The 72,089-nt window shown below is 43.2% G+C and overlaps 1 protein-coding gene across 2 annotated transcripts; it reads left to right on the top strand.

The window, feature by feature from the left end:
* Positions 1-32,583: 32,583 nt before the first annotated feature.
* Positions 32,584-48,695, top strand: LOC108934676 (very-long-chain 3-oxoacyl-CoA reductase-B-like). Of its 2 annotated transcripts, XM_018752698.2 has the most exons (11): positions 32,584-32,902; positions 41,288-41,334; positions 41,660-41,735; positions 43,962-44,069; positions 44,167-44,231; positions 44,503-44,547; positions 44,989-45,023; positions 45,851-45,932; positions 46,995-47,060; positions 47,261-47,410; positions 47,636-48,695. In XM_018752698.2, the coding sequence occupies exons 1-11, from the start codon at positions 32,728-32,730 to the stop codon at positions 47,741-47,743; spliced, it is 957 nt and encodes a 318-aa protein (XP_018608214.2). In that variant the 5' UTR covers positions 32,584-32,727; the 3' UTR covers positions 47,744-48,695. The 2 variants fall into 2 exon arrangements, with proteins under 2 accessions (XP_018608214.2, XP_018608213.2); XM_018752697.2 differs by lacking the exons at positions 32,584-32,902; positions 41,288-41,334 and having other exon boundaries at positions 41,385-41,735.
* Positions 48,696-72,089: the final 23,394 nt, after the last annotated feature.

A 72,089-nucleotide genomic window follows, 5' to 3' on the forward strand; every position in this document is an offset into this window, starting at 1 on the left:
CCCGCTTGGGGTGCCTTGCGACGGACTGGCGTCCCGTCCTGGGTGTGTCCCCTCCCCTTCCGGCCTTACGCCCTGTGTTACCGGGTTGGCTCCGGTTCCCCGTGACCCCGTATGGGACAAGCGGTTCTGAAAATGTGTGTGTGTGTGTGTGTTTCCTGTATAAAAGGAATAAAACTGGAAATTACAATGATCTTAGTCTGCAAGGAATGCAAAGGTTTCTGAATACAGTTTGTTCATGTGTAATGTATTTAGGGCCGTTTATGGCTTAATTTTTACACGTAAAAACCATACGATTACACATGAAAGAGTTTTTCATTGTGTTTTATTGATTGTAAAATATCAATGCTGTATTGCTAAATTCAGCTTTCTAAACACAACTTGTCGTTATGGTATTTTGACCATTTAGCCTTACAGTTGCTGCTTTCAGTCTTATTATATAAAAAAGATTAATGTTTCTTAAAATGTGAAAACTGGTAAAATGTTCTCCACCTCATATTTACATAGAACAAGGAAAAGCGCTGGTCATTAACTGTCATAAGTTATATACTAATAATAATAATAATAATAACAATAAAAATAATAATAATGGCAGTTGGCATGTAAATATCATCGCTGAATGAACAAATGAGGCAGTACCACAGTGACTTAGCATACGCACCTATTCCAAACAGAAGAGTTCTTGGTAAAAAATACGTTTCCAGGCATTATTGTATTTAAAAACATTCTGTATTTCTGTGAACGGGTGCAGGGGCATGGCGGTGCAGCAGGTTTGGCCTGTGCCTGCTCTCCGGTGGGTCTGGGGTTTGAGTCCTTCTCGGGGTGCCTTGTGATGGACTGGTGTCCCATCCTGGGTGTTTCTCCTCCCCCTCCAGCCTTGTACCCTGTGTTACTGGGTTAGGCTCCGGCTTGCCGCGACCCCGCTTGGGTCAACAAGCCATGAGGCATCAGTAAGCTTATGGGTATGGCTTTTTAGTTTGTGGACAACAGCTGGAGACTTAATGAAACCAAACATGACGTCAGAAAATTTCTGGATTTGATCACATGAAGTAAACGCGCAGCTATTTAAACGTGTGAGGCAATATTAAAGCAAGGTTCGGGGTTGGTAATTTTCCCAGGATGAAAAGGGTCTTCTGAGAAATAATTCAGTCCGTCGGCCAGTCCACCTGTTCATTCATCAGTCAGTTCGTGAGTTAATGCCTTCGTCAGTCCATTAGTTAGTCCACCAGTTATTGCATGAGTCAGTTATTCAGTCAGTCCATCAATCAGCCCACCAGTTAATCTATCAGCCAGTCCATCAGTTACTCATGAGTTAATCCATCAGTCAGTCCAGCAGTTAATGCATCAACCAGTCCATCATTTAGTCCACTGGTTAATCCATCAGTCAGTCCAACAGTCAATATGTCAGCCAATCCATTGCTCGGTCCATCAGTCAGCCCACCAGTCCATCGGTGGACTCTCCAGCTGCGCTGTGCCAGGACACTGTGGTGTCCACCAGCTCAGAAGCATGCAGGGTTAAATGGCCAAAGGGTTTTAAGCATCCACTGCAGTCAGCTGGAACAGTGCGTTATTTTTAGCTTCAGGGAGTGTGGGGGAAATGCAAGTCCAGTCGTGCATTCAGCATATTTATATTTCACTGCCCCTCCACCTCGAGGCTGCTGGTGCGCTGCAATCTGCCATGCATCTACGTATACAGACACATATATATGGATGCGTGCATGTATGTAAGTACATATATTTTTCACATGAATGCTTGATCCCTCTTGTACGCATCCCTTCCACACCGCCCCTCCTTCCCAGTTGTATTAATTTGATACTATTTTTGAACCTCGGTGTTTCTAAGGGATACCTAATGACGCAATGACGTCAATGCAGGTCAATAGCACACCGATGGAAGCGGCGCAGAGCCGCGTCTGGTGTCTCCGCTTGAAAAGCCGGGAAATCAGTTCGAGTCGCCGAGCCACAGGTCGAGATCCCCGCGGTGACCCGCGACCGTGCGGTCTCAGCTCTCAGGACTCGGTTAGATCGGAACGTCTTGAATAACCGCGCAGAATCCCCCCCGCCCCCCCACACACGCACACCCCGATTCCCTTCAGCAGCACCACCAACGTTTGGATCTAATCCTCGGCTCGGGAAACTAATAATCTCTAAAAACACACAGGCATGTGCCGGTTAACCCTTCGCGTTACCCTCGTTAAAAGCAGAGTGATGTGTAAATCCGCACCCGGCGGCGCGTGAACGCGCAGATCCACGTGTTACTTACTCAGTGTCCTGATACTCATTGTTATGTGATGTGTGATGTGTGTGTGATGTGTGCCCTCCTCCGCCTTGGGTACCTCACCTTCCCATTCCCGCTTCGGAACTGGCTGCACAAAGTGGGCTCCCTCAGCTCAGGCACACACACTGCGTACTACACCCCCCACCTTGACGCAGGAGGACCGTCTGATCTAATCCCGTCCATGCATTTTTATTTTCCTTTGTCTCTCTCTTTTTTTTTTTTTTTTTTTTTGTTTTTTTTTGTTACTCTTTCTTCGCTCATTGTATGATCTGAAAGCAGAGTTATGCTTTGTGCACGGAGAATGAGAGCGAAATGCGGCACTGAAGCGCGGTAGGTGCAGCCTTTTCTCTGAGTGTGAATCGTGACTCGCTGCCAGCAAAGTTTCATTCGTGGAAGTGGGGGTGCGCAGCCAGCCTGCTTATGCAGCTGTTTTTCTTTTTTTTTTTTAAACCCAGCGCTAATTCCCTTTTAAAGGTGATGGTTTTCTCTACATAATATCCCCGACTGGGTCGCTAGAATGCATACAAGTGAAGAAAACACGTCTTTTGCGCTGACATCGGCGGATATTTGAGAGATTTGATTGCAGAAAGTGTTGCTGGTAAGTTTATTTACAGGAGGCATCTCTAACGGGCTGCGTTCTCAGTTTTACATGCGAATACACAACGCAGAAAGGTACTTCGCGCGATGTTGCTGGAACGCATGATCGTGCCGAGCGGCTGAAGTGATGCGTGGGTGTGCGCGCGCGCGCCTGCGTTCTGCGTCCACGGGTCTCCCCCCGTCACGTGGGGAGCAACAGGTGAGGCGGAGTGTGGAAAATTAAGGCCACGTTGTCCCAGGGAAGGCTCACCCGCGAAACATGTCGAGGTAGTGCGATCCTCGCCTGTCCCTGCAGAGGAAAGCGGGTTGTTCGCTGACTGCTTCGCAAACTCGTTGCGTGAGCTGATGTGCGATTTTTTTTTTCCTGAATTAAAGTTCCGCGTTTACTTGGATTGCTTGGGTGGGTTTCCTCGTGTGCGCGTCCTAAAGGGCCAAAGTGACATCGAGATGCGCAAAAACCCTCAAGCAAGTTTTGCCACAACGTCGTTGCGTGAAACAAGGAACTTAGACCACGTGGATGGAGAATCACGCATAAACCTGCGCTACAGATGCGTGTCGGCTTTAGGAGCAGCATGTGCGCTAATTTCTATTTTAATTCCATACGCAGGTTTATATATGAATTGACTCAGAAGTTAATCGGTGAAAAGCATCCTTCAACTTGATTCGGCAGCATGCACTAAAGTGATGACTATGTGTGCGCGCAAATGTGAATTTCTAAGATCCACGTGCTCACAGATTCCAGTTTCTCTAACCTATTGGAACAAGTTGATCAACATCTAAGGGAATGTGTTTTTTTTTCTCTCGTTTCTATCAGACCTGGCATCACGTTAAGAACTCCTCTAAGTGAAAGAATAACTAATTGCTAATAGTTATTGGTCGTGGCATGCTAGAATTTTAGTAGTGCCTTTAGTGTTTTCATCATGTTCCTTGGAGAGGGTTTCGGAAAGCATAGATGGATGCGATCGTGAGCTGTACTGTAAGAGCAAGAAGCACAAGAATATGAACATTAGTCACTACCAATAGCTGTCACGGTTGTGTATTTCAGGACCACGGACAGCGACATTGGGCTCATTAAGGGTGGTTTGTAACACTGGCCTCTGCATTAAAAAGGCAGCCACTCCAGTTACCTGACATTATGTGCGTCATCAGACTCTTACTGTCATTCATAACTAATAAATAATATGAATACATTTGGCTAAGCCACAAACATCTGTGATTATACAGTGAATTATTTGCTGTGCAACTAAGTCAAGTTCACTAAGACCCACTTTCTGACCAATTCTATCAACTTCGTGTGAGGCCCGGGTCCAGGTAGAGATCAAGGTAGAGCAGTTTGCTTTCACTGTGGTGGTTCCAAGTAAAAGAGCCACACAATATTGTAGATGTGTTTTCAATGCATAGGAGTACTTTTGCATGACGAAGATGGTGCTTGTTAATGTTTTATGATCTCTCAAAGTGAATTGTGTCAAAGGGCACTGAGGGTGGGATGATGGTGTGTAGAAGAAAAACTGCAAGCGTTATTTTTTTCCTTTTGGGTAACATTATTGCATTTTCATTCAGCTGATGAATTTGTACCACACATCATACAGTGCCAGAAATGTTACAATGCATTAGGGTGTTTCAGAGATCACACAATGACATTCATTATAGAGTAAAGTGCAACATGTGCACAAGATCAACCCCTCAAATGAAAGCCAACTTATTTAACCAAACTATCAAAGAAAAAAAAGAACTGTTAACAAAAGCACAGTAAAATAAACTCCATTAAACTTAATTTAGCTGATGTCTCTGTTCAAGTAAAAGTACACTGTTTGATAATCAGCTTCACTGTTATTTACCCGTTTGTACAGCATAGTACTCTTACTGTATTAATTCATGGTGAGTACCTTGATCAATGATACTAGGAGTCATATTAATCCAAAGGTCACTAAGTGACTAAAGAAAACTGATGGTAGTTATATTTTTATAATTCAAAATTTGAATTTCTGGATTTTTGAAGTATGATTCTGATCCATCCATCCATCCATCCATCAGCAGCTGTCTACTGCATGGTTATAGTAGTCTGAAGCCTATCCTAGAAACACAGGGTGTGAGGCAGGATAGCTCCTGGATGTTGGCTCATCTCAGCACAGTCACACAGTCACACAGTCATTCACTCACAAATTGTCATGATACAGGCAATTTAGACTCACCAGTTTGCCTGAAAGATGTCTAGACTGTGGGAGGAAACCCATAAAAATATGGAGAGAACGTACAAAATCCACATAGACTGAACTGGATTTGAACTGATGTCCAGTCCCGCAGCCACCCATGTTCTGCCTATTGCACGGTCATGTCGCTGTATTTAAACAATATAATCTGAACAAATTCAAAGGTAACCTGAACAAGTTAAAAGTTAAGATTGCTAAAACTGTGTTTAGTAGCACACATTAATAAAGCAGCATAAATTCAAGGGTAAATCAAGGAAATAAGACAGGGCGAAGTAATTATTTTGTTTGTGAAATTCCGCTTCTTTACAATGTTGGCAACCACACACCAGAGATGTTGATGCTTTTAAGAATGTCTCGAGTCACAGAATACAAAGGAAAAAGGGGCCATTGCAAAAAAAGGCTTCATTCATTGAGAAAGTGGTGGCCACCTTTGCTCTGAATGGGAGACACTGGCTCTTCCAGGATAATAACCCAAATGACATTTTCATTAGTCCAACTGAGAGCTCCATTGAAACCTGTAGTAGCCGATGCCCAGGGGGCTGGCCTGTGCACTCATTCAGAGCGTGCGACGACACCGTGCGGTGCTCCAGGGTACTGCACGTCTGGGGCATCTCATTCATTGATGTCAGACACTGTTCCTCTGCAGCAAACCTCCAAAAAATACCATTGCCACTTTGGAGACGTTCGGGGGTACCGGTGGGGGCAAATTTCTCATGTATAAACCCAGATGCTCGGAGTATTAACTTTTTTGGCACCGGCCGATTTTTCCCAACTACGACGTTTATATAAAAACCAGACGAATTTAGTTGAACCTCCATGAGATTTAAGGTCCAAAGCATATATTGTTTTGAAAATCAGAAATCAGGTGTGCCAGCCCTGACTGAGAAAGGGACAGCTTTTGCAAATGTGAGAAATAAAAAAAATGCAGAATTTTAAACACAGCAGGAGTGATTATGGCAACAAAGTATTTTTTAAGGGGATCTTAAGCAGATTATTCTTAAAGGACGTTTAGCCTTTCAGAAATACCACTCACCTTCCTCCTAGGGTGAGGACCTCTTCTGTGTGTACAAGTTGTTAGGATGAATTCTGCAGCGCTGGACACACACACACACACACACACACACACACACACACAACAGTCGTGCGTGCTGGTTAAAAATAGCATCATCCCATTGATATGGGCGCTGCCCCCTTCCTCTCAACTGTCTGTTAGAAGAAAGCATTTACCCCTGAGTGCATATCTTGCTCTTGAAAAAAATACCCTAATGAGACTTGAGTGACTTACCACACAGAGACAGAGGAGAACGTGGACTGCACTCCAAGGGGACTGCATTAAAAACGCAGCATCTGTCCATGTGTGTTAGTGCATGTGTGTCCATGTGGGTTTGCGCATCCCTGTCGGTGTGCGCCTGCTTGTCGCATGTGTGTTAGTGTGTGTATGGCCGAGTGTGTTAGTGCCTGTGCGCTGATGTCTGCACATGTTCCTGTGCGTTACTGCACGTATGTTAGTGCCTGTGTGTGTGTGTTAGTGTGTGTGTGCCTTGTGTTCAACGCCTTACGCTCATCTGCTTTAAGAAGCGAGCCAATGTTTTTAAATTCGACCGGTTACTGCTGTTAGAATGTCCCTGTTTGTATTTGCATACATTAAAGCGTGTATGATGGGAGCTCGCGCTGACACTCTTGCACGGGCTCCCGTGTCGGTCTCGCGCGTGGGCACGTTCAGAGCTTCCATTTTTGCTGCCGTTTGCAGATAAGGTGATACCACTGTGACGACGAATGGCAATAGGAATGGTAATAACGCAGTGGGAATTTCTGCGACGCTTTTATCCCATTAAAAGACGCATGGAGGGGGGGGGCGGTAACTGGGAGTATAGGAAAGAACAGAGTGAGAGTGTTGGTCACGGCTGTTGTTGGGAGGAGACAGAGCTCCATTAGCAAATTGGTACACAAATCAACATCGCCTCTCCAAGTTTCTGGTGCCTTTCTGCTTTCTGATTCCACCCCTTAAATTTCAGCCACAATGATGTTTGGAGTAAAATGTTTAGAGATGTGGAGCGGGACGCGTCGCGCCGCGCCGCGCCGCGCATCCAGCGCTGACGGGTTTGATAAGGAGGAATGGACTGTAGGGGTGTAACGTGGGGGGACTCTGGGCGTGACGTCAATGCCCAGTAACTGACGCAGCCTCGTGCTTTTTTTTTTTTTAATATTACTGTAAAGCTCTAATGAGCACCTTCAAGGGGCTCTGCGAGGTAAAATGCGTGAAACCGTCGCGAGCCGAGTGGAACTGCAAGAAACACTCGATTGCATCATTAAGCTCTTGGCTCTATTATATATATATATCTTTTTTGTAGAAATTCATAAATGCAACCACGTTATTATTTCATGCATTGTTATTATTTCCTCGTTGGAAGTTGCAAAAGGGAACGTGTTCCAAATAATTAAGGTTTTGCAAAAGGAGACATGGTGAAAAGAACCAGGGAATGATATCAGTGACGTGAACCAGGGTGTCCTTAGAAGCTGTGCGTGTATGGATGTGTGGAGGGGTGGGGTGATGGTGGTGGTTGGGGGGGGGGGGGGTCGACGAGGACGTTAGGCGTTAAAAAAAAACACACTGCCATAATGCAACAATGGGAAGTCAGCGCTGTCGTGCACAGTTTAAAAGGCGTTTTTTTTTTCCCCCGTATACGCTTCACGCAACTCCTCCACGAGACGCGTCCGCGGGTCCGACCCTCGCGCTGCGTGCTAAAAATAGCGCCAGCGTTTGATCGTGGTCCAGAAATAGACAGAGGGGTATCACTTGTATAAAAGCCGCCCTGTTCCGCGAAAAACTTGGTTCAGAAATCGGTGCCATTCGCTGCACGCGCCTTTTGTCTGTATGATAATATTTACAATTTTGACTGAAAATGCGTGTGTGTTTCTCCCCCCCTCTCGTTTTACAGCGAGGATTCCCGCACCGGTAAGTGAGATCCATGCACGCATATGAGTGTTCAGAGCAACCCACAGTTTAATAATAATAGTAGTTTCAATGATTTGTATGTTTGATAATCTGCATGTTTCCCTGACCTGTTTGGACTCGCCTCGTGTCTTTCGTGCATATACTGGAAATGAGATTTTTTTTTTTTTTTTTTTTCTTTTTTTGCTGTTGACATTAAATCGTGTTCATCCCACTTTACGGAGATAGGTGTGTGTATTTGCTGGATCGTAACATACGTTCAGACCGGAATCCTCTTTGACTGTTAATCTGCGAACTCCTTTGTCCGTGGGCTCCGTGGAGTGGATTCATGTCCCCCCTGTTTCGCACGAATTTTAAGTCATGTGAATGGAAATCCCTCCAGAAGAGCGCTCAACCCCCCCCCCCCCCCACCTTTTTAACCTCAGACAAGGAAGAGAGAGGGAGAGAAGGGAGGGAGGAATAAACATCCAGTTGTGGAAGAAACTGAGAAGGAACGATGTTATTCTCCGAGGGGGGGCCGTGAACTGTGAAGGAAACATGGACTGAATGGGGGAAACCCAGGAGCTGTCCAGCCGTTGTGGTGCTGAAAATCAATGGAACTACGGCATGGGTGTGGGGGGTTGGGGTGGGCTTGGGGGGGTTCCACATCCATGCAACAAAATCGCGCCTCATTGGAAACTATGAAATTATATTGCGTTGAAAGCACAATAATGATACTGGTAACGAATGCTTTTGCACGTCGGTCGGGCTTCACCAGAGGAGCTCTCCACGAATCCAGAGCGTGAAAAGGTCTCGGTTGACACCACCCGCAAAGGTGCCTCCCAATCATCCGAGAAAAAGGCATAAAACTTGGGACGTGTTGGGCTCTCAAGATCACTTGGTGGAAATCTCCTTTGAACACTTGTACCTGCTGCTCTGGAGGTCCACCCATAGGAGCTGTAGGACTTACGATGGACTCTTCCTTCTCTCCCATTGTGATTTCATTAGCAACCAACTACTGGCTGACCGAGTTCTCCTCTCTTGCTCCTCCAAGATCTGGTCGTGCTTATTACAAGGGAGCATGGTTTTGCTGTCCATATTCAGCCTCTCCATTGTTGCTGGAGAGCCAGCCGTGCTACTGTGAGCATCACCGTCCCTATTGTTACAGGATATGTGCGAGGTTTTAAGTAAGAGTCCTCCTTGGAAATTGCCCTTTTGTTTATAAACACGGGACAGTTTGACGTGGCGTTAAAGTCGTGCTCGTCGAGTTGGGCTCCTGGAAAGGCGTCGTAGGTAATGAAGACGGCGGAAGGTTCGGGATTTAACACTTTAATCATGTCACCGCGTGCTCGTGGATGGGGGACACGACATCAGTGCGGGGAAAATACGAAGGATCACGTTGCGCTTGTAAGACAATGTGAACTTTGCAAAGAAGTCTGCAGACAGAAGCACCCCTCCCACCTTCCGAACATTTCTTCGATCGAAAAAAAGGTGCAGAAAAAAAAAAAAAAAAAAGAAACAGGACGGGTCGCTACAACCTGCATCCCGCATTTTTGGACATAACGGGCTTTCCCCGTAATGTTTCAAAGCTATTTGTGCGCTGCGGTGTAAAATCGACTTGCTGGAGCCCACAGGCAGAACACAGGGAGTGTGTGCTCAGTGAAATAACTCATACATGTTGGCACTTATGCATGATGGTGGGCTACGTGTCCACGATCACCCCTCTGCCATACGCGTATTTATGCATAAATGACGGAAAAAGCCGTTCGTTTGCCATTTTTGCCAAAGGCATGATCCGGACAGAGGTGGGATTATTTTAAATAATGCAATGCCGCTGGTAATTTTAGCAGAGACAACATGGATTGTGGAGTCGTGACTGGTGAAATGAGTAATGCGCGTTGGCTGCGTCAGGAGAGGCAGTCACTGCGCTCCCGAGACACAGGGGAAGAATCGTGACTGACTGGAGACGTCCACAAATTGCAAGACCACCCAAACAAATCCACACCACGATTGCATCATTATGGGCTCCAGGTTTACACTTCAGATTTTTTTTTTTTTTTCTCTCTCTCTCTCTCTCTCTCTCTTTTAATTTTTTTTTTTTTTGTTTATTTTTAAACTCCAATCCAGTTCCCAGTCTCTCACCCTGCCCTTGCTCTAAGTTGTGCATGGGAGAAGAGTTGAGCGGTGGGTGTTAGTTTGGGTTGGATTTTTGCAGGATGGAGGGAGACAGACAAGTGGAAAGGGGTGGGGTGGAGGGTGGGAGGCATGAGGTGATCCAGATATAGATCATGACCCTCCTACTCAGTACAGTAACTTACATGCAATTCCGAGAGAGGGGGGAGGCAGTTTTGATGTTTCTTCAGACACACCTTTAGTGTCTAAAGGCACATATGGAGCAGGACGCCATGGTAAGTGTAATTGTACCTTATAATATTGCTTCAGAGATGTTATTTCTGAACAGACTCATGAAATTCATTCAAAATGGTTGCTTTGGTTGTGAGGTGTCAACTTTCAGGAAGGTGCTACTTGTAACTTTTGTTTTGGCATGTAAATGGACATGATGAGGAACAGATGGAGGAATACCTAGTGGTTGACTTTGAGGACTGCTTTTTAATCACCATTATGCAATATATATGTATATTTGTTAATTTTGTGTCCATGGTGGAAGGCTCCTGGTGTCCTGATTCTGCAGTTTTACAATGTTACCTCAGTTGTGTGTCGTCCTGGTTCATTTTTCTTGCTTTGGAAGCTTGACAGGTATTGTTCAGTTGGAGTAGATGCTGCATTTCTGTAGTTTGATTAAATCCTGCAGGCTGTGAATGACGAACTTTGTCCTTTCATAATTTTGAATCCACTGTTAATACAGTAAGACAGGTACTCGCAATGCATAAATCATTAGATTGAATGGCAATCATCTTCATCACCACACAAGCAACTACATAGTAAACTGTAAGTTGGGTTCTTAAATATTAGGGAAATGGGAAACTTGGAAGGTCCTAACGCAACTCATTCACTCATGCAAAGATAAGATGCTCATAATCATCTTCTGCATATACATCAAACAAATGTATATAAAGCCTGTACGTACACGGTAATTTCTGCGTGAAACAATTAAAATTCGCTTTTATTTATTTATTTATTTATTTATTTATTTATTATTTATTTATTTGAAGGGGGTTCCTGAGCGAGAAGGACACCCATTGGCCAGTGACGTGTTCCTGCTCGGTCCAATGAGATCTTGAGCTCCTCTCTATTTATTGCCAGCTGAAGGCAGACCCTTTTCTTCCATTGCAGAGCTGCAGAGCGCCAGGTGCAGCCCAGAGCATTGCACGAGCCGTCATAACCTTATTTTCGGCTTTTACGTCGAGCTAGAGCGAGGAAAACAGCGGGCTTTACCATATTTGATATATTCCTGCTTTTTTCTTTTGACAACGGAAAATGAAAGAGAAAGGAAGGGAAATTTACAGGGATAAGGACAAAGAGAGAGAGGGAGAGAAAGAGAGAGAGACAGAGAGAGAGAGAGAGAGAGAGAGAGAGAGAATAAGGGAGGGGGCTCAAATAAAACTAACATGGAGTAAATACAAAAGGGATGATGTTTAAAGGAACTGTGCATTGCTGTCTGGGATCTGAGCGCTGCCTTTCGGGATTCCCATGTTCTCGTGTAGGCTGTATTAAGTTGGAGGCACACTTGAGCGCTATGGGGGGCGGGGGGAGGGGTCGGGGGGGTGGTTGGCACCTTTGGCAAGGATGTGTTTGAATGACAAGAGGAAAGCCGAGACATCTGGACACTGCACTCTTTTCTGTTGCTCTCTGGAGTCGACTGCAAGTGGACTTTAAATGTCCTTTGCGAATCTTTTTGCGGTCTGGGCTTGCTGTTCATGACTAAGACCCTAGGAAGCCCTTACCCCAAAAAGCATTTGCGAAGGGCGCATTCGACAAGTCCAAAGTGTCAGACTGAAGATGCCCCTCTGGCTTGCTTTGATTTTGCTGGAAATTTTCAGTTCTCATCTCTGCGACTATTGCCATCATCATCATCAATATTGTTTATTCTTCTTGTTATGATTAGTCATATCAGTGCTCATAGTTACAACTATTTTTAATTAACGGACAAGTGATTAGTTTTTTCTTTCCTGCACTCATTGCTTGATTTATTACCATTGTTATGTTGCAAAATAAGGAGTAAAAAAGGAAATACACGAACACAGCGGGGTGTCACCTGTCCGATTTTGCTACAACATTTCTGACTCCTCTTTTTTTTTTTTTTTAAATTTTGCACAAGTGTGTTTCTAATCAGTCGGTCGAGATGTTCCCCTTTTTTTTCAAACACAGGTACCATGCAGATGTGCATCACCACAAACAGCACAAAACAGGAGTTTCTTTCTTTCCTGGTTACACGTAAAGCACAACGTTCGTGAAGAGACAAAGTTCCACGCAGACATGCGATGTCGACTTTTAAGAAAGATTTAATTCACCCCTGGCCCCTGGTGAGGATTTGCGCAGCACTTGCACACGTATGAACTTGGATAAATTGTCTGTACACGTCTGGCACGACATTGCGGAGCCTCAAATAGGAGGAGGAGAGACAGACCCCCTCCCTCACCCCTCCTGTACCTGGTGGACTCCACCTCAAGTGAAGTGACTTTACCACACCCTGCCAGTGCCAGTACACCGCAGTCCGAGTCTTCAGGGCTCCGCTTCACACACATCCCCACAAACATATTTCAGTGCTGTGATTTAATTCACCCTGCAGCCCATACACTCCGAAAGTTTTTTTTTTTTTTTTTTTTAATTGAGCTTACATTCTACATACACCTTCACAAAGCTTGAGTGAATATGCAAAATAAAGTTTAGAATACAGTTTATGCAAAAAAAATATATTAATTATATACTGTCCCTCTGTTTTAGGAAATGAGGAACTATTTAAAGCATTTAGGTCTTTTTGAAGTGAGCCTTTGGTAGCATTGCACGACGGAGGCTCCACACAGACACACACACACACACACACACACACACACACACAGACACACACACACACACACACACACACACACACACACACACGAGGCTTTTTACAGCAGACGCTCGACTGCTGCAAGAACAGAGTGTTTTACTGTGTTTTACTGTTCTTTCTGCTTTTAACTCATGGGGTAAATGAAAAACCTACAGCAGTAACAAATGTCAGATGATCCAGTCTTACTTGTTCATCAAATCTATTCTCTCCCAGTTAGTACACGACTGAAGACATCTACTGACTAAGGAGGAGAAGGACAACATTGCGTTGCAAAATTTACAGAATGATAACATTGATACAACACAATGTTGTATCACATTAAACACAGTGGTATCATCATAACATGAGCAAAACTGATACTAAGAGGCCGGTGCGTTTGATGCGGTTCAGCTTTGGTCAGGGACGGAAGACTGAAGAATGAATGACACATGTGGGAGAGCTGATTTGAAAACACGAGAGTTAACAAAAATAAAAAAAACAAACAAACAAATCGAATGCCTTTCATACACTAATAACGTTACACGTCATTCCGAACTGAGAGTGACTTTGCGCAGGATGTCTGCGTTCACATCACAGCAGTGTGAGGTACAGCGTTGCTTCTGTCTCCTTCTCTACGTCATCAAGTTATTTACAACTTGGAATTCTTAACTGACTGGATACAGCAAACTTTTTAAATCATTTAACACACATAAGTCATCAACAGACGGAACACAGGCATAAACATTAAATTACACAAGAAGCAGTTCTGTGTCACAATCTGAAAAAGGAGACAGACAGATATATCAACATGATAAATATCTATTATTATTATTATTATTATTATTATTGTTGTTGTTACTTTTTACTGTTGATAAAGACAATTATACCACAGTTTAAATGATAAACGACACATTATATGCTCTCAGCTTGTTCACAATGAACCCCCCCAGGAATTAATTAAACACTGTAGAAAGTTGAGCGCAGCTCGGACCCGCAGCCTGATGCTCCCAGGTACGATCCCCACGCCTGAAAACCACGTGGACAGCGTTTCACATAGCAAGTAATTAGATATTGTTATTAATTATTAGTTAATTTTAAAGGGAGCTATTTAAATTATTATAACTTGAAGCTATTACTTGGATTATGGTAAAAATTAGACTTTAAGTGGTAAATGACCTCCACCGTTTGACCTCCAACGTCCGATGTGTGTATATGGAAAGTTCGAACCCAAACTTGGCAGAATGACATGTCATTTGTTCCTCTTAACTACAGGTGTTAATTTAACTTTTAGTGCCTTTTATTTACTAGTGAACCTCTAAATTTGAAGAGAAGCGAGTAGAAAATATCAACGGGACCCTTAGTGAGCAACTGTGGCACCAGGCTGAAGTTTTTCCTCGGGCTTTCCGTGCGTTACTTACGTTACATCCCATAAAGCAATGATTTGGATTCACAGCTGAGATTTTACACTTGGTGTTAATTCCGCGTGGTCGAGATTTACTGTTCAGTGACACACACAGACGCGCGCGCACGTTTGTTTCCCCATCTGGGCATTTCACACTCTCACTGTGATGAGATCAGTTATATTCCACAGTAAGCTCACCCCAAAAAAGGTGAAAAACATTTGAGAAGTAATACATTTTTACATTTGCAGTTATTCATAAGATAGCCGTGGACGTCTCTTTTCTGGTAGTCAATTCCAGATTTACAAAGTTTGCCAAATATGGTCTCTCTCACACACACACAGACACACACACAGACACAGAGACTCCAGAACAGGCGATGATTGATATAGGTTTACAGGCTGTATAAGAGAGGAGAAGCGCACGTGGACAAGGGGAGAAGGACGTTTCGCACTGTCTTCCACATCCCTACTCGGACACGTGTCCGCACTCCCGCACCGAGTTCTGCTGTCCACTGAGTGGCTTGTCCACGGAGACAAACACACTTTTCACCACCCATCCTAAACACGACACACACACACACACACGGTTTTACCCAGCTTTACTCAGTTTACCCTGCTAGAACAACAGCGCGAAACGGAAGTCAAACTTTGCACTTTTATAATCTGAAGCGAGTCGATTTTACATCCTTATGCATAAAGACAAGTTAAAAACGTCTGGCAATGATCTCCGCACAAGTTTTAGAAGGCGGTAGTGTTTAACGTGGTGCTTCAGCGTGTCTTTACTCCACGCACACAGACACACGCAGAGCGAAAACAGAGAACAATGAAATGATTCCTTGCTGAATTTGGCGGGAAACTGAGAAGTACACGTCTGACGCGAACACGTGGACTTAAAGTTTATGTGTGTCGCTCCTGCTCTTTCTGCTCTTACACCGGAGCAAAGCGATTGTTCCTCGCTCTACGCAGCTTTACGTAAAAGGTTCAGGCGTCCAGGGAGTGAAATGAAGTATCTGAAGTAGTTCGGTGCGCGGGAAAGTGGAGAAGCGTCTCAAACTAAATCAAAGTGCGCCACTTTTGCCTTTTCAAGTGTTTTTCTAACCTTGTTGCTCTTCCGATTTTTAACACTTGGCGATCGCTTCCCAAAAAAGTGCGTATGAAATATGCACGTGTGGTTTTGTCCTCCTCCTTGTTCTTGTTCGTAAAGAGAGTAAGGAGAGTCTGAAGAGTCACGTCTCTGCTGCTGTGCTCCTCGGCTCAGTCTCTGTTGGGCGCACAGTAACTAAATCTGATGCATCAGTATTAGGGTTATTATAATATATCTGTCTCGTGACTGTTTTCCACGAGTTCAGCTTCGCAAAACTTCCAAAATGCTGCACAGAAAAGTGTGTGTTAACCGAGTTAATGTGAGCTCTCGGCAAAGGGTTACTCGTTTTTACCACCATGCTAATAGAGACAGACTAATAACTACCTTTTTCACGATTCCAGGAATTAATATTCCTCTCGTTCAATCAATGAGTCATTGGCTTCTGCCTTCAGTTAAAACTTCAGGAAAAGCGAGTGCAAATATAGAACAAGTGCAGTGTGTTTGTGTTTCCTCGGGCTCCTAAGGAGCACGAGTTTCCCTCGTTTTGTCGCCTTATTATCAATAAGGTCAAAGATGAATAATAAAGTCACTAAAAGGAGGTAAGATTTAAAGTTCCACTGAGTTCAGTCATATGAATCAAACCAAATATCATCATGCAAATGAAAATCCGGATGTATATAAGGTAAATCCCAATTTTCAGAACAATATGTTCATTTTATATGTATGTATGTATAGAGAGTTATTGCATTATAATGAGTGACCAGACACTTGGGGGTAAAAAAAGGAATGATCGCATTTTTTAAAATCTTTTTACAAGTATTAGTTATTTTTTAGTGGCAATTATAAGACGTCTTTTAAAATCAGTGTCAGTGAATGTGCCCCCGAATGAAATGTCCATTTTTATAGTTCTTTTTTTGTGGAAATTGTTCTGAAAAAGAAGTTGTTGGCTGCTCTTTATATATTTTATGCAAAAAAAGAAAAAATCCGTGACGACTGGTTATTAGTGTCTATAGAATGTACAGGGGATAGTATATTTTAGTGCAAATTTCCCTTATTTAACAATATTGCTCGATGTACTGATGCATTGAATTTATACATGGCTTCATAATTTTTTTTTAGTATTGATATTTTGTCATAGTAAAAAGCTCACTGTCAAAACTCTGTGAGCTGTGTTGTTACTGTATTCAGTGATCAGCATAAGCAATGAAAAAAAAAAATTAAAAAAACATCCTTTTTGCAAGAAAAAAAATCTGTGTGTTACCCAGGAATAAAATGTTAATTCAGTGAAAAAAAATATTTTAAACAAATGTCATATCAAAAGTGAGCTTTGATATAGACCCTTGCACTGAAACTGAAGGTACGTCAGTAGAGAAGATGAGGCAGAATATGATATTAAAGTGTTTAAATCACAGATACGTTGGCTGTTAAGTTAGTCAAATTCTATAGTAAAGAGAAAATCAATTTACGGACTGTAAAAGGGAGCAAACATTAAAAGAAGCCTTTTTTGCAAGTCCATTTGGTCTGATCCGTGACTTGCTGGCATTGTTTCTCAGCTTATTTTGGTGTCACTAGAAGTATTATTCCATGATCATTATATGAATGTTTGAGTCTTATTACAATCAGTGTGTGGTACAAGCAAGTAGAGAATGAAAGCGTTTCTTAAAAATCCCAGGGATCTGAATGCTTCACTGGGTCCTGAGTGCTCTGGAGCACATATAAAGCTGATGTAGCACTGCATGTCTTCTGGAGTAAAGTTTACTGAAATTTTTTGCCAAATATAAATTTGTTTCGTATTGTAACTGAAGTCACTTATTACTGATATGTTTGCATCCCGTAGAACATTTAGAAATATTTTCTAATTCATTTAACACTGAGGAACTGAATCACTGAAATTTGGAATGCACTGTGTGCACATGTCCATTTTTTCCTAGGACAACAAGGAAAGTGACAATGGTATATTGTACACCCTGTGTTTTACCCTAGGGCCTTACCACATATAAGGGAGGTGCCGTAGAATGTCCTCCGCTGCTTTAGTTTACCACGTAAAATCAGTTTATTGTATGAGGCTTTAAGCTGTAAATAATATCCAGCTCGGTTCTGGGATAAAGATAGTTGGTCCAATGTTAAATTACCAAAAAAAGTCGAAATAATGGTCCTGTCAAAGATATAATTTCTAGATTAATATTCCATGCCAGAACTCTTCAGGTGGTGTATGCAGAGACACAAGCAGTTTGTCTGGTTGTTTCCAAAGGTGCAGTTTCGTAAGTTCCTGAGGAACATCTCCTGACACTCCAGGCCGCCTTTGTCCTCCTTTGTCGCCCGTAGGTTCTGTGCATACCGCTGACAGGTGGCGGAGCACCACAACCCTGCGCCGTGTGGTCCTGGCTCTCGTAGGCATGCTGGTCTGGTATGGTCTATCGGAGAAGTGACTAAATGGTACTTTTCCCAGTGAGATGGTTTCTCTCACCCTCTCTCACACACACACACACACACTTAGAGAGGAGAGTGCGAAGGGATTCCATCTGCCCTCAGTGTTGGACGTGTCTTCGGTGCAGTTGTAATTGTTGCACAGATCAGATTTCATACACAGCTAAATGAATAATGAGGTCATGTTCATTTCTAAAAATAATTTATAGTAATTTAATGCAGAAACATTATAAAAATAAATGAAAATAATACTCCATGATTATTAGACAAAACATACCCATACAGTTTTATGTAAAAGTTTGGGCTCCTCTTGCCAAATGGTATATTCTGTTAATTTCGTAATTGAAAATTAGTAAATAACTGTTGCAGGAAACAGTGTGTTAAAAACCAACATATTTGCAAATGTTATTGCACAGTTACTTTTTATTTCATGAACTTTAAAACATAGGAAGAAAGAAAACGGTAATTGTGGCATGTGCAAAAGTTTGGACACCCTTCCACTTGTCCAGTGATAAAGACTTTTTTTGCAAGCTCCTTGACCCTGATAACCTCATTAGGTCTTAATAGCGTTAGGAGCTGTCACCTGTTGACGACTGCAGAGCTTAATAAACTCCCTGACACTCCAAACCTTGGGCAGTCACTCAACAACCACGGGCTCCTTCGAACAACTGAATGAGGATCTGAAAATGAAGCTAACTGATGGGAAAGGCTATAAAAAGATTGCAAAATGCTTCTAGCTCACAATTTCCACTGTCCCTAACATCATCAAGAAATGGCAGTTAAGGGGAACTGTGGAAGTCAAGGTCAGATGACCAAGGAAAAAAGACCAAGAAAACTTTCTGAGAGAACTGCTCGCATGCTGGCCAGAAAGGCAAAGCAAAACCCTCATACGACTGCGAAGGACCCGTAGGAAGGTTTGGCTGACGCAGGAGTGGTGGTGCACCGCTCCACATGCACCGTTCCTTGTGCAAACATGATCTGCATGGAAGAGTCATCAGGAGGAAACCTGACCTGCGACCTCATCGTAAAACTCAATGTCTGAGTTATGGAAAACAACATCTAGACAATCCAGAGGCCTGTTGGAAACAAGTGCTGTGGACGGATGAAGTTAAAATGGAACTATTTGGCTACAATCTACAAAGGTTTGTTTGGAGAAAATGAGGAGCATTCGATGACGAAAACACCTTGCCAACCGTTAAACGTGGCAGTGGATCCATTATACTTTAGGGTTGTGTGGCAGCCAGTGGCACAGGAAACATCGTACAGGTAGAGGGAAGAATGGATTCCACTAAATATTAGCAGATTCTGGATGCCAGTGTCAAACAGTCAGCCAAGAGGTTGTAGAAACCATCCCCTTTTCAGCTTCAGTAAGACGATGATCCCAGACGTACCTCAAAAGGTACCAGGAGCTACTTGAAGAAAAGCAAGCTGAAGGTTTTGGACTGGCCCTCACAGTCACCTGACTTAAACATCACTGAAAATCTGTGGGTAGATCTTAAACATGCTGTGCATGCAAACTGACCCAAGAATATCTCGAAATTAAAAGCGATCTGCAAGGAAAAGTGGGCACAGATGCCTACGACAGGAACTGAAAGACCCTTCGCCAGATACAAAAAGCGAGTACAAGCTGTGATATGTGCCAAAGGGAGTGTTATAAATACTGACTTACTATGGTGTCCAAACTTTTGCACATGCCCCAATTACTGTTTTCTTTGTTCCTGCGTTTAAAAGTTCATGAAATCAAAAGTAACTGTGCATTAACAATTGCAAATGTTTTTTTTTTTTTAAAAAGACACTGTTTACTACTTTTCACTTATAAAATTAAGTAAATAATAATATGTTTTGCGTTCCCAAAATAAAGAATAACAAACTTTTTTTCATAATTTCAATTATTTTATTTGAATCATTTTTTTTTTCTTTGTGACCTTTTAATCTTCCCTTTAAGTTTATATAATTTGTTATACAGTCTTAAAAAGTCTCAAAATATATAACTAGGAAAGGTAATTTCCTAGGAAAACAGGATATGAATGTTTTGTACAATTAAACCTCTAGAGCACCATTCATTATTTTTGAGGGCCTCGCAGAATGGTGGTTATATTTGGTACCAAAGCTTTACCAGTTTAAAAAAAAAAAAAGTCCATCTGTTGTACATTTTAGCAAAGTATGTAAACCTGAAATTCTGGAATAAATGCTGGGCTGCAGAAATGGGTAAACTGAAAAATGTAAGATGTGTTAAATTGCTTTAGATAACTATGCTCATTAAGGAGGTGGCACCTGTGAAATAACTGGTCATTTATGTTCCATTTTAAAATATTGTTGTCCAGGTAACCTGAACTAGTCCTCACCTTATTTATATTATTTATTAAAGTTTTACAGTATGACATTAGAATTACATTTCTAACTGAAATCTGAAAAAAATCTTTTGTTTCTTATGTTAGGATTATATGCTACATTTAAACTCTGATTTCTTAAGCAATAAGTCCTTGAATGGTACACATCCTGTTCTAGGGATACAGGAGTTCAAGTGCCATTCGCAGATTTTCAGTCGGCTTTACAAATCTTTGAAAACATCAGTACAATATTTTTAGACAAATGGTTCAAAATATTTGTTGAAATATACAGTAGCATGCATTTAACTCCTAACCTGTGCTTCCCAGGAATTTCTAGCTTAGACAGTAAAGAAAAATTATCGTATTCGTATTAATTTTTAAACTGGCACCCCTTATTAATGTATTAATTGCTAAATGTATTAATGTGTCATTGCAAGTGATTAAGGAAAGTTAACTAGACATTATTTTATTAACCGGTACTTTTTGCACTGCTTGAACTGGGCTTGTACTCACTGCTGTATAAGTAACTACAGTTTAGAAGCTTAAATCTCAGAATTGCAGCACATTAATATGTGGCACAGTTCTTTCATGTAGTTCTTTCACCTTTCGAAAGAACCTTTCCCTGCCCGTTTCGCAGGCCTTAAAGGCAAGTTATTATTTTTTTTCCCAGTTATATATCTGAAAATCATCCTTATAACAACTGCAGATTTTATTTATTTTTGATCACCTGTCCTGCATGAAAAATGGTCTACAATAAATTCCACCGTAAGTATGCTGTCTGTAAATCCCACCTCATTTTATCCCATCCATTCATGTTGTTTTGTTTAAAATGTACAAAAAAAACATATCTTTTAAAAACTTACAAACTATATGGTGTCTTCAGAAAGTTTTTGCCTTCACTGATCATTGCTCTCTTTGCCGTTTTAAGGTAAAACTAAAATATAAATAACATACACACACACACACACACACACACACACACACACATTTTCAGAACCGCTTATATACAAATATGGAAACATAAATTGGATTATTTAACAGTAACTATTTACATAAATAGAATAGTTGACTCCCATAGTATGAACCAAAACTGAGCCAGATGTGTTCAGTGATTGCACTAATGTATATGAACACCTGCACTGATTTAGAATCTGCTTTTATTCATTTAGCAGGTGATTTTTTCCAAAGCGACTTCCAATAAACGTTACGTAGTGTTCCGTTTACATTTCTCTTTATTGAACTGAACATACCATTGCATTTTATCCCATAGTGTTTTGAGTTTGGTGGTTGTTATTATATGCTACTTCTATTGTTATTGCAAATTGTTGTAGTAGTAATAGTGTATGCTGTCTTCTATGTCACACCGAGGTCCAAAAGAAATGTTATTTCACTCCTATGTATGTTCTAAACATATTGGGGGAATGACAATAAAGTTGACGTTGCTATCAGCCCACACCTTATTCGCTGCGGTGACTTACACTGCTAGATACACTACTTACACTGGGTCACTCATCCATACATCAGTGGAACACACACACTCTCTCTGTCACTCACACACTATGGGGGAACCTCAACAGCATGTCTTTGGACTGTGGGAGGAAACCAGAGCACTCAGAGGAAACCAACACAGACAACATGTAAAGTCCACACACATCGAGTGGAGGTCGAACCCACATCCTCTCGCACCACCCAGGTGCTGTGAGACAACAGTGCTACTCGCTGTGCTGCTGCGCTGCTCTGTATTACTGACTTTGTGAGGTCTCACGATTGTAGCAAAAGACCAGATCACTGCTGTAGCAACTTTGCCAAATGTAACCCGAATTGGTGTTGGACAAAAAAACCGTACAGTGTAAAAGGGTTAAAAAATTGTCAAGTGCTTTGGAGAAAAGTGTCAGCTAAATTAATACATTTAAATAAAACTAAATGCCTATTGATGATGAATGGTCTGGAAGGCTTCTACCAGTCCAAGTCTGAGTTCATGCTGATTAATTATGGGATAAATGTCTACTCAGAATAAGAAAAACAATAAAGTTCAAAGTTGAGCTGTTGGGTAGCAAAAGTAATGAATTAATAATAGTGAATTTTAGTGAATAGTGAATTCGGAACCCTTCTAGAAGGAAGGGTAAACCCATTGTGAACGAGTAAAAAATTATACACAACTTGTATTCTACCAAGATCAAGTCGTCCTACCAAACTGAGAAACCAAATGAAAGGTCAACCACATGACTGGTGGAGTCACAGAACGTATTGGTTCAAAAGGAATGTAATGTATAGAGACAACGTTCGCTTCAACTCTGCTGTGATTTGGCCTCTGAGAGACTGAGGTTTCACTTCTGAGAATGATCGTTACTAAATCGTTCCTGAAGATTTCCAGTAGCCATGTGACAGGCCTGGGGACCTTCTCGGAATTCGTTTCGTGGGTCTCATGACACTAAAGTTGAGCTCTTCGGCCTGAAAGTGAAGTGCTGTGTTTGAAATGAGTCAGAAAACAATATGCATTTTGGACAGGGATTAATGTACCAACAGGACAATGATAGAAGCGACACATCAAGAAGTTTAAAAATCATGAAAGTCATTACTCTGGCCCAAACAAAGGTCAGACTTAAATCCCACTGAAAGCTATGTTGGTGCTGGAGCAAATTTAGGCGGAGAAATTAGGAAAAATTTCTAAATCTGAATGAAATTCATATATACATAATAACAAAGACTCCCAGTTGCTATGCTGGCAAAGGTTTATTTATAAAGTATTGAATTGGGGCAATTACTTTTGATAATAAAAAATTAAATTATTTCTGAAGTTATTTATTTAGTTATTGTGACTTACATGTGCTGAATTTATTGGGAGGAGGAGAACACATTTCCATATATGAGATTCTGTGAAATCAGAGCAGGAGTGCGTGCGTGCGTGTGTGTGTGTGTGTGTGTTACGCCGGGTTCCCAAATTAAGAGAACATTTGCGACCAGAAATCTGTTTTTAATTCAGTTTGTACATAACTTGAAAGTTGCAATTAATTAAAGCTGAGGAATACATACAAACTAGTAAACATTCATATGTTGAAAAAATCCTAACTTTTTCCTTTTCGAATTTATCCATTGTCAACAGCCGCTTCTCCCAAGCAGGGTCACGACATGCTGGAGCCTAACCCAGCAACACAGGGTGCAAGGCCGAAAGGGGAGGGGAGGGGACGCACCCAGGACGGGACGCCAATCTGGCGCAAGGCATCCCAAGCAGGACTCGAACCTCAGACCCACCACAAAGCAGGCACTGGCCAAACCAGCTGCACCACCACACCCCTCCTTTCTGCATTCAAAAAGAAAAAAACAGAACACTCACAGATGAAGCACTTTTAAAAAATAATATGTCCAGGAATAAGTTAAAAGAACATATTTCTTAAAAACAGAGGAATATATAAAGATTAAAAAAGGCGATAGACACAACTTTACTCCATTGGTAGTGCATATTACACCAAATACAGTTTGCTTGGCAGCAGGTTTATAGTGCATTACACGTTCTCAGTCCATACCCATGAATGTCTTGTTCCAGGAGCTGGATGCAGACCTTGTTACTGCAGGTAACATCCAAAGCTGGTACAGCTTCAGTTATATTTCTCTCACAATGGTTTCCAAGGCAAGCTTACATGTAGCAGGAGAAGTCCAAGCCTGGAGACTCTTAGAGGAGGTACAGTATGTCCTGACCAGGATTCAAACCCTAATTTCTTGTACCAAAGTTAGCAATACTACCTGTAGGACATCCAGCTGCTATACAGCCCAAGTCCAAATGGGAGACACTACCAAAGGTGGCTGAAAACAGCAGAGCTAAGGTCCTATGGGACTTCAAGTTCCAGACTGACAAGCAGTTTCTGGCCAACCAACCAGGCATAGCGGTGGTCGACAAGGAGGAGAAGAGGGCACTTGTGATCGATGTAGCGATCCCAAGTGACAGCAGTATCAGAAAGAAGGAGGATGAGAAGATCGAGAAGTGCCAAGGGCTGAAGGAAGAACCGGAACGGATGTGGAAGGTGAATTCCAGAGTGGTCCCACTGGTAATAGGAGCACTTGGGGCTGCGACCCCCAGACTGGGAGAGGGGCTCCAGCAAACTCCGGGAGCAACATCTCAAGTGTGTGTCCAGAAGAGCGCAGTCCTAGGAATAGCTAAGATACTGAGCAGACCCTTCAAACTCCAAGGCCTCTGGTAGAGGACTGGAGCTTGAGGAAGACACACACACACACACACACCACCCCATGTAATATGATATACACACACACACACACACATTTTCAGAACCGCTTGTCCCATACAGGGTCACGGGGAACCGGAGCCTACCCGGCAACACAGGGCGTGAGGCCAGAGGGGAAGGGGACACACCCAGGACGGGACGCCAGTCCGTCACAAGGCACCCCAAGTGGGACTCGAACCCCAGACCCACTGGAGAGCAGGACTGCGGCCCAACCCACTGCGCCACCGCACCCCTGTAATATGATATATAATTAATTAATTTAATTTTCTGTTGCTTTACCTTCATCAGTCTTTAAACTGCTGCTTTGCCTTTACATCTTCAAGCAATTCATCTGCACTAGATGTTGTGCCTTACTTCTGTGAAACTGTAGCTGCAGCCTATAAACTCCTTTCTAAGTGATGTGCGCCATCCATGAGACAGCTGACAGGTAAGAGGAAGAGCGCAGAGAACAGAACGCATAACACCTCCCCGTCTTCGTAAGCGCATGTTATTTAGCCAGTTGTGTTGCGATTTGGGCGACTTATAAAGTGATGGTTGTCAGTCTGAATCCCACCACCACTATATGAAAATACCCTTCTTTATAAATGGGTATATAAATATAAACAAAGACTGCAAACGGAGCAAAACCACCTTAATATACCAATATACCCATTACTTCAGCGGGCATATTGTTTAAATATTTCACACGGTGAATCGCCTGGAATGCTTCCACAAGCCCAAATTCCATACCGTATATTAACAAGATACTCGTGGACTTTGAGGATGAGAATGACAGGAAAAACTGCACTTGTGATGAAGAAACATATTACGGTATATAAAAACAATTAAATGACACGGCTGAGAAAAAGCAGCACTTGAATGCAAACGGGAAACAAATCACGTTTCAGACGTGAAGGGGCAACATAAGGAATCTACTATTTTATGGCCATGGGATGTGTATTTTATATTTTGATCTAAAAATTTTATTTTTAAACTAAATTACTAGGTAACGAAGTCAGTATCTCATTATTTACAGTAAATGGTTTATAAATGGTATTAGAAATAACATGGCATTAAAAATGCAATATATACCGTAAATTTGAAACACAAATTAGATCTTCAGTTGTGAATCTTGCTGCCAAAGGTCTGGCAAAAAAAAAAATCTTATTAAATTATAAAATTCTCAAACCTGGTGTTTAAATGCTTTAAACATATTGTCCGCTATCATATGCAGTTTATTTAGCTTCTTTTGGTTCTCATTATCATTATAAATATTAATAGAAATAATAATATTTGAAATAAAGGTATTTTTTAATTTATCTTGGTATGATCTGGAAACACTATCCATTGATGGACTGACCTCTGGTCCTGGATGTACCCCGCCTAGCCTAGTATCCAGTGATTCCAGGATAGGCTCCAGACCACTGTGACCCTGACAGGAGCAAGCAGTTATTGAGAGTGAGTGAGTGATCTGGAAGCAGAAGTTGAGGATTTCTTTTTTTTTTTTACAGCCACTCCTTTTCTCTGTGTGTTTATGCAGCGTTTATGCAGTTTAATTTGACAGCTGGAGGAAGTAGCAGAATGACAAATAATTTTAGCGAAAACATTCCATTATTATGGACAAATAGGAATACAGAATATTTATTTATGCCATTTGTTTACCATTATTATAAATTCCCTAAAGACATTAGTATGTCTAGGAAAGCTGTAAAATTTGTGGGAAATAGTTTGTTCAGCACCGTATTTTAGGGTAATTGCAGGGTGAAAAATAAGCAATTTATGCAATTCAATACTTTCATCTTCAGTTGCATAAGTATATTTATAAGACGTTTGTAGAGCGGAAATAAATTTTCAGTCAGTAGTGTAAGAGCTTCTTCAGACTGTATGGCCGTTGAAGAGAGGAGTAAGCAGTAAAACATGAAAACACATGCGACTGCAAATTTTAAAAAAATGATTTTAGAGCTCGTGAGGGACTTATGTCACTTGGAAAAAAAAAAAACTAAACAAAAAAAAAGAAAAACAGCAGCGCAGCAGAGGAGGGGGGGGGGACAAAGTCTTGGCCGAGGAAAATTAACCAGGACACGATGAGTCACTCGATCTCATTACTTACCCGATAAGTAAGAATAAAAACAAGATAAACAAGTTAAATATACAAAGGGCTCTGCGGTGCACTCTCCTGATGCCCAGCGCCAGGGCCGGCTCTTATTTGTGCGAAGTGAGCCTCGGGTCTTCGGGCCTGCGTGTGGCCGCGCGGAGAGAGCTCGCGCCCAGACGTCAGTGATGGGGCGCGACCGACGTCAGACGGGAGCAAAAACGTGAGCGAGCGTACGGAGGCTTTTACGGAGCCAGACGGCAGCTTGTTTTTACCGATAAACACCGACTGTGCTACGAGGCCCTACGTCTCCAGCAGCCCCCACGTACAAATGTCCGACCGAAAAACAATGAAGTCGGCTATTTTTAGGCGGAGACCGGCGAACTGAAGCCGTAAACAATTTGAATGGATGGAATTTGTATGGGAGACTGAGATCTCGGTGAACACGACACTTGTAGTTGTAAACAAGTCAGAGAGCAGGCTCTCATTATTATTATTATCATTATTATTATTATTATAATTATTATTATACACTACGGAGAAATACATTCACTTTACCCCAGGTGACATTAAGGTCATCACAGGACCACAGTTTCATCATCATGTGAATTTACAATTTATGGCAGCAATACTGGAATTAATGTACAATTTTTATTGTCGGGGGGCAGCTGATAGCTATATCTGAAGGTTGCCTGTTTACCTACCGTTCTAGTACTCTGGAGCAAAATACACACACACACACACACACACACACACACACACACACACACACACACACACACACACACACACACTTTCGGAACCGCTTGTCCCATACAGGGTCGCGGGGAACCGGAGCCTAACCCGGTAACACAGGGAATAAGGCCGGAAGGGGAGGGGGACACACCCAGGACGGGACGCCAATCTGTCGCAAGGCCCCCCAAGCGGGACTCGAACCCCAGACCCACCGGAGAGCAGGACCACGGTCCAACCCGCTGCGCCACCGCACCCCCTGGAGCAAAATACTTACTCTGAATTGCTCAGGTGGAAATGACCCAACTGTACATATGGGTAAAGAGTTGTAGGTACCTTAACATTGTCGGTTGCTTTGGGAAAAAGTGTCAGCTACATGAATAAATGTGAATGTATCGTTAACTATTATGGCAAATTATCTTTATGAAATTGATTTCAAGTGAAATTTTCAGTTTGATGCTCGAGGGCTGTGTTTCCTTGCACCTGTGCATCTGGCCTGTTCCCCCTTTCCCGTCATCTCTAGATTCCCATCAGATGGAACTGGCTGACAGACGCTGTTCTAAAAATGATCATTTTATCAGCAGTAGCAAGATTGCCGATGTTACAATACTATGCAAAAAGTTAATGAAATGTTTGATAAATCTTAGCGGCTGTAAAAGGATTATTATTATTATTATTATTATTATTATTATTAAAGTACTGTGTATGTTTTTTCTCCCATTAAAGGTTATCTGTGTTTGATGCCAGTAATCTTGAATGTGCTAAATGAAGTTTATTTACATGCTTTTATTTATTTATCGGTTTCTTCATATGATTTTTGTGTTAAACCATTACAATCGTGGGTGGACCAGCTACTGCAAATATTAAATACACATTTACAATTTGATTGATTTGCTATACAGCTTTAATGTTTTTTTTTTTTTTTTTGTCATGTGTTTTGTTTTCACAAAATGGACTGAACAGCAGCTCAGATTTCAGCTGTGAGAATTTCTGTTGTTTTTGTCAAAAGATCTTTGAGGATGAATTCTGCTTTTGGGGACAAGGAAAAGCAAGCGGAGAGAAGCGACGATGGAAGGTAGAGGTGGATAAAATGAAAGCTTCATATAAATTAAATGCTATACTGTACATCTTCACAGCAAGTACCCTGCGAACAACCTCCATCATATTGTGCTTTATTACAAAACAAGGTGATGCTAGCAGAAGGGTATTGTGCAGATTTAGTTAATAGGATTACAGGTCACTCTCATAATTTAGCACTTCTCACGTATTTATGGAATTTAATAAGCGACAGAGAAGGTAGCAGAAGGACATCATATACCAGTTTACATGACATACATCCATAGAGCAAGATTTAATGCCAGGAAAATTCAACTTTCCAATTCTGTTTTTAAATATTACTGATGGCGCCGTTGTCTCTTATAATAATTCATTAAATTAACATTATCTGTTTGATTTAAAAAAACATTTACTTCTTACCACTGAGAATGCTGTCCATCATCAGCAGTGCTCCAGGATTCAGCACACGATACCAATAAAAAGGTAATACTAACGAAAAGATGATCTACAGAAAATAACCAGAATGGTGACATGTAAAATGGAAATGACAGAGTTTTTATCTGCAACTCATGAAGGTGGATTAACATAACCAGCCAGCTTTGTACAGAAAAGTGTAGTTTTACAGGGATTTCACAGCACTGTACTCAACGTGTGAATTCTTTACATTACTGTGTACCCTTCCAATGTTCAGGAGGGCAGCATTTAAAAGGGATGTGGGATAAATATTTGAAAATATTTAGAATATTTGTTTATGAATCAAGTCAGAAATAATACTGAGTAAAATCTACAATAATATTCTGTGTGGTCATTTGAATATCAATAATTAAACTTTGAAGAAGAAAACAATTTAGAAGCAAATATTTTGCTGCCATGAGAAAAAGTATCATAATTTACGCGTTTCTATTTTTGCAAAAAGGGATGGTGAACGATACTCGGAACACGTTCTCAGCACTGAAGCTTAGCTACACAAATGTGAACAAAAACAAAACCTGGGATAACAGTAGACCAGCAGTTATGAAAACATCTGAAGCACACCACTACAAGAAATCTATCTGTCCACTGGAGAAAAATGTCATGGCAAATAACTTCACATGAAGTACTTAAAAAAACAGGGAAAAGGGTCCCAGATCACGGGTTTCATTTGTATTTTGTACACTGAAAACACACCTGTACCGGGTAAGTAGTGGATACTTTTGACAGAAAATGAGGCATTGAAGCAATAAAGAAAGTGAGTATTTGTTAAGCAAAAGGCTTCCTCATTTGGATCTGTTTTACAAAGTTAACAAACCGAAAATCATTTATGTTAGAAAAAAACTTTTTAGTCTAATAAACTCAAGCTAATATATATTGTGCTTTGAAAGTCATTCTTTTTGAGATTAAGAATGTGTCTTTTCTGTTACCTGAAGAAATACAATTGATGTATTTGGGGGAGGACAAGACAGTGTTACTTAGTATGTTATTTGGGGGCAAGTTTGTGGTATTTTATAGTCATTCCATTGTCATTTATATTTATTTCTGCATTATATATGCTGAGCAGACCCTTTTGTTTAGGGTACATCTCTTGTGAAATCACTGCCTTCCCCGAGGTTCTTAAGGATTAAAGTCTGGAAATAGTCAAACATTGCACAGGCTATTACAGTAATAATACATGTAAAATGTGAAACCACATTTATGAAAAATTATTTTTTAAACTGTATTTTACGCATGTAATTGTTTCTGGATTAATGTTAATAAAGTGTGTGCATTAAGTGACTTGTACTTCGCTTTTTTATAAAGGAGTGTACATGTATCACTAAAAATTTTATAGCGTTGTTGATGATTTCTATACTTCCAGTTAACAACCCAGTACAACATTCCGTACGAACATGAAATCATACTAGTTCCCTCCAGTGGAGATACGGTCAGCATATACAGATGTATTCATCTGTAATGAATGCCATTTTTGGAAATACATACTGGATGTACTGTATCGACATGTCAAAGCAGATTGCATACTAGATGTGTACTAAATGTCTAAATCTGTTAAACACTCATTATTTAACAGATTTAAGATTAATATGAAAACAAATCATTAAAGATGTCTATTAATATCTTAAATTTTCTGCCAAGGAAAATTAAAAATTTAACACATAATATCCAAAGTCTACAAAAAGATTTACATATTTATCAAGTAGGTCTAGGGGCAGTTTTAGTTTATTCCTTATATTACCTCTCATATCTTATTTTCTTTTCTGGTGTGTGTTTTGCTTTTCAGATTTTTACAGTTGCCAGCAATAAAGTAAGTTTTTGCAAATTTTCAGTTTTAGTAAAGCACACACAGGACGAGATCTGCTAACATACTTGTTACGGTTCAAAACACAGGCCACGTTCAAACGCACTGGTTACCTCCCAAAAGAAGAGATAAAAACTGGCTTTGACTACTGACCTGTTCATTGGTTTAAACAAGTTTCTACTACAGACATTATTACGTTTCTTTCATATACGATAAATGCCAATGTCGCTGGGAGAAATGTTATGTTTCAAAAATTATCTCCATTTTAAGTTTGAACTTCATTTGTCGTTTGAACTACAGAATAAAAAAGATATGTGTGACTCCTATTTCATTTCTCCAAAGTTTTTAACTGTTATGTATTGAGAGAAATGATCGCATTATAAGTAAAAGGTACATGTTTTGAGTTATATTGTTCTATTGCATAATACATTCTGTATCATCTTAATTATGAATGGTATATCTTCAACAGCATTCAGAAGTTTTTTTCATGTTTCCACATAAAATTCTGTGTTAATTTTCTATTCCAAATCACTTTGGTTAATTGAAAATAAATTTACTGTAAAATTATTTTGTTCTGGTAACATATTTTATAACCTTTATACAAGTGCTACATTTCAAGGACTGATGAAGAAAAATAAAACTTCTGAGAACAGTTCATATTTTCAGAAACTTCATTACAATCTTTACACATAAATTAAAAACAAGATCTAACTGTACTTCATTATCCATGACTATTTGATGCAAAATAGAGAATCCTAAAATATTTTCTTCTGTAATGAAAGGCATTTAAGCTAATGTTATAAAAAGAATATTTATTATGTTTTATTACACATACAAACACTTTTTTCAAATGTTACTTTACCCATGATGAAAGCAGTAATGCAAGATGTCATATATTTACTATAAAATATAATAAATAATGTAATAAAACGGACGCTTTGCGTGTAAGTGTAAATATAAACAAGATATTTTTATTTTATTGCCATATATAGTACTATACACAGTAAATACACAGTTGTATTCATTGAAAATCATGAGCATGACCAAATTCCAGCAGTAAACTATAATTTGAAACAAATACAGGCTGGACAGATATATTTCTAGTTCTGCATTAGCACCCACTTGTTCCACAGACTGAGAGAAAATAAACTTTTGCATTTTTATTTACATTATTTACACTACTCTCTGTCAGTCTCTGAGAAGTGTGACTCCAACAACTCTGCCGGTTACTTATCAGACATTATATTTTCACTTAATGACTGTAACAAATGAAAATAAGCCCATGAAGATATGCTTTGTCTTCCCTAAACAAAGCAAACTTTACCTTATTTTATTTATCCTACCACGCTACATATGCAACTTAATACAGTTTTTTAGTGTATAGGCACCGCGCTACTTCCGTATTTATAGCGTGCATCATTTCCGCAACAAGGAGGAAATAGGCACAGGAGCTGTGGGAAGTGTAGTCCTTCCCAGATAACACATAACACGTTATCTTTCGGTAACTATACTCTGTAGCGACTTAAAGAGAAATCATGAGCCTTTAGCATAAAATACAAAGACATGTTATTCAACGTAATCTGTGCATACTTAGAGAACAGTCATTGTGTTGTCTGGTCTTGAACTCATGCAATTGGACGAAAGCAAACAAGACGTTTGTGACTGGCGTTTCTTCAAGCGTGTCGTTTCTTTGAAAAAGCGTGCAAGGAGGGGGGGAAACGGAGTCGTGAGCAAGTTGAAATTGGTGGCGCGATCCTCTAAACGACAGAAGACGCCTTGTGCAAGCGGACCAATCAGAAGCCACGGAATACGGGTTGAAAGTGCTCCAATCATTTGGCGAGAATTGAAGTCGTTCTGCCCATCTCGTAGAGAAAATGCAAGAATGAAACGTATTTCCTGGTAGTGGCGTGAAAATTCACCAATGAATTTAAAGATTGTTGACGGACAACGCGTTCATCCAATCGCTACAGGAGTTGTGGTGGCGGAAGTCGCGTTCAGTATATTCTGCAAAGGCGCAAGATTTCTTGAATGTGTGGTGCAATTTACTGCCGAAGTGTTTTATGTTTTAACTAAGTCGTTATCAAAAGAGCCTTTAGTTTAGAAACGCCGTCATGCAGCTTTCACTGGAGGCCGTCATCCGCCACACAGCGGTCCCGCTGTACTGGATCGGCGTCGGCACCACGGCCTGGCTGTCCCTGTGGTCCGTGTACCGACTGCTCTCCGGGCTCCGGGTGTGGGTGCTAGGCAACGCGCGGGCGATCTCCACGAAGCTCGGCAAGTGGGCAGGTGAGTCGTGCAAATCAACCCGAGAGGAAATCAAATATGTGAACACCGAGGGGAAGGGTAATTCTGGGAATGATTCCACGCATTTTTTGATCGCTAAGGCGCGAGAGGCTCTTACTTACTTACTTACTTGCAGCCGTGTTTCCTTTAATAAACACGCACTTGGAATTACTAGGGGGAGCCGTGACGTGCGCTGCTAACAGACATAACTAAATGATTCGATTCCATTACAACTGTGTATTTAAAACCTCTTTCCACTGGCTGTATAAAATGTTCACTTGTTCCTAACGACCAAATCAAATGAAACCATGTGAAACGTCAAGGACCTGGCGAGTATTCAACATACGAACACTCGACATCCGAACACACTGACTTCCGGTTAGTGTAATTAGTACCCTAGCTGGGATAAGGTTTCCGCACCCTTATTGAGTATTTATTTGTGCCCATTTTGGCTTTATGATGGGCCTAAATAAATGAACAAACAAACATACGTGGGTAGATAAATAGCAAGGATATTTACCCCCCAGCTGTTACCCTTAAATTCCTGAACATTGAATTCTAAGTCTCCTGGGGGCCCCAGTAGGGCAAAAGTGTGGTAATTTAAGTGTACATAATTTGTGGTGTATTGAGTGTGGTAAGAGAAACCACGTTTTGGGCAACTATAATCTGCCATACAAAGTGCAGTACTAAATTTTTATCACCATAACTTTACCCTATGATGCCCCAACACGTTACATAGCTGCCAAAGTCGTCCTCCCAGTTTTTGTGAAAACTGCACACTATCCAGCGTTGCCTTTCTTTTGTCCACTTTGGCATTCCAAGTAGACTATTTCCAAAGCATTACTTACTTCTACATTTATTTATTTAGCAGATGCTTTTCTCCAAAGTGACTTCCAATGAACTCTATGTAGTGTCACCAGCCCACACACCTTATTCACCGTGGTGACTTACACTGCTAGATGCACTACTTACACTGGGTCACTCATCCATACATCAGTGGAACACACACACACACACACACACTGTCTCTGTGACTCAGAAACTATGGGGGAAGCTGAACAGCATGTCTTTGGAGTGTGGGAGGAAACCAGAGCACCCAGAGGAAACCCTCCACACAGACTGAGCGGAGATCGAACCAATGTCCTCTTGCACCACCCAGGCGCTGTGAGACAGCAGCACTACTTGTTATACAGTAATTAAACTTATTGTATAGTAACTTTGATTTGTTATTTTGCTGCTGAAAATTGTAATGAATCACACACACTGTTGGTAGAATGTTCCAGTTCAGTCACAACAGAAATAATAATAATAATAAAACTCTTGGCAATGACCTCTCTGGAATCTGGACTTTTGCCATAAGGATGGAATTCCACAAACAGAGTTTGAATTCTGCGGCAAGGTATTTAGCTTCCCATCCATTTGACTCTCTTGACGATCTCTTTTTAGTCGTGTACCGTTTTCATTTCCCACTACAATTTTCCATTTGATTGTTGTTATTCGAATAACGTTTCATTCATTATTTGCTCTAAGTACATTGCGTTGGAGTATGTGGTATATAAATTTGGTCCTGTGCAATAAACTGTTGTTTTGTGTGCTTGGTTAGGAATGTGAACTACGGTGGGTCGTGATGTTTGAGGGCAACGAGCCCACGCAAGAGAACGTCGTGTCCTGCACAAGGACCGTTGACTGTTCTGTACGCAAGGGATAAGACAAAGCCTCGAGTGGGAAAACTACGGTGAAAACGTATGCTGAAATGTTTATGTATGAATATGTATGAGTACAGTAAACAAAAGCGGACGAGCAAGGCCGTTCGAGGAGATTCCCTGCTCTCGGAAGGGGTCTCCCAACGGCGCCATTGTTCTGAAATTTCAGATCTGACTCGTTTTGTCCTGTAGCCAGATGGGTTGAGGGAAGAGTGAAATATGAGAATGAGTGTCGTGAAATTGCTCTCACAAATATTATTGCTTAGTGTTATCAGTAGTTAATAGGAATTCTTGCTATATATATATGTGTGTCTCTGTTTGTGTGATGTGAATGTGACTGGCAGATTTGCGTTTACATTTATTTCACAGATCACAGTGATTCCTAGCAGCCGTGAGGTGATCTTATCGGAAAATGAGAAACTCTGTAAATTAATATTTTAAAAGAAAGTACTATTCATAAGTAGAGCAGCTTCAGTCACACTGGAATTATTTAACTGTGGTGTGTGTGTAAGGATCCAGTGTCTTTACTGCGTTACCACAGATGATCAGATAATCTACCAAAGTCACAACTTCTCAGGAATTTATGAATTACCAGTATGCCTGTCTGTGTACTATTTTTAATACTTAAAATATTATTATTATTATATACATATTATATGGGTGGCACAATGAGTAGGGCTGCTGTCTTACAGCGCCTGGGTGGTGCAAGAGGATGTGGGTTCGATCACCGCTCAGGCTGTGTGGAGTTTGCATGTTCTCCCAGTGTCTGCGTGCGTTTCCTCTGGGTGCTCTGGTTTCCTCCCACAGTCCAAAGACTCCCTCATAATTCAGGTTTCCCATAGTGTGTGTGTGTGTGTGTGTGTGTCTGTCTGTGTGTGTTCAGCTGATGTATGGATGAGTGACCCAGCGTAAATAGTGTATCTAGCAGTGTAAGTCACCGCGGTGAATAAGGTGTGTGGGCTGATAAGAGTTCATTGGAAGTCGCTTTGGAGGAAAAAAAGCATCTGCTAAATAAATGTATAATTAGTAATATTTTAATTTATTTAATGTATACTATTTTAAATATATATGCGCACACAAAGTCAGGATTTACAAAGTGAGGATTATTACTGTACTGATTGGTACTGTGTTGTAAAATTGTAAGTAAAGGCTCCTCTTACAAGTGCACTGACTCGTGAGAGTAGAAGTAGGGCTCAGAAGGCGTGGTGGAGGGGAAGAGATGAGCGTGGCGGTCGGTGACGTGTGGTGGGCACACTCTGTATGGCCTTTGTACTCCGGTGGTTCGATCTGCAGCGGCGAGCGCTTCGTGTTTGAGTTCCCGCACGAAACGCCCTGTCGGTCTGAAGGGATCCGTTCGCGGTGGGTGCTGTGTAGGGAGGGAGACGCGGTCACCTGATGTCGCCCGTTTTGAGAGACGTGCCGCAGAGACCTCTGAGTGTCACACCCTTCCACATTCCCGCATCCCACTCTTGTCTTTTCTTTCATGCTCTGCAATATATTAATAATATTGGAAATGTATAAAAAAAAAAAGTGTTGTAAATACAAAGATATGTCCCATGTGTGGCTTTTGTTCTTAATGTCAGTTTTGAATAGGAAATAGAAATTTGTATTATGTATAGTCCATGTGTATTCCATTACTAATGTACACCTGTCTTCCAGGTGCTTCTGCTTTGCGAGTTTTGTGCGCTCCTTTCGGTGCGGCTGGAGAGTGCGGTCGACCCATGGCAGTAGAGTCAAAGGCCACGCGAGCGCCGTCTTATCGCTTCTACGTGTGTACGGCTCTTGACATGTCACGGTGTCTTGCTCGTGGAACAGGCGGTCCTTCGTACATCTTGATGTTTCACGTTACAGATCTATGCCAGTGTGAGTCAGTGTATACTGGTGTGATGTTATTGCTCTTGTACACATGACACATTTCCATGTGTTGTAGTTTTTGCTGATAAAGTTCATTTTTGGTTGTTCATTGCTCTCGTGCAGATAGATATTTATTATTATTATTATTATTATCATTATTATTGGGGCGCAGTGGGTTGGACCGGGTCCTGCTCTCCGGTGGGTCTGGGGTTCGAGTCCCGCTTGGGGTGCCTTGCGATGGACTGGCGTCCCGTCCTGGGTGTGTCCACTCCCCCTCCAGCCTCACGCCCTGTGTTGCCAGGTTAAGGCTCCGGCGTCCTGCCACCCCGTATGGGACAAGCGGTTTCAGATAATGTGTGTGTATATTATTATTATTACTATTTTTTTTTTTTTTTTTTTTTTGGTGTAGGTACGGCGTTCAGATGCCTTTTCACACATGACCCAAATCCCATAGTCTTTCCTCCGTCTCTGTAAATAATTTGTGCAGAATTTGTAGAGATAAAAAGAAATGCTGCCGCCGATGAAGTGTCCTTGGAACACGTGACTCAATTTCACTGAAGGCTTTGCACAGACCTTGCTTTTAACTAGCATCAAATAGTTTAATACGTGATGTTTTGTGTCCTGGCATACTGCACTTATTAAAAAATATTATTTATTTTCTAAAAACTGCATTTCCCCCAAATGATCTCCCCGCCCCCCATTAGCTCACTAACAGATCTTTGTTTCTTCTGGTCCCGTGACCATATTTGCGGACAGTCTGCTGCCTGTTTAATTGAATTTGCCCCGTGATCCCATTACTGTGGGCGAACCGCGGTCGCCATCGCACTACTGTGTCATCCTCCTGCTGCCGCTAACCCGTGAGCGCGTTGGTCGATCGATGGCCTTTTTTAGTGCTTCTGCATTTCTTTAACTAGTCTCCATATCAGATGTAATGAAGCGTGATTTAAAGTATATAATTTATTTGAAGAAAAATCACAATTTTTAATTTTAGTTGCTTTATAAGTTAACTAGTGAGTATCGCAACCTTTATTTTTCACATACACCCCCACCTCTTTGTGGAAGCTTGAGATTTTTATTGTTTGAATTGATCCTTGTGTATGATGGCGGTTTTATTTAATCAGAATCGAGAGTTTTTTTTTTTTTTTTCTCTTTTCTCCTCCCCTTCAATGTATATGAATAAACCGTGTGCTGCCAGTACCAGGGTATTTTATTTTAATCTACATATACATTAAAAAGTGGCTACATTGGGTTCTTCTGGACTTGAATTCCTCTCTTTGAATGGAAACCCTCCTGCTTTTCGGCGTGGTTTTCTCTGGCTGTCGCGGCACCTCATGATGCTCATCCTCCGAATGGGAAAGACATCTGTCTCAGGCACTCGGACGTGTCGTTCCCCGCGTTTGCGGACGCGCAGCTCGACGTGGCCTCCGCTCCCGTGCTCTCTCGCAGTTCGGGCAAGGGGAGGCGCCGCCTGCGAGGCTCTCAATGTCGTTGCTGGGCTGCGTCGGTAAGAGCACGACGCCCCCCCCCCATGCCCCGCTGCCAGATGCTCGGACGTAAGATCCTGTGCCCGAGGGGGGGCGGAGGGGTGCGGAGCCATGCCTGTGATGCTGCGGGGACCCGAGGGGCGGGTAGCGTCTCGTTGGTATTCAGCTGCTGCGGCTGTTCCAGGGGAGGCTGCAGTGCTCGGCTGCTATTTTTAATCTAGCCGTTTCTTTTTTTAGCTCGCGGAATATTTAGCAGCGGCAGCATCATTGTGCCGGTTGCGGGGACTTCGATGTCTTTTTTTTTCGCCGTGGGGACGTTCTTCTGTGCTCCCTGTCTATACATTTATTTATGTATGTTTTTAACTGGTTCATTTTTTCATAATGATTATATCGTTATTGTTTTCTGCATTGATTTTAAAAAAGGATTTTTTTTTTTTTTTTTTTTTTTTTTTCTCTCCCCCCGAACCCCCCCAACCCATCTGAACTACTTCTCAGACACCAGCTGTCTTGGTGTGTTATTCATGGCACAGCAGGTGGCGTAATGGTTAGAGTTGCCACCTTGACTTCGAAGGGCCCAGGTTTAAATCCTGCTACTTGCTGTAGTACCCTAGAGCAAGTACTTACCCTCAATTGATGCAGTAAAAATGACCCAGCTGTATAAATGGGTAAATCAGTAACTTAACACTTATCACTTTGGAGCAAAGTGTCAGATAGATGGATAAAAATGTTATTCTGCCGCCCTTCTTCTTCATGCTGGGGGTGTTGAGGGTTTGACAGACTCTAATAGTGGCCTTTATTATTGCATTTTTTAAAATGAAATAATATGGTGTCTAAGCAGAATTCATAATGCCACAATTGATAATGAATGTTTTGTGTCCTGGTAAACGATCGCGACTGGTTTAATGCGGCGTGCGTGGACCTCTTTGTCCTTTGCCTGCCTACACTTCCAGTGATGCCGCAAAGGCCAGCATGTATTTATACTGAAAGTGTTCGAATGCTGCTCGGCTGATCGTCATCCGTGTTTGTTTCGGGTTTTATGGTCACAAACAGCCGCTGTACTAGACCTGAGCGCACGGACCGACGGCCCTGTGCGCGCAAACGGAGCCGCCGCTCGGTGGCCCTGCGCTGCGCTCCTCCGCACCCCAGCCCGGCCCAGCCTTCTGGAAGGGGGCCATCCTTAGGGTGGGCGGCGTTCGCCTGCCGCAGGGGCCGTCTCTGCGTGGCGCCGGTAGCGGTCACGATTGTTCCGGGTCGGTGGGTGTAAAACGATGCAGGGTATTCCGGATAACACCCTGGCCTCCAAAGTAGTTTCCATACGCAGCCACCAGATAGTAAAAACACGGTAAAACCCAGTGCTGCCGTAACGGAAACGTCATTGAGATTCATACAGGCTGCTGCGTGATGTTTGTGTCATATTTTGTTTCTTTGAATTGTTTGTCCTTATTATATTTTAGTTAGTCTGGGGCAGACATGCAAGTTAAGAATTGAATTGCACCAGAAACACAATGAACTTGAGCGTCCGGATACACCGAACAAAACGGCAAAGGAATCACCGATGTCTTTCCGGTGACGGGAAGGAAGGTCTCGAAGAGGAATTAATTCTTTACGACTTAAGAAAAGATACCCCCACATATATTTTATATGTAACCTCCTGCTTTCCTCCTTCCACTTGCTCTATTTTTAGCTGCCCTAAGATCCCGCCGTGCCCTTCGCTCTCATTGTCCGTGGTCACGCTGCCCTTGCTCCAGCGCCGTATTAATCTTTAATCAGTCTTGAGTTGTGTGGCACCCGGGGTGCATAGGTCGGGGATCGGGGATCGGGGATTGGCGTGTGGAGGTGGGAGATGAGGGGGGGGGCGAGGCGAGGGCCGCTGCCCTGGATATCCAGTCAGGTGAGAGGGAGGGGAGCACAGCGGGGGCATGCTGCTCCTTTCCCGTTCTCTCCTTGTTTCTATAAATACCTTCCTGCCGATGGCTCGCTCTCTTCCTCCGTCTCCCTTGATCCTTTTTTCGGCAGGTAGCGGGGAAAAACGGGTAACGGACAGCACGTCCGAAATAGCCGCGCGGCCTCGACGAGCAGAGGACAACCGGGCGGGAATAGCCGAAAGCCCGCAGCTATGGCTTGAGGTTCCTCCGAGGCGGCGGCCTCTAGTCGAACGCGGCGTCGCCCGTACCTCTCGGAACGGCTCCGTGACCCACGGCCGCCCTCGGGCCAGTCGAACCGGCGTCCGCGCGACGGTCATCTCCTCCGACTTCCTAAAATAAGGAACGCCGTGCAGAAGAGACAGATTATTTTGTTCATCTACAGAGAGGTGTTATTTTGTTGGTGCCGTACAGTTAATTAATTTCGCAGACGCTGTTCTCTTGCAACCGTCTCTTTCTCCTAATGTAATGAACGCGTTGTGTTTTCTAGGGGACGTGCGTCGCTCGGGGAAAAGCGTCTGCTAAACGAATAAATGTAAAGCGATGTACGTCGTTCGGTCATTTTGTCACGTTCCGCAGTATAAAGCAGTGTGTACATTAAATGTGTAGCTGTGTGTAGGGTAACGGCGGTCCTGTGTGACCTGGTGCGGAATCGTGGTACAAGTGGTCCTCCGCTCACAACATGTGACTTATGAGCAGCCGGAGTTACTCGGGTTGTGCCGTTAACTTCGCCGGTTTCGAGTCCCGATGTTTGGTCGTATCGCCTAACGGAAACCGCTCCGCTCCGCCTTCCGTACGCCAACGTGGGTCGGCCGCGCTGCCGCAAGGCAACGCGCTTCTTCTTGACTCGGTCATCGTGTTTGTCGGCATCTGTCTTTTATTTACAAAAACATTCTTTTCTTTACAGAACGTCTAGCGTGCACTTCCGCTAAGCTACAAGCAAAAGTGTTGTGGTGCTCAAAAGAAAATGTTTAGAAATTAAAGTGAGAATTATAATGCTGTACTGTATTTACTACTCTACAGTGCATTAGTATTTTATCAAGAATAATGCGTGAAATAGTGAAACGAAGCAAATGATGGAGCCTAGCACTGACGTACGTTAGTAGTTTATGTGTACTTCGTTTATACCATACAGTATAAGGGGTTTTACGAGTCGGTTTGTTAGAACGGAACCCGCCGTAAGTTGAGGCCCCCCTGTATCGATCAGCTCTTCGTGATTGTACTGGAAAGTATGCGAGTGTCCCGGTTAGTGGGATCGATGAGCTGCTTTTCCAGTCCGCTCGTCCACTTTGATTTCTATGCCTCGTGGACGTGCGGCGGCTCTCGTTTGCGAGAGCCTTAGGAGCACGCGTCGGGGCTCCGGCCGATCGCGTGAACGCGGCAGCTAACCTCTGCTCCGCACCTTCTGTCTCGTTTGTGGCGCAGCGGTGACGGGAGCCACGGACGGCATCGGGAAAGCCTATGCAGAGGAGGTGAGGTTCCGACGCTCTTATGCTTCCACTCCTTCGCGGTGAGTCATCGGCGGCCGAGGTTCCTCTCGAGGAACGGGGGTGGGGGACTGTACAGTGATTTATGAAAGGTATCCGTGTGTCTTCCACCCCCCACCCGCGACAGTGTTCACATATGTGCCAAACGGCACCACGCACTCGCCTAAATACCTGTGCACGTGTGTCATTAATGGGTTGTGTGCCCTCGCTCTCGGAGACGCTTTTGCGTTTTACGCCCAAAGGCCGTCGCTGTGCTGGAGTAGTCCCGCGAAGTGGAAAAAATGCTCTTTCCTGCTCTCCTCCCCTCCAGCTGGCGCGCCGTGGGTTTGCTGTCGTGCTCATCAGCCGCTCCCAGGAGAAGCTCGACGATGTTTCCAAATCCATCGGTGAGCGGAACCCACCCCGTGGCCCGAGTCACGCGACGCCTCCTTTTGTTCGCGAGCGGAGTCCTTCGCCGCCGGTGTGCTTTGATGGAGCACTTTAAAGTCCCCCCCCCCCTTTCCCTTTCCCTTTCCCTTGCTACCAGGCAGAATGCAGTGGGTTAGAACCCCCTCTCATACTGCTGTACCCCTTGAGCAAAGTGCTTACCCTGAATTGATACAGTAAAAATTACCCAGGTGTATAAATGGTTTTGTCACTGTAAGTACCTTAGTGTATAAACTTATCATTGGAAGTCACCTTGGACAAAGGTGTCGGTTACATGAAGGAGGATGATGATGATGGTGGTGGTGGTGATGATTTATTATGAAGTTTCAGTTAGAACTAGTGACACGCAAACTGTCCTTGACAGTCCAGGGGTCATTTTCAAAACCTCTGTCCTACTGGTGTCCTTTTCCCATTGAACAGGTCTGTAGGGAATTAAGTTCCGCTTTAATATAAGCAGCTCCGGTCTGATTGGCTGGATCTTCAAGCGGGTATCACAGCTTTTTGTAGCGTTTGTGTTTTAAGGGTAACGCGCGAACAGACGGCCTACGCAGCCGCGCGTGTTTCGTCTAGACGGAGGCTGAGCGACGGCGTTTGTTCGTTCCCGACGTTAATGATCCGGGGTCCCCGTGCCGGCCGGCCTGTCCGCCTCCCCTGGCTGCCGCTGCATCAAAACGGGACCGGGCACATGTAGATGGATCGGCGAGAGAAGGACACCCCCGATGACGCAGACATCGGCTCGGCGTGCGTGTGCGGAACTCCGCCTAAGCATCGAGTCGGGTCGGGAACCAACAGCCGCCGACCGCTTTACGCCGACCCCTGGGTGTTTTCGTATGGGGAACGTCGCTCTCTCCCGCACTGGTGCGCATCGGCCTCCGAAGCGGCACGGCGCGATAAGGCTGATGCCATCGAGGGCGGCTCTCGGTATCCATAGGAGGAATTGGCCGCGTGAGGTGGATTAGCAGATTTAATCCACTTTAAAGCTCCACTTGTGTCTGGAGCGCAGTAAGCAATGACGCCTGGGCCGGTGGGAGTGGGCGGGCCTCCGGCCAGGACCCTCTTTCCTCCCCTTTCCCTTTTTCGCACTCCGCTCCATCTGGGGCTTTTTACTTATTTTGCCCTCTCTACGAGTTTCTTTCTTGCCCTCTTTCTTTGTCTTTCTGTCTTTCTCCTCTGATGCCTGTCTAGCGGAACCCTCCTCTCCCCTATTTATTTGTCTAAATGGAAACGTGAGCATCCTGGGCTTTCTAAGTGCACGCCCCCCCCACCCCAGACATGCATTATGGACATTCTGCTTTGATTAAACCCGGTTGGTGTTTTTGTTGTGTTGGAATCGAGGTGGAGAAACGGTGGCGGGCAGTCGCGCCGCACCCCTTTTTCACCGTATCCAAGTCCCGTTTTTGAGTCCTTGCCATTTCCATTGTCGTGCCTGGAGCTGGGTGGGGTGAGCTGCTTGGGGGGTGTGGGAGGAGTCACGAGCTCGGGGCTGAGCGTGCCAAAGCCTGCTGCGCCAGCCTGGCTAATCGACAGCCGCTGCGCCCACACCCGTGTTTGCTGTGGACGTCATACATAAACATTGCTAAAGCATGAAGTTGCCATTTATACTCAGCCTGCATCTAAAACAGGGATCACTCATCAAACCCCAGCACCACCACCACCATCCCAAACCCTTCCAGACTTTTCCCCCCCCCCCCTTCCCGGCCAGTACAAAACCACGCAGCTCCAAAAAAGGGATCTTCCTGGAGTAATTCAGACTAAAAATGCATTTTCTGCAAGTGTCTGTGCAATACATTCTAATTGTAATGAATGGTAACAATGGGCGCAGGACACAGCACGTGGTTTCACCTTTCTTTTGTATTGCAGCTCCCCCTACTGTCTGATGGGGAGAGCAGTTTGACACTGCACTGAACTTCTTTGGAGCAGTGAATGGGGCCTGTGTGTGTGTGTGTGTGTGTGTGTGTGTGTGTGTGTGTGTGTGTGTGTGGGGGGCTCTAAGGGAATCGCTCTGCTTTAGGACCCCTGCAATGGGGGGCAGGGGTTGACTGCTCTTTTACATGGATTCCCCTTGGATTCCCTCAGGAACGACCTTAAGTTGACAGAGTTGTGTGCTGCTGGTGATGCATGTGTTGGGTTTTGCCTCTTTACCATGATCGAGATCCTGCTATGCTGATGTCATACCCCCCACCCAGAATGTCGGTATGGTGTCGAAACAAAAACGATCGCGGTGGACTTCGGAGGCACTGACATCTATCCCAAAATTGAGGCGGCTCTGGCTGGACTCGAGGTCGGAGTTCTGGGTGAGTTACGGGATATTCTGCGTCTAGACGCAGCACATGCTTCGTCTTAAAATGATCAAAATTCAGATTAACGCAGCTTCGTTCGTCTCTTCTGCAGTTAACAACGTTGGGATTTCCTACTCGTACCCCGAGTACTTCCTTAACGTGGCCGATTTGGACAAAGTGAGTAATCGATGCATTAAAGGCCACCCAGGATGGTGAGTTTGCACATCTGTGCCTTTGAGTGTTGGACACGTAGCTTTACACACAGTTGTATAAATGGGGGAAAAAGTGGTCCTTCGAACAAGAGCGTCAGCGCAGCATCGTGATGGTAAAAGTGCTCGGTCTTTGGAGAGGCAGTTTTTGTGTGTCGCAGTGGACTAAGTGCAGAATTAATTTTGCTAGGATGTGACTCAGCGTGCATGTTTTTTTTTTTTTTTTCTTTTTTAATTAGTTCATCAGCACCATGATAAATGTCAACATCACTTCGGTCTGTCAGGTAAGTACCTGAATTTTAAAAAAGATATTTTTTTTTTTTTGAAACACTTGGGCATGCTGTCAACTCTGCTGTGAAATAACGTGTGGGCTGGGGTACCGGCGGTGAGGGTCCAGCCATAGCAGCCCCTGCTCAACTGCAGGGATGCAGTCGAGCGATGGGCGTCGGTCTGTCCCCCGCCTTCCGACTTGTACCGCACACCCCCACCGGCAGACCGTTCCTGCAGTTCCTGCTGTACCTGCAGTTTCCGTGGTTTCCAGAAAGACGGTGAACTACACCCACGCTGTCTATTCGCCGGCGCCCACGCATAACCTTCTCTCTCCCTCCCACCTGTTCTCAGAAATGCACTGGCGGCTCCGCAAAGGTGCGTGGTGGGCCAGCGAGTGCAGTCTTAAAAACGTGCTTAGTGTGATTTATGGCTTCTCGTGTCTTCCCTGTGTTCAGATGACGCGCCTGGTGTTGCCGAGGATGGTGGAGAGGTGAGTGGCGGAAGCGCCGCGGTGCCGGGGAAGCTCGGAGCCCCTCGGCTCCACGTGACCGAAACATTGGTGTCTCCACCGATTTCGGTTCAAACACTTAGTGGTCTTTTGCTGCTGATGCAGTGCTCTTGCAGGGTAGGGAAGCCTTGGTCATTTTCATCTCCTTTCTGCGCAGCCTGCATTCATGCACGACTGCTTGTGAATGGGCACCTGTTGCTTTGTCTCAATGGTCTGCTTTAGTGTCGTAGTGTGACGGATCGCCGCGGCGACCCAAGTAACATCCTCAGCATCTCTTTGGCCCATGCTGGAGGCGACGAGAGAGGATCTTGGGGGCGAGTGCTCGTCTTTGCTCACACTTTGCTCACATGCCACTAATCCAGGCGTGGGGTCTTTCTTTGGCGCCGGCTCAGATGGGTATTCCTCTGCTTTGCAGCGTATCCCGCAGCTGTAGGCAGACTGCACGGTGAAGTGGCTGCCATGGCAACACTTAAACCAGCATCCATGAATGGAGCTCGGTGTTCTGGTGCGCGCTTGTGTGGAAAAATGGACAGATGCTTGGAGAAAGGCTTCGGCCAGGTTCAGGCGATACCGATGTAGTGCACACTTTTTCTCAGTTCTGCAGTGGTAAAACAAATAAAAACGATCAGCTTCACAAGACTGTTTGTTTAAACTTTAGAAGCAGACCATACTACATTTTTGTCGTCTATTTTTTTTGAACAAGAGAACAAAAGTAATTACACATTTGCTATGTAGGGGGGCACTCGCATCCATTGTATCCGTAATATTAAGTGTTTTGTAACAAAGAGCTTTGTTGTTATGTGCTTTAGGTCTAAAGGTGTGATTCTGAATATCTCTTCTGCAAGCGCCATGTATCCCATCCCCCTGCTTTCCCTCTACTCTGCCTCCAAGGTAAGCTGTTAACAACGGAGCAAAAGTTGTATAGAGACCTTAAATGAGGACTTATTTTATATACAGTCTTTCCGTGGAACAGCGGATTTCAGGAATGGACTGCTGAAATTTTTTTTTGGGAAGAGATGGAAGAATTTTTTTTTTTAAATCAAATTTTTCCAAAAAAAAAAAAAAACAGTTATTAAAACAAAAATGAATGGATACACTCGTACATATGAATGTACACATGCCTATGTAACCTATGTGTGTACAAACATTTGCAAAATGCACCTTTGCAAGAGCTGTGTGTGTGTGTGTGGACACAGCAATTTGCATTATACATCAGCCAGTGAGATCACTGCGAAAAGGGTTGTCAAAACGGTCGTCGCAAAATGAGGACGATGAAAACCTAGGTACTGTAGTTTTTTTTTTAAATTTGAATTTAATTTTTAAAAAAATTTGCTTGCATAGTTTTTTCTTCTCTCTCAAGAACACATACGTGTGTGCATATTTATTTACATTTTCATGTAATGAACATTCAGTTAGGGTTAGAGTCACAGACATGCATACCTTATTTGGGATTTCAACTAATTGGCCCCACTGGGTACTGAGATTGGTTAGACCCGCCACCGTTGAACTCGAAGGATCCGGGTTTGAATCCTGCTTCCTGTTGTAGTACTCTTGAACACGATACTTTCCCTAAGTTGTTCCAGTCAAAATTGCTGTATAAATGCGTAAATCACTGTAAGCATGATAAAGTTAAACTAATAAAATTTTTGATGAAGTCTGAAAGTCTTATGCAGCTACTCGTGTGATGAACATTGGTTCAAATGGTGAAAGAAACAAACTGCACTTAATCACACGTCTGCAACTATTCCTCTTTCTCCCGATGTAACGAACACATTGTTTATTCTATGAGATGTACGTCACTTTGGAGAAAAGCCCCTGCCAGATGAATACATGTAAATGTAAAAATAAACGTAGTGTAAACGTAAGTGGCGGATTCACAGTGTTGCCCGTTACTCGCAGTACTTGCTCTGGTGCGGTGCATTGCATTAAAGACTACCATTTGTCTTCCCGTAGGCTTTTGTGGACTATTTCAGTCAAGGACTCAATGCGGAGTACAAGAACAAAGGGGTCATCATTCAGGTAAATGCATACCCTCAGCTCTTCCCAGCAACCTTTGCCGTTTTGTTTGCATCTTCCCCGTTCGCTCGATTCTCTGCACCGTTGCTCTTTGTCGGAGGTGCGGGTCTCTGCTATCCAATGGCTCCCTCTGGTGGGCGCCGTGTCCAGAAGCTCGCGTGGGGTGGCGATCAACGTTTGTGGGTCTCTCTCGTCTCCCTCAGAGCGTGCTGCCCTTTTTCGTGGCCACCAAGATGTCGAAGATCCGCAAGGCGACTCTGGACAAGCCGACCCCGGAGCGCTACGTAGCGGCACAGCTCAAAACGGTTGGACTGCAGAGCCAAACCAACGGGTACTTACCCCATGCCATCATGGTGAGAACGCAGCCCTGAGTAGCCGTACCCCCTTCATCCCAAGTGCTTTCTACGTTGATTATCATTACTACAGATCCCAGTCCACTTCATTCTTAACTTTGATTAATTTTCTTATGTCCTGTTTGTAAGTTGTAATTGCTTTGCCTGTAACTTCTGGTCTTTTTCACCTCTCCCAGTTACCTCAGCGGTGCAGTCTGAAGGTTTATGGGTATTTCTCCGTTTCAGGGCTGGCTGACGACTGCCTTGGTCCCCGTGAATGTCATGATTCAGTGTTCGATGCAGATGAACAAGGCCGTGCGCACAGCCTACCTGAAGAAAAGAAAGGGGCATTAGCGTGCTCCGGTGTGAGGAAGACCGGGGAGGGGCACGCCAGCCCTCTCAACTTTAACATTTCTCTTAATGGTTTTGTTTCTCTGAATACTGCTTTGGAGAAAATGGTTTGTACAGATTTCTTCAGACACTGGATTAGAGCTTAGAGAGGCTGTAGGCTTTTTAAAGTTGTTTGAGAGAAACGCTTAATCTTGCAGAACCCGAAATTAGGCATTTTCATAATTGCAGCAGTTAATGACTTTCTATACCTTTAACCATGAAACAAAAAGGTTGTTTTTCAACAGAATTGCATATGTACGGCAACTTGAGTAGATGGAACGGATCCTTTACTCTTGGTGCCGAATTGATTTAAACGTGTTTTGTGACCAGCGATGCTGTTTCACGCAGAGCATGTGTGCATTCTTCAAGTCTAATGTCATTTCTACAGTGCACTTGTTTACTGTGCATTACCATACTGCAGTCTGAAAAGCGGTGCACATTCAGAGGGCTTTTAACGTTGAGGAGATTCCTTACAAATGGTTGCGAAAATCCAAGTATGCACAAAAACAACCTCGGTTATTGAATTGATGAATAGAATGTAAATTTGCAGCATTTCTTTTTTTTTTTTTTTTTTTCCTTTAACGTATGGCACGACATCCTCTTTGGTTTAGTGTTTACCTGTGCAGACTGCAGCCTCCTGTTTCTCAGAAAAAGAAAAGAAAGAAAAAAACTCTAGTGCCAGTTATTACAGCACAAAATCTGGAGATTAAAGGTTTTTGTTGAGTTTGGCAAAAGAATTAAGACTTGGGTAGTGTAACAGAAGGTATGGAAAAGCATTGCCGCTCAAGGAGTGCGTTGGTGGGATGCTACACAAGCGTTGTGTAAAACATATAAGCATTATCATAAATAACCAAATTGTGAATAGCAAGGACCTCCTCTGATGCGTGACTGTTTTAATTAAAACGTATACTGTATTAACCACTAAAGCCCCTGGCTGTTTTGTTCCTTTCTTTTTTTTTTTTTTTTGTTTTTTGAGACGCTTGCCTGGTCCTCTGGGTTGGTTTCCACCAGATCAGCTGAGAAATTAATAAACTTCACTGAGGGGTAAAAAGAAAAAAAAAACAGAAAGCACTTCACACTTGCCTGATGGTCTCTCTATATCATTTCTTTTACTGCAGCTACAGTCAGGTTTGCAGAAGAGTTTAGGTTTCACTTGTCAGCCTCCCTGGTTTGCGGTTATGAATTGCACAGCATGCCCAGGGAGATGAGATCGGGACCACAGGAAAGTGTTTGCCGTGAATACTAAGGACACCGTGAACAGCTGTCCGTAATTGCAAGAAGTCGCATGACAAAAGCGATATTTATATGCCGTAGTATTGTGCAGCAGGGAGCGTAGCAGTGGACCCGAGCGTGGGGTGATGATCAACGTCGGTGGGTCTCGACGTCTACGGGTAGCACGTGGACCTGTTTTTGGATCACGTCCCGCTCCCTGCTATTGCTGTAGTCCCACTGAGCACAGTACTCACTCTGAAACAGCCAGCTGTGTAAATGTGTCAGATAAGTTACTCTGGATAAAAGTGTCAGTTAGGAAATATATTAATATTAAAATGACATGTTCATGCTTGGCAGGCCTGCAGGAGAGAGGTGTCCCTTCACCTTGCTCCCTTGCTGGTACAGACTGGACCGTAGTTTGCTTTCTCGTTTTCCTGCCCTGCCCTCCCCCCCTCCATATCTTACAATCCCAGCTTTCCCAGTATTTATTTGCCACATCTAGGATCTAAATGTACTCTCCCCAAAGTAGGTCTCCTTGAAGAGTGTGCTGGACACTCCTTCAGATGCCTGCACCGGTGCTGCTAAATAAATCATCTCCGACTCCCATCATCAAGCAGCCCAGCAGATGGGAATCAGGTGCTTGTAACTCTTGTGTACGGTCAGAGCCGGAAATCACATTTGGTACGACCACAGTGGCTTTATAGACGGAATCTCATCAGCTTTCTGCTCTCGGACACATGGGGTCACTATTTTGAGTGCTCAGCACATGATTTCCCCCAGTGGATCCAAAGCCAATGGCCAAATACGTGTGCGCAGCAAGTCTGACCTGCGCAAGGTCACGGTCATTCCGCTAACCACATCCACATGCAGTATCATTGCCACGCGCGATCAGGGACGATGCGAGTAACACGTAGTCACTATCTCACCTGAACAGCATGTGCTTGGATCAAAGTGTGAAATCAGAATACCTGGAGGAAACCCACACAAAGCTGGGAGACTGCAGAACCCACAGCGCTTTAGCTGTGTTTGAGCATCGTAATCCACTTTCCAAGGTTTGTGTGTTTTTGCAATCACTCTGAATCCTTTTTAGAATCCCACTGTAAATATATTTCTTCTTTTGTTGGGCACCATAATGAGCTAATATGACTATTAATATTTTACTGCTGACCGTGTAGTCATAAAAAACGGTGTATTCAAATAAATTGTTTTCCCCTCTATCGGTCTGAGCACAAAAGGGACCTTCAGGCAGAGACATTCGCATCAATGTTAAAAACGAGCAGTTTTCAAAAGAATTGCTTTAGATGGCTTGAAAAATCGCTGTACGGTCTCTTAAAAAATTAGTATTTGACTTTTTCTTAAAAAAAAATTATATTAGCAGGCCGTGTGCCTTGTGTCTGCCATCACAAAGCAATAGAAGGTGCTGATGCTGTACGTGCAATATTCATAATTTACCACCGTGCTCCAAAGAAAAACGCCAAGGTTCGGAATTTTGGGTCCTAGGATGGAACTTCATTGCCAGGGTGTCACTGAGCTCTAACCGTGTGATGTTAAATTAAGTTTTTTCCTGTCGCAGTTCCAAACGCCACCTCTCGCTCGCCCTGGCAGTAGATTCTACGCGCTCCGTCTCATAACATGTTTATAATAACCCGGACGCTTTTGATGAGCGCTTGTGTTTGAACTCGACGTGGCCTGCACTTAATCGAGCTCTTTCGTCAGTGTGGTTTTCCGAAAGCTCGAATTTATCGTGCATTTCTTCCACGTATAGCTGCGACCCGTTTATTTGTCTCCTTCGTTCCGAAGCACCTTGAGAAGCTGCCGATCTGCCTCGTGCACGTACCATTATTAACATGGGTGTTAAAAATTCTGAGCGCATTTGCACGGTGGATTTTTTTATCGATGTCTTTATTATTCCGTTCCCCTCCGAGTGCCGGGAGACTTCGCCGGAGAACAAGGCTGGACTATATGGGGTTTACTGCTCTCCCTTGGAAACCCTTGAATCAAGAACCCCCTGCTCGGATTGGCCCGAGGGCTTCTTCGTTTCGGGCACGCTTCCGAAAGTTGGATGGCAAGCATCGGGGGAGGTAAAGCGGAGCCGTTAAACTGCGGGGAGGTGCACGGAGTCTGAGGGCTGCTGCGAAGAGATGAGACGCCTGTACGCCTCCTTCGTGCGTTTCGGATCCGCGACGTGAATCCGATGGCACCTGGGAAAGAGTCTTGCGGCCTTTTCCTGTCGGTGGCGCTGTTGCGACATTTTAGCAAAGAATTACGGCGTAGGAAAGCGTTCGCTTCAATGCGGAGACGCAGCCTGAGAAACGGTGAAGTAGCCGAGCAGCTCTTAATAAAAATATAAGGGCCAAATGAGAAAGTGGTGACGCTCCGGTGCTGCAGCGGGGCAGGCCAAGGTAGGTCTGGTTCGCTTGCTGTCATCTGCAGTTAACTTGTGATAAGATCTATTTTTCTTTGTGGAGAAGCACGTCGTGAATAAACCAAGAGCCCCCGAGATCATCTGCATTCTCGGCTCCTGCCGAAGCTCCGCTCGCACTGCAGTTTTTCCTTGTTCGCCATATGCTGTGACGATTGCCAGCGCGCTCCCTGTTTCCGCATTAAATCATTTTGCCGCTTTAGTGACCTTTGTGCCCGCAGTTGGGGCATCGACACCTTGGGGCTCCTCTGAATCCCTCCGGCAGCGCCGCTGCTTTATAAACTCGCGTTAAAGTTCAGATTTTCGGAGCTCTTTTAAAACCGACGCACAACGGCCGCCGTTCAGCTTAACGTGACTCAACCGTGCGGCTGCCTTTTAAAAGCGTTTTACTTACTGACTCTGAGTCACATGTCACGTGCTGTTTCTAATATTTAGCCCCCCCAATTCAATTCAATTCAATTGAACTCAATTCATCTCAATTTAATTCCATTAAGTTCAATTCAGTTTACCTTTATGGTCTCTATCCAGGTGTAATGAAATTCAATTTCTGCAGCTCTTCGAGTGTGATGCAACAATCCAGGCATAAGTATTTACGGTATATACACAGTTGCATCATCTGAACACTATTTCTTTGGACTATGGAGGAAAACGCAGTAGTAAATAAGGGCCAGCAGGTGGGGTAGTGGTTAGAACTCTCACCTTACTTGTCACCTGAATGGACACCGGCTATTAAACCGATACAGTAAAATTTACCCAGTTGTACAAGTGGGTTAAAAAAACAACTGCAAGCATCTTAATATACACATTTACCTGACACTTCTCTCTAAAGCACCTTACAGTGTTAAGGTTATAAACCCTAACCCATTTATACAGCTGGGTAATTTCTACTGGGGTAATTGAGGGTAGGTACCTTGCTCAAGGGTACTGCCTCTAGAGGTGGGGATCAAACCTACAGCCTTTGGATCCAAAGACAGCAATGCTAACCACTATGCAACCAGCTGTCCCTCACTCAACTCACATTGTAAGTCACTTTGGACCAAGGTGTCAAGCAAACGAATGAAAATGTAAACGTGTGTAATAAATCTATACGAATGTGTTAATCCCACACAGACAAATCGCAATTTTTGCACCATATTCTGACCAGTTACCCTGTGGTAACACTGCGCTACCCCCGTCCCCCTCTGCGTCCCAGGCTCTTTTCCTATGTGCTCCTGCTTGCCTGTGAAGGAGAAAAGTCCCAGATTTCCTTTCGACGTCCTCCCCAACTCGCTAAATACGCACACCGAGGAGATCCTCTCTGTCTGTTTTCCCAGAGAGCTTTGCCTTTTTTTTTTTTTTTTTTCGTCGATCACCTGAACAACCTGGACTGATGTGATTTTCTTTCCTGGCAAGCGGAGGGATGTGTATATTATAGTAACTGTATATATTCTATAGGGCTTGGGTTAAAGTGAATGTTCAGTTCACGGTGTGTTCAGTTTGCGCGCACACACTACCCCGCTGCTCGCTAACCTTTCATAATGGACTGTGTTTTACATGCTGGAGACACACGTACGTTTTCCACAGTTACTATGGTTTCCATGGAAAAGCGAAGAGGAAGGCTGCACAATGCAATGCCTCCTTGGAGGAACTTTATGTAACAATCCTGCCATCTAAATGGGGAAGAGTGCAGAACCGCAAGTTACTTTAGTTATTTAAGGTAAAAGCATATGCTAAGCAACTGAATAATAATAATAATAGTAATGGGAATCCAAAGGCAGGGACAAATTGAGGGAATTGAGGGAGAAATGGAGATATAGTTACAAACGGTGACTTAATGTCCATTTATGTGAGTGAACTCCAGCCGGAATTTGTAGTTGCCATAGAAACTAAGATCCGCTCAATGAAAGCAAAGTCTTTTTCTAGTGTTCTAACTCACAGTTAGGAAGTAATTTGGCTGATGCTTCGGTAAGTCGCTAACACATTTTTGGACCTCTTCCCACAGCGGAGCATGAGTAGGTAAGACATTGTTCTATAGGACCAGAGAATTACCCTTCAGGATTCATCAGCTTTTTGGCTGCAGCCCATACGTTTTTTTCCCCCCTCTTTGTATGAAAACAGAATGTAATGAGTGTAATGAGCCAGAGTGCTTCTGCTGGGCAAGAGCTATACCAGAAAAGCTTTTTCCCTCCCTCTGTGGACTTCAGAAGGACATAAAGGTGGAGCCTCCAACGTCATCTCGCGAGGAAGTTTCTAGAACACCCTTGCTACCTAACCCAGGTGTATAAATAACCGCCTCTTCCCAAATATCCGTGGCGGTTGATCGCAGCATCCCGCCTCAGCAAATACACGCTCTGAATTTCTCCCCATTTCCCTTTTCATAACCACTAAGGTTGAAAAGGAATTGTGCTGCATGCCTTCCTCAGGAGGCGAAGGAGGGAGCGGAGAGGTGGCGCTAACTACGCATCTCAGCGAGAGATCCAAGTGCACTGGTTGGACACCGTAATATATCACCACTTGTGCAGTGAGTCCGTACGAAATTGAGTGGATACAACAATTCATATAAAAATGATTCATGTTAGTAATATTGGTGGGTGATGCCTGAAAGGGGCTTTGCGGTCCGCCCCCGCACTTGACATCTAACATCAAGTAAAACCTCGCTTCACATCACTAAACAGCCGAGATCCTGAAAGCCGTGGGTAGTATCCTGTGCCGTGTGCATATGGTGTTTCGCTGATTAACATGTAAGCACTGCTCGTGTGAAGGTGAAATTTATGCCAAGTTATCACTGTTGTGGGTGGTGCGACAGGTAGTGCTGGTACCCCACTCCTCCTGGGCTGTGGGTCAGGATGTGGGTTTGAGGCTCACTCAGGCTGTCTACAGTTTAGGTCCCCCACCACATTCTCTCTGTGTTGGGTTTCCTACCATAGTACAAAGTTTTGGTGTTTCAGATGAACTGGTGGCTCTAAACTGATATGTGTGTGTTATTACCATGTGATGAACTGGCTTCCATACCTCAGCCTATGTTCTTTCAGGACAGGCTCTAAAACACCTCAACATTGCACTGGACAAGTTGTTCTTGGTCATGGGTTTTTGAAACATCAAGATGCTTTTTTGGTCTGGAATCATTTTTTTCCCCCCCCCCCAGAACCACTTGTCCCATACAGGGTCGCAGGGAACCGGAGCCTACCCGGCAACACAGGGCATAAGGCTGGAGGGGGAGGGGACACACCCAGGACAGGACGCCAGTCCATGGCAAGGCCATGGCAAGGCCATCGCAAGGCCATCGCAAGGCCATCGCAAGGCACCCCAAGCAGGACTCGAACCCTAGACCCACTGGAGAACAGGACCCGGTCCAACCCACTGCGCCACCGCACCCCCTTCGGTCTGGGAATCATACTTTATAAAATTGATGTAAGTACATATATAAGACATAGTTTTTTCAAATAATATGTTTTTTTTAAATAACTATATAAATATCTACACAAATATCTATAATAGGGGAAGCTGGTGTTGAAGTGGTTGGAGCTCCTCTCTTTCACTTGAAGAAACCAAGTTTGAATCCTACCTCCATCTGCAGTGCTATCAAACAAGGTGCTTACCATGAATTGCTACAGTAAAAATCACCCATCTTTTTCCATCCATCCATCCATCCATTGTCAAGAACCACCTGTCCCGAGAGGGGCCGCGGCGAGCCGGAGCCTAACCCGGCAACACGGGGCGCAAGGCCGAAGGGGGAGGGGACACACCCAGGACAAGGCGCCGGTCCTCCGCAAGGCACCCCGAGCAGGGCTCGAACCCCAGACCCGCTGTGACACCATGCCCCACCCTTCTTTATTAAAGAGCAAATCAATATAAGCAGCTTAATGTTATTATTCGTTCTGGAGAGAAGGGTCCGATAAATAAATAAAAGTAAATGTATTTCAGGGAATACATTCAGGGTATGAAGCGCTCTCAAGCCAAGACCTGTGAACGTTCCACTTGTTGCTTTCAGTTCACAGGTGACCTCAGTTCTCTTTCTTGCCATCAAAGCTGTGCGAATAGAGAGGCTGCTTTACTGGAGGCTCTGAAACAATCAAATCTGTTTTCCCTGCTCATTAATAAAGATGTTTACAGACTGTATACAGCTTGGCTTTTCCATCAGAGAGTCTTTCAAAGCAACACATTTTGGGGAAAAAAGTGTGTGTGTGTGTACATAATGACGTTTTCCAATAATGGTGACAAGAACAGATAAAGGAGACCGCTACACACACACACATATGTAAAAACACACACAAACATACATACATCCGTTCTGTGAGGCTACAAATTTTGGCCTCTTTATTGCTCTTCCCATCTGTTTACTCCCGTTTCACCGATTTAACAGCTCCCTGGATTTTATTATTTATCTCTGAAACTTGTTTCCTTCTTTCCGGCAAAAGCATTAGTTTGTACAGCATTTTTTTTTTTTTTTTGGTATTTTATTGACTGTCTTTTTTCTGCGTTTTGAATGGATTGTGAAAAGCTGACTACTGTGTCATTACAGAAATGCAGAATTCGGCCCTGAGTCTGAGAGTAATTGTTATTGTCTGTATTATATGCTTGCTTTTTGGTGAAAAGGGTAAGATCGTCTGACCGTTGCTGACCTTTAGTTAATGGAAGGAAAATAATGATTAGATTCATGTCCAGAAGCATCGCTCTTCGTATTCGTTGTGAATCACAACGAAGGCATCAACTGGCTATGAGACATGTCTTACATATGACGGAGGAAACTTACCGCTCCTCAAATTTATTGGGATTATGACCACCTCAAGCGTCCAGCACAATTGAGAAATTGCGTCAACATACTTTGAGTGTAAATTCAACGTATTCTCATAAGGCAGTTTAGTTAAAATAATTGGTACTTGGCCAAAGGCAGGCTTTAAAAAAAAAAAAAAAAATGAAAAAAAAGGAAATATCCTCCCAAACACCCACACACACACACGCAATACGCACGCACTCACACAACTGAACGAACCACTGGATGAGGAGCAACGCACCAGGAAGTTGGACTGCTCTGTTTTGAGCTGGTTCAGATTTATTGCACCAAAGGCTGCTTTCTTGTGATTGAGGACACCTTGCTTCTCCTCCAAACCTGGCACAATCCTGACACATGGGCCTTTGAATGATTTTATTTCATTTCCTTTGAGTGGGTATCATCCATCTGGAGGGCTTGCTTGCGGCACTTGCAGCCATTACTTTTCTCTTAACCAACGTCTCTACTTTCTCATATACCAACCCGTTCTGAAAAGGCCTCCTTTAAACTGCACTTGCACGGGAAAAAAAATCGTTTGGAGATGACTCACTTTTACAGACTGATGGATTTTCAAGAGATTTTTGGAGCTACTTTGTATTTTTATTCCTGCTCCTGTGTTACACATCATGTAGTCGTTAGTTTGACTTTATAAATACACAGAAGAATCTGTAATGCAATAAAATCGTTAAAAAAATACAACATAACTTGCAATACCGAACAACATAACACATAATACAACAGTACTTGCAATACCGAAGCTATTGCGCAAAGCTGCAGGAATAACGCAATACTTCTACGGCAAACACGTAATTAATTCTAGCGAACTGGACGAGATATACGTTCTCCAAATGCGTATGTCAATTGGCGCGGCTACAGGAAGGGAAGGGAAGGGAAGGGACAGGGACGCGGTGTCAGCCGTGTTGCCGAGCGCAGTGTCACAGCTCTCCAAGTGTACGGCGGCGCTGGAGAAAATACCTCGGTAATTGTCGGGTGCCATAGGCAGGGCAGCTGTGCGAAAGAGGGTCACATGTCAAAAAGCTCATCCACAGTCTACATCAATCTACTCAGTCATTCCCCAGCAGTCAAAATGTAATTATAGTAATAGTCACCAAAGATAGATTGATATGCACGTTGGATAGATAGGTGGCGAGCATAATAGATAGATGGGATGTCAGAATATGCCTACCTTCAATTCATCACATTAATGATTATTAAAACCTTTCCACGAAGGTAATAAGAACACTGCCAGGAGAGTGGCTGCAGTGATGACGGAGTAATGAGTTGTGGAACCGAGTTATTCTGACAGATTTGCTTTGACAAATGGGCCCATATCAGAGGCCACCTCTTACGAAATAAATGTGAGGAGTCGGGGGGGGGAAAGGAGCGGAGAGGCTGGGAAGAAGGAGCGCTAATGAACGTGAAGCCGAATTGCTCTAATTACCGGAGGACTGCTCATTATTAAAAGTTATGAAGTGGCGGTATGTGTTAAGGCTGTGTTCGTTGGGTCAGCTCGCCGAGCGTGGATGTCAGAGGCACCTTTCATTCCATGCAGCTGTGAGGGGTGGGCCGTGGTGGGGTGCGGGGGGGGGGGGGGGGGGGGTGTGCTAATGAAGCCGATTCAATCATCTGCGCTTTGGCTTCGGATGAATTGCGGATACGGGCACGCGAGCCTCATTATGCAACGGTACGTATGGTGAGATTATAGACCGCAAAAAGCAACAGGCTGCGCGAAGCTCTCGCCACCGTTCCCTCCAAATCCCTGCGCTCTCTCCTAGCGCGGAGGAGATTCCCTCTGTCAGGGACAGGATTTGCGTTGGCCTTGGCAGCCAGTTCTGAGGTCTCAGCGTAGAGGAAGCAGCATCCTCCTCCCGGGACCCGATGGGATTCCTTCGGGGACTCGAAGAGCTCTTGTGAAAACGCTTGGAGTTTCGCAGATCGTCTGAGCCCCACAAAAGACCTTTGACTCAGTTGAATGAATGAATGAAATGAAACTCCGTTAATGCCACAGAGAAATTCTGCTATTGCGTGTCACTCTCTAAACATCCCAGCTCGACTCGAAAGCGTTCCGATGGAAAAGAAGAAAAAGATCCATCATGAGTGCATACGATGATGAGTCGACTGACCGCAACATATTTAAGAGCAGATGACCTGAGATGCCATTGCGCCGCACAGCGTGGGACTTCACTTCAATTTTCCCATTAAAATTTTGCTTATGATCCTTAACAAAAATGTGTCATTTGTCCCTCTGTACATTCCTGTTAAACCACAACCAAAATTCTGTTTTTAATGAGATGCCTGAACCTGGACTAATGACTGCTACACATTTGCCAAGGAAATGTATTTTCTATATTTTATTGCTAGAGTCGCTGTTCCTTCTGCGAATGGTCTGCGAAGCTCCCCTGCAAATGTATGGTTCACCCATCTAACTTTGTACCGCAAGCAAAGTTCATTTTTGAGATGCATAATTCAAAAGAACTCTACCATATCTTTTGGGACTTCTTAGGCAGTGCTGCATGACCACCCATCTTAAATATTGCAACCTTTTGCCCTTGTATTGTTTCATGTGTATGTGTATTTTCAGCTTCTTGGCAGACTCTTTCTGTCTTTGCATCGCTTTGACCTAGTTCTGTTGTGTTGTTAATGAACAAAAAAAGCTGAAATTGTTATTATTATTATTATTATTATTATTATTATGGTGCTACTACTAGCAATAACTGCATACAATGACCAACGTAATTACCATAAGAAGTGCTCCTTCAGTACAGGTATATGTTCATGGGTGATGTCTCCTTGTATGTGTCTTATCTCTGTCTGCATATGACAACTGACTTGACAGCTGTTTTGTCCGGCGCAGTGTATCTCGCCTCAGCTTGACAGGCGGCCGGCCGCTGAGGCTGTGGGGCGCAGGAGGCCTGGCTCTCTGTTAATCATTTAGAATAACAGACATTAAGATTTCACTGTGGGAGATAACGCCATTTCATGCCTTACTCAGATAATGGAGCTCATTTTTGCCCAAATAGAAAAGGCATCACTGCGTAGCTGCGAAGAGGCGAGGGACGGGGGAGAAAAATAATAAAATAAAAAATGAGACTAAAAGCAATTTCCTGCCACCCTTCATTTAAATTCCTACAAAGTAAACAAGCCCAGAGGAGTGATACTCCAGGCTTGGCTTCAAAGTAAAATCTCTCTGTGTTGCTTTGGCCATTCTCTGGAAATGGAATAAAACCATACTAAATCTGTTCTTGTCCAAATGTGTTGGCTTTTAATGATCTCTAGTAAAATTTTAATACCAGCGACACACGAGAACATTAAATGCGGCAAAATGTTAGGCTTGAATAAGTTAATTGTTTAATATCGTCGCCACTCTGGTATATAAAACCTCCTCCTTCCTTCACTTACCTTGTCTGACAAATTGTTCTAGTTCTCTTTTACTCCATCTGCACAGCTTAGAAGGTTCAATACAGAGGATGACGTGCTCTTTTTTTGGCACCGACACTTTAGATGGGAGAGCTCTGGGCAACAAGCTCTGTCTCCCACTACAACGGCTGAGCCAAAATGCACTCGGATTGCTTCAGGTGCTCGAAGTTGCTCCAGAGTGTCATTTCGTTGGCTCTGTTGTCTCCATCTCAGAAAGCTGCCGCTTTTGTGCATTTGGACTGAAATAAGCAACGCACAAATTATACGATGACGTTTGCTAACCTGCCTTGCAATGGAGTGGCGTCCCGTCCAGGGTGTTCTCTGACTTGCAGCCTGTGTTTCCAGGATGGGCTCTGGACCACCGTGACCTGGACGGGAAAACCAGTTGCGAATACAAATGAATTTTTCCAACCTTTAAATGTTGTTAGTTTATTGTATAAGGATGAAACATCTTTATACGGGATCTTCTACGTAAACATGCAACATACTGGCACGGAGATGAAGACCAAGGCCGAAGCGCATCTGAGCTGCATGTTACATTTTATGCAAATTAAAGTGTCTCTCCGAAGCTCATGTGTCCCTTCCCATCCCATTTTTTTCTTAATTTAATTAACAACAGAGCAGATTGGAACTGGGTCACAGCTACAGAGAGGCAGAATCAGTAGCGATGAAATGCAAATACCCCGGTATACAGACTCCTCGTTTACCCACTTTGGGCTTAATGGTCCTATCAAAGTTGTACCCATATTCAGCATATGGACTGACTATTCCTGGTATGACATACGTTTCCCAGGTATTTAAGGCAGACTCTTCCCCAGTAATTTAGAGCCAACGAGGCGCAGACTTTTCAAGTTTGTATGATAACCTTTACGTAAATTTGAATTGTTTTTAAGTTGTTTTATTACAGTTTTGATTTTATATTACAGTATTTATTTGTTGAATGTTTTTTTTTGTTCACGTACTTCTCTACATTTAAAAAGGGTCTCAAAATTCACCTCTTTTGGACTCACTTCTCCCCTCGTATGGTAAGTACTTGATAAACATGTACGTGCTTGTTATGTTTAATTGCTTTCAATAACAATTGTCTTTAACCATGGAAACGCCTATAATATATAGCTACTCGTGTAATGTACAGTGGTTCATAGGCTGGTATGCAACAAATGGACTGAACTGTAGAATCGTGTGTCTGCCTCCAAATCTCTCCTTCTGTTGATGTCATACACTCTGTATGTTATTATCTGAGATATACGTCACTTCGGAGAAAAGTTTCTGCTGAATGAATAAATGAGCAAATGTAAACGTAATTGTACTGTCTGTGCTTTTCCTACGTTGACAGCTGATAAGTATAGTGGTTAGAGCTGCTGCCTTTGGATCCCAAGGTCACATGTTAAAATCTCACCTCCATTTGTAGTACCCACGACCAAGATACCCACCCTAAATTGTGCCAGTAAAATTACTCAGCTGTATAAACGGGTAAATGATTGTAAGTAGCTTTGGAGAAAAGCATCAATTAAATTTATTCGTTCAGCGGACGCTTTTCTCCATAGTGATGTACATCTCATAGAAAATACAACGTGTGCATTACATTAGGAGAAACAAACATATTTGCAGAAGTGTGACTCTTAAGTACAGTTAGTTTTCTTCACCATTTGAACCGACATTCATCACACAAGCAGCTGCAAAAAACTTTATTGGAATATCGCCAATTTCTAATCACCTTCCAAGTAGTTTCTTCTTTTTTTTAGGAGATACATATAAACATTTATGCCACGTAAATGAATAAATGTAATGTTTATGTGTACTTACTGTACAGTAGTTTAGTAACAAATAAAATTTCTGCCCTAATTTAGTCTTTGTTAATTTCATTCTTGATTATTTTTAATATCTTATCCTAATGTTTTTATGACCATTTCTTGAGACTGTTTGTTCAGTGTTTCGAGGGTGTTTGTGGAAATATTTGGGCATGTATGCAAAGTTCAGGAACGCATCATTTTTTTCCCTCCGTTTAAAGTAAGGGGAAAAATGTCCTCCCGGTTTATTTGCAAGAGAAAATAAATGAAGAAATTAAGGAAATGGATCAAAAGGCCAACAAGTTACAATACTTGGCGTCGGTGGTCATATATAAAGCTATCTATGTAGTTCCAAAAAAGTGACTTTGTCTTCCAAAATTCATTAGATTTATAATGCATATCAAATGTTAACTTTTCCACTTGAAGTAAATTAGACACCCGAGGCATCTTTTGTACAGTTGCAAGTACATTCCAACAAAAAATGAGTTTAGCAGGTAAATTGTTAATAGGCATGCTGGCACTAAAAGCACTAACAAGGCCTTAAATAACTACAGTATTTGTAGTTAAGGATTAACAGAAAGGATCAAAATGCTCCCTTTATCACTCAAGGCGACACGACTACTTGGTATTGTAATGCTAAGTGTTACAATATGTTTTTTCATCCCGTGACCTTTCTTCCACGGTAAGATTTTTCAGATAGTTTTACCTTTTAAATATGCCTGTGTTCACAATTATCATACTTTGTCTAATGAATCTCATCAAATAACACTTTGTGCTGTAGCTCTGCAAGCGCAGAATAACTGCAATGTTACTTGGTGTAATGAAATTATTCTTTCGTGCTTATGTAAATGTGTTACCGTGCTCCCCCGACCCCTTAATGATGCCACTTGAGATAGTGCCGCAGTCTGTGAATATTTTTATGTTGCAGTCTCATACAGCGTTGGATTTTTGAGTTTACATGCATATCGCTACAGGTGTTTCAGCAGAGAGCAATGTGAAAGCCTTATTCAGGATCTCCAAATCTCCAAATCCCACCTCTGCGACTTTGGACGGGGGGAAAAGGGCAAATTTCCAGTTCCTGCTGAGTTCAAACTCCTAACAATTAGGTGTTAAGTCTACTTGGTTTCTACGGCTCATTTTTTCCATAAATATACAACCAAATAAAGCAGAGTCAATCTTTGTGATATACATACATATACATATTATCCATAATGGTTAAATGTAATATAAATATATGATATGTGATATATCTCATATATATATATATATATATATATATATATATGTATCTATAAAATAGCATCTAGTATAGTTGTTTATTCTCAGTAATCATTGCCCTTCACCCTGAAGTTATTATTGAATTACAAAACCATGAATCACATTATGAAATAGACACACAGCGGGGATTTCATGTGCTTACAAAGCATAATATTAACATGTTTATATGTGAGACCAGCATCACGATGCCATGAATATGTATGATAAACTGCACAAAGCCTGCAGTATCTTTTGATGCAGGATTTTAGAGGGATGGCTCTTCGGGCCGAAATGCATCAAGTCTCGTTACGTATTGAGGTAAACAAAACTCATGTAGTGAATATTGTCGCGTTGCTCCAACGCATATCTTCACGCATCACCCTTGTGACGGAGTCATGCCGGGTTGGAGAGATGGTCACGTTTGGAGAACACGTGCCTTGTCCACCACCCTGAAGCACATGGAGAAGCTCCTCGGAAGAAGCGGCTGCAGCAGACGTGGGACTGTACTAATGCACAGCGGCTATTTCGTCTCTAATATGACCTTTAGAGACAGAGGCACTTATTCCTACTTTTTCCCCCTCTTATCTTTCGGGTTCATTTCTGACATGGTGCTGGGGAGCTGTAACGCAATGTTCTCTTTGTGCAGAAATGCAGAGGTGTGACCTTAAGGATGGCTGAAGAATTGTTGCTCCTTGTTGCAAGATAAAAGCACAGATAAATCCCCGGCCGGAAGGAGTGAGACAAAAGCAATTTATTTCCGTCCATGTGCAGCTAATAAAAATCAGGAGCAGAAGCCCGATGCAGATGGTGGCTGGAATTACGGAGTGATTTAGTGTTTATGGCTACGGCAGTGTGAGCAGTGTGCTGTGTCTGTCCCAGACTAGCAGAACAAAGAACTTTGCTCTGAACAATATTGTCTCTTCTCATCTGGTAATTAAACCCTGGGTGTTATAGCTTGACTAGTCATCAGGACTATATGTGCGCGCACACACACACAACATCCAATAATTTCGGAAATTCATATTTCTGAAGAAAGCACTGGCTTGCTCATTTACCATTTCCTATGAATATTTGATCACACACTGGCGGAAACCACTTGTCCCAAGGGGGGGGTGTGTGTCACGGCGAACAGGAGCCTAATCCGGCAACACAGGGTGCGAGGCCGGAGGGGGAGGGAACACACCCAGGACAGGATGCCAGTCCATCACAAGGCACCCCAAGCAGGACTCGAACCCCAGACCCACCAAAGAGCAGGACCTGGCCAAGCCCATTGCGCCACTGCATCCCCCTAAGTTTGATATCATAGAAGTGTATTTCAATAAAAAACTGATTTATATGTATAGACTGTAAATGTCATTATGTAAATGATTAGTATACACAGTTTCATTTTCTTTTGCTTTACCTTCATTAGTCCTGAACTGCTGCTTTACCTTTACATCTTCAAGTAATTTACCTGTACTACATGCTGTGCCTCACTTCTGTGAAATTGTAGCTTCGTCAAACAGCAGGCGCTTTTGTGTGAATGTTGGCAGTTATGACATCATTAAGATCGGTATTCATAGGGCTGCTAATGTCTGACCTTTTCTGGCCCTCGTTTTGTTTAATGTCCATCTCTGATTTCATCAAGAATAATAAAACTAGCCCTTTAGTTGACTAGATCGTGTCACCAAAATCAAAGCTTCCAGTTAGACCATGAGTGGCACTATGCACTAGTTTCTGGACAGTTGGTAGTCTAGTAGTTAGCACTGTTACCTTTGGGTCTGAAGGTTGCAGGTTTGGTCCCCAGCTATAGTACCCTTGTGTGAGGTACTGACTCTGAATTGCTCCAGTAAAAATTATTCAGCTCTATAAATGGGTAAGTAATTATAAGCTTGTAATAAGTATAACCTTAATGTTGTGAGTTACTTTGAAGAAAAGTATTATGTAAATGTTTCCAAGACTACTTGACCAGGTAGTGATGCTGCTCAAGGTAAAACAGGGTACAATACCTTAGAAACTGCTAATTCATGGTGAATTTAATGATCTTCTTTGTGGTCAGGGTGCTGGCTAATGATGAATTGCCACCTTTGTGCTGTAGGCTAAAATAATGCGGTGCCGGATCACGAGCACCCGCCGGCCAGCTCGACGACTTTTCACTTCGCACATTATTTTTCCCCTGAGCAACAAGTCAGCTTGTTAGTTTTGAAAAAGCAAATCAGATCCATCAGATTTGAGACATGTATGACCACTGCGGCACGGGGGAAATGTAATGGGCTGTCAACACTTGGAAGGAAGCCTTCCAAAATCTTATAGACACTTATACAAGGCTCACCTCAATCATATATGTAACCCAACCATAAAAAATTGATTTTGTCAGTAGTTTACGCATGCGTACTGTCCACGATGTTCAGAATGTTAATGAATAGAACTTTTCCTCCAAACATTTGTGCCTGCCTGATGCAAATGATTCTGGGGGTGTGATACAGGGCAGTTGGTAGTGTAGGGGTTAGCGCTATTGCCTTTGCGCCCGCAGGTTGCAGGTTTGCTTCCCCCCCCTCTAGCTGTAGTACCCTTAAACAAGGTACTTACCCTAAAATTTGCTCTAGTAAAATAACCCAGCAGATCAAGTGGGTAAATAGTTGTAGGTAAACTAACAGTGTAAGTCATTTTGGACAATGATGGAAAACACAAAAAAGATAAAGCTTTTTGATAGTCTGCAAAAGGCATGAAATACCAATAAAAATGCATCTGAGGAATTCAAGATTTTTTTTTACCTTTATCTATGAGATTATTTGAAGGTTTCTGAGTATAGCACATAGACAGATGGAAATCTGTTTCTACAATGACTACGTATTTATATTGCAATCTTCATAAAATTATGTATCTTAGACCGGAAAATGTTAGCATTGGTTGTCCATATAGTATTGTTGATTAACCATGCAAGTAAGTGTTTGTTTGGTTGTATGCAAATTCACGTGAAATTGGAACAAAATGGATTCAGTGTGTTGTAAAGGACCGTTGCCAGCGCTCTGGACTGGATTGTAAATACACGCATAATCAATGAAGACGCTATCGAAAAACTACGAAGAAAACACCTTCACGTGAGGTGCTTAAACAAAAGTACGTTCCATGCGCAATAAATTCCATTGGTGGGAAAAAGCACTTTTCGTAGAAAAAAAAGGAACCTTGGAGAAACAGTTGGCCGCGAGTTGTGTACCGCTCACACGGACAAAGCTCCATCAGTCACACACACATTGTTTGGAAGGTGTACAGGAAGTACACGGGACATGAAGAATACTTTGTTCTGTGTCTGTCTTGGCAAGCATGGAATCAATCTGCCCAGAAGATGAGTGATGCAATGGTGGCTCATTGTATTTTCCCTTATGGATGAATAAATATGAACTTTTTTCCCCTCTTGTCAAGCTACTCATTTGTATTAAATGTACAGGGCCTGTTCTTTCCCTCCCCTTTGGTTCGCGGAGTCGAAATTTTTCCCGTGTCACCTCGAGCTCCTAATGTGCTGTTTCATATAAATAAACAATTACTTTAATCAGCATGTGCCAGGCTGTGTACTGTTTGTTTGTCAGTGGGAAAAAGTCCTTCGCTTCTGACAATTCTGAGCGCTTTTGATCTCGTGATTTATGAATTCCGAATTCAGAAGTACAACTTTTCCGAGCCGGCTTTTCGGTTACTGTGCTGGCCTGATGGAAGTTCAGAGTGATGGTGTGGTCCGTTCTCGCTGCAAAATCACTGCTGTGGTTATTTTACAGAGTGTGGGGGGGTGGGGGGGCATTGCTGTTAGATCCCATTTTGCTGCCTTTGTCCTCAGCTTGATTGCAGTGAGATTTTAAAAGATGCATTAAGGGAAACGCTTTGTGCCAGAGGGCAGGGATGGAATAGGGACTAATTATAACCTACATAAATATACAAGGGTCCTACCTTTATGGCGTTGCAGTCGGTCCCTTTTAATGAGATGGAAATCTGCTAATGTAAATTTAGTGTAATTATTGGGTAGCGCAAACATAGGCGACCCTGTTGTTTGCCACTTTTGGGCCATTTTCTTCTCACCGTTGACAATCCATGTCGGACAAAAGGAAACGTTAGATTTACGGCATCACCTCCCAGGAGAAGCCGTGCAATGCATATCGGCAATATCAGATATTCTAAGATGTGTATTATTATGTAAAGTTAATTGCCCCCCCCCCTTCAGTTTGTGTAATCTTCAGCTGCAGAGAAAATCTTTAATCTCGTATTAAATTGTTTTCCCCTCCTCATTTCCTCAGAAATATACTGTAACATAGCCTGGAGTTTTATGGAAAGGGTGCTTCCATAGCACACCTGTGAGCAAAGACACACACCTCCTCGATGATATTATCATTGATTTATTTAGCACTTTGTGTTTAAATAAAAAGGGTCGACAAGTGGGAGCCAAATAGCTTTAAGGAAAGTATTACTTCATAAATCTCTTCCTTTAGATCTTAATAGACATGCTGAAATTTTTCATAAACTTGTGCCAAAAATCAATAATAACAAGCGGATTTTTTATTTATTTATTTTTTTTTCCCCGTGCATTTCTAAAGGTTACAGAAAACTGGCGATAAGCTTTAAAGATGAAAATCAATTTTAAAGGTAAATTGTAGCATAAAACTACTCACCCATCCCTGGATATATTATGTAATATAACAAGACAATGTACAGTTACTGGAAATTTAAGGCTGCGTGTGTAACTGGGCACAAGAGCGCAGTAGTGAAGGAAGGTGTAATGGCAGAATTCAATTTCGAATGGAATCACATGTAGTGCAGCGGTACTACTAGCACATCAACACACAAATTGACATTTAATGCACCCTGCAGAAGGCTGCTTTGAGTTTAAAGGGTATGATTTAAATAATGGCCTCATTTTGAACCAGATCTCTCTGTGTCCCTATTGAATGAAACCCAGCTGCTTGTGAAGATGTTCTCCAGAGTCAATGAGGATCTCCATTCGTGCCTGTGGATGCGGCGCCGCGCGAGCGGCAGGGGGCGTTATTACACACGCAGTAGTGCCGCAACAGCGTGTCCGCCTCCTCTCTCGCTCAACGGCTCATTATTTGTTCCTCGGCTCACACTTCAATCCAAGGCGACTCGAAGTTTGACACGTTAATAAAGCTAGATATTTGTGCCGGAGCTTTTTGTTTCAACCCCCCCCCCCCCTCAAAAAAGGCAAATTCACAGTTGTGTAATGTGTGTAATTTTTCCTTTGAAACATTTGCTGTTGCGCTGCATGTAAACTCCAGCTGTGTATTTTTCATGTGTTTATCCTTATTTTTTTAGAGCCAGTTGTGAGTTATTTTTATGGTTATATATTATGTATTATGACTGTAATATGTATGATATTTCCCCTAGACTGCTGGGAGGCCGCTGTGCCGTAAGTGCCAAACATCATTTTATCATTTGTTTTAAATGAATTTTGAGAATCTCTGTTTTTATTTTTAAAAGGAAAACCCTATAAGACTTGATGAAATACAAATCAAAGGGACCGTTATCCGCAATGGCCATGGTACCGAAGCTGATTTGGATTCCCCTTTTTTAATTTCACCGAATAATCATTTTATCACTTTGGGAAATATACGCATTTGAAGAAAGGAGCGGCGTGCGATGGAAATGTACGCGTAAACAGAAGGTTCCGTTCACCTTGACCATCAGGCTTCAAAAGGCAGAAGATGAGAATTTTGAAAAAGTTGCGGTCAGCCCGATGTGTTCTGCAGGAATAGCCGGCCCTATAGAGCACTGTCACCTTGTGATATCTTAATGGAACCCAGCTTTTTGTGTTCCCCAAGACACAATAATTAGCCCTTTGCACCACTGTCACTGTGAAACACAAAAACCATCTCCGCTCAGCAACACCAAACATAATTGGTTATCGGATCGACAGCGTTATTGACACACGGGGAGAGGCTGTCTGGCAGGGCTTGGATGATTATGGAGAGAAGCTATGACGACGCCTGTTTGTACTTGTGTGATTTGCATATGGCACACTTCCAGAATTCACAGAGAAATTTCAAAAAGGAAAAAAGAAAAACTTTTCCACAATTACCTGGCAGGCATGGCCACAGAACTGCCTTCGCTTTGGCTTAATGTGCTCCAGTATACTTGCCTAAACATATGTGGCCGCATCTTGCTAGACCAAACGTCAAAGCGTTGAGTACCTTCATTATCACACAAACACATATTAAAGGTTCCCAGAACATCCTGCTGTCCAGGCTTTCTTTTTCATCCTTGTTCAGAACCTTTACCTTGGCTTCCGAATTCATAAAATAGCAGTCGGATCACAACGTACATCCAACTCCTCCATATCTATCCCAAATAGATGGTAAAAGCACACAGTCTTATGACTGCATTTATCAATACAAAGGGAAACAAATAAAAAAATCCCCAAAGGATATTTCTTTGTTTATCCACCGAAATTGGTTTTTGTCCACCGTACTTTGCTCTGGAGGTGACGTGCCTACCATGCTTTACTCGGAGGTGCTTATATATATCCCAAGGATACACATATCTGTCTGTGTTTCATTTGGATGCAGTGTAGATGGCATGGCCTGGGGATAAGCAGGGAGCTCCGCGTTTAAGGAGAGGAGGGGAAACGATGCCGCTCACCCTGGGCAACTGCTTTATGCAAGTAAAGCCTCCAGGGGGTTGCTGCATACGGGTCAGGTATTTCTGAGACCTCGGCTTCCCTGCTCTTATGAAACATAAGATGAAAACAGACAATGACGATGATGGCGGCGGCGATATAGATGGCAGCCCAGCTTACACACTTCGGGCATTTCCAACAATTCCAGTCGGGAGGTGAAAAAATAGAAGCGATGTGGTCTGGACAGGGGTGTGGTGGCGCGGTGGGTTGGACCGCAGTCCTGCTCTCCAGTGGGTCTGGGGTTCGAGTCCCGCTTGGGGTGCCTTGCGACGGACTGGCGTCCCGTCCTGGGTGTGTCCCCTCCCCCTCCGGCCTTCCTCCCTGTGTTGCCGGGTAGGCTCCGGTTCCCTGCGACCCCGTATGGGACAAGCGGTTCTGAAAATGTGTTTGTGTGTGGTCTGAACATTTCATCATGGGAAATTATATTGTACAAGGGATAACCTGGGGAAAACCAACCCGTATATGCTTTGTATAAATAGCCAGTATGGTTCTTTTACATATATAGCAAGATCTACATATATAGTTATACACCAAATTGTGACACTGATCCGCTTGTTATTGCAGAGATCTGTTTGAGAACGGTAGGTGGCAGAGCATTCAGCTACAGGGCACCTAAATTATGGAATGCACTGCCTGCTTCTGTGAAAGATTCCCATTCTATCGCTGTTCTCAACTCTAGATTGAAAACCCCTTTTTTACTGTAACTTTCCAGGAGCACACTCTCAATACTGTGCTCTCTGGTTGTTGTCTCTCTATCTCTCCTGGAGCATCACTTCACCCTGGGGAACACCTGAGCCATCTGGGAATCCTGCCATCGAACCAGAGAACCACTGCTTTCTGGATTCAGTCTTGAAGGTGGGAATGGATGACCACTTGCTAGCACCACTGGATCAGCTACTTGGGACAGGACCATGAACTCTAGCTGTATGTTGTTTTTACACTGCACTTTTAGCGATGGGCATTTCTACATAGGCTCTCTGCATCTACATTACAATGCTCAGGAGATATGGGCTGTCCCTGGCACTTGGACCCACAGAGGTCTATTTGCCTTCTTTGTTTATGACTGAAAGTTTTTTTTTCCTCTCCTCAGCTGCCAACTGGCTTATTCATCCCAGATTGTAACGCATTATCACCGGTTCTGTAATTGTCCTGTTCGGATCTGCTGTTTGTCACTCTGTGTCTCTGTGTCACTCTGCAGAGAAGAGCGCTATGTAACAATAAAATTGAATTGAACCGAATCTCAGACAGCATTCTGAGAAACTTTGTGTATAAGAGCACATCTGAGATAAAATCATCGCTTTTTAGAAATGCAGCTCCTTCTCAAGAAAACACAAAATTCCCTCCCCAAAGTCATACCACTGAAGTTTCGCACCCAAGAAACTGAATTTGCCTGGAGAGAGCAGAATAACTTTAACTCAGTCAAGGACAGTGCTATCACAGGAGTCTTTTGCTTGTGTTTTAAAGTATAGTCACACCCCACACTATTGTGTGTTGGATGAAATATTTCACAAAGCTTGCTAAGCAAGAAGAGTAGCTCCGCTGAAAATAAGTTTTCAAATGCTACCCTTTTGACCGTATAACTCATCTACCCAGTGGCATGCTCCATACTTTTATTATATAACATATGTCAAATCTCAGTGTGTGAAATGAACTTTGGAAATTGCTGCTTGTGGAGCCACAGGGCACATCTTGTCTGGGTCTACACTCCACGTGAAGATCGTCTCACCCGCAGCCGTGCAGAGACACCGCGATAGCTTGACCCGCCTGTCTAACAGAAGCCGAGGATGTACGGCGGCCTGTCTGGAAGTCGTGTTGACACGGATGAGACGTGGTGAGGTGGGAATGGACACACTTAATGGGATTCCAGCCTGCATCTGTCTTATATCCTCTTGTTGCTAGCAGTGGAGTCAAGATCACCTTTGGAAGCGAACCCATGCCGCAGATTGGCATGCTGAAAAACAAGGCCGTGAACCCTTATCTCTTCACGCACCCCACCTTCTCCCTTTACTGCCACGAGAGCCGATCAAAGTAGCTGCACGTCGGAGCTGTATCTCGTGCATCATCTAAATCGCAACGTTAGCAAAGCTAAGCAAGCGCAAGTAATGGCCACGTAAATGCCATTTCTCCGTTTCCTGGGAGGTCTTGTTGAAGAAAACACACGGGAGTGCGGTGAAAGGTTACAGCTGGTCTTATGGACAAACATGAGCAGGACAATTTTCTGGAGCAATAGTGGACCACATAGCGGGGATTAGGGTGAGAGAGTGCTGTCAGAGAAAGTGGTACCTGCTGAAATAATAAGCGGGAAGATGGTGCTCCATAAATGTATCTTCGCTATGTTTGTTTCTACAGATACGATCCCAGTCAAGTCCTCTTGTCATTTATTGAACACCTGATAATTGCTGCTATTTTGACAGTGGGCTCGCCAATGCAGTGTAATTATGCTTCCAACCGAGAAGGGCAGGAACTGTGTTGTGTTGATTAGTAGGACAATTTTTTGTTTTTTTTCGTGTGTACGTCTGCCAGGATCGACATATTTTCCGCCTACTTGTTCGCTGCCTATGCCGCAGACCATTATTAACCCCCCACCCACCACAAATCACTGGACAATTCATCACTTACACACAGCCTGCTAATTGTTAACAAATCTCGGCATATTCCATTAATGAGCTCATTAGTCTGACAATATAGTACCTAGAATCAGGCCATTATGCTAAGATGGTTAAATACATTGTTTGATTATTTAAATACTCATGTCAATAGGGAGATGGCACCAGATTTTCTGGATAAATTAGCTGCCATGAAATATGATC

Source organism: Scleropages formosus, chromosome 11 (assembly GCF_900964775.1).
Source record: "Scleropages formosus chromosome 11, fSclFor1.1, whole genome shotgun sequence".
Classification (NCBI taxonomy): domain Eukaryota; kingdom Metazoa; phylum Chordata; class Actinopteri; order Osteoglossiformes; family Osteoglossidae; genus Scleropages; species Scleropages formosus.

Bases quoted from the DNA above. Each gene is read 5' to 3' on its own strand.
- LOC108934676 (XM_018752697.2), top strand. From the start codon at position 41,435: ATGAAAGGTATCCGTGTGTCTTCCACCCCCCACCCGCGACAGTGTTCA. The intron at 44,548-44,988 runs GTAAGTACCTGA...CCCTGTGTTCAG, and splicing joins ACATCACTTCGGTCTGTCAG to ATGACGCGCCTGGTGTTGCC. The intron at 47,061-47,260 runs GTAAATGCATAC...CGTCTCCCTCAG, and splicing joins ACAAAGGGGTCATCATTCAG to AGCGTGCTGCCCTTTTTCGT.